Source organism: Polypterus senegalus, chromosome 4 (genome assembly GCF_016835505.1).
Source record: "Polypterus senegalus isolate Bchr_013 chromosome 4, ASM1683550v1, whole genome shotgun sequence".
Taxonomy (NCBI): domain Eukaryota; kingdom Metazoa; phylum Chordata; class Cladistia; order Polypteriformes; family Polypteridae; genus Polypterus; species Polypterus senegalus.
In genome coordinates this window covers 216,839,649-216,911,737 of record NC_053157.1, presented here as the reverse complement: position 1 = coordinate 216,911,737, position 72,089 = coordinate 216,839,649, and the positions used below count along the sequence as shown (strand labels likewise).

Here is a 72,089-nt window from a genome sequence, read left to right as displayed (position 1 = left end):
ACTTGCAGCTTGCGGTACGAAGCGACATGATGTGAGCAGAGTTCTGGTGCTCCCATCGTTCCCTTGCTTTTGTGCGCGATGCGCTGGAAAAATAGACAAAATTATGTCTCTGGAAATAATTAATGTTGATGGAGTAGAAATGCCTCACCGCGTAGTAAATATCAGGGGGGTTCAAAAGGGTGACCTCAATATAGAAAAAAAGTTTAAATTTCATCACAAAAATAACAGAAACTACGAGTATTAAAGTAATACCGCTCAAATGCAATATAACCAAATTAATGAGTTTGTATAAAATATTAAATTGATCTACATATTGAATTGCCTTAAGAAGTGGTCAACTTAAAAGTCGGTCACCTTAAAAGACGGGTCAGCCTAGTTAAATATAGTAGTGTATCCTGAAAACACATGTCTTAGAATTTACCAGGTGGGTTGGAGTTGGGAAGGGAATGTCAGTGTTTGGTTGAAAGAAAGAAAGAAAGAAAGAAAGAAAGAAAGAAAGAAAGAAAGAAAGAAAGAAAAATACCCATTTGGACCTGGGACTGTTATTACGGTAGTTGACTTTGGGGTTGTAGCCATGCTTTGACCCCTAGTGCACAGAAGTCTCATGGTCAACTGTTACGAACTGCATCTGTACAGTTTAGAAGATTGGCACACCTCCAAAGGGAAAGTTAATGTATTCTGGGAATTTGCTGAAATGTGTTTTATTTTTCTGTCACCTGCTGACACACTATAATTGAAATCACCCACTCTATTCATCTAACAGATACCACCTCTATATGCACATTATCAGTGTATTCACAGGACATTACAGACAAATGAGGAAATCAGGATTACAGCTTGTAATGTGTGGAACATTCTTGCAAATTAAATTCAACTGATGGTAAACTTAAAAAAAAAAAAAGTTGTTTTTTTGTTTTCTCAGTGACTGGCAGCATACCCACTAGATGGCAGCATGCATCATTCTTTTTGCATCTGTGATTCTGACTCCTACTTTAAAAAGTATTTCATTGAGATGTTATCATACATCAAATGAGCTTGGATGATGTGTCAAGTTATTATGCTTTTTAATGTTCTAAAAAAAATTCTTAAGATTTATGTATATCTGGTTATATTGCCCTGTATGGTGTAAATGGTGCTTTACACTGACGTTTATTCTATTATTTTTTTTTAACTAAACTATAAATTAACAATTTTTACTCTTCTGAGTGTGTAAATGCACACTGTGCTTTATGTAAATAAATTGAACTGAATGGACTAACACACTAAGACAGACTGATTCTCCTTCCAGAGCTAGGCTATGCACTGCTCCCAGTGTTACTGTAAGAAGCTCCAGACTCCTGTGTCCCTGAACTGGGTGAAGGGTGTTTGAGAATGCTATGTTATGTTTATAGATTGTGACCAGTTGATGGTCCATTCAGGACTTGTTCCAACTTTGTAATTGGTGCTGCTTGGTTGGCTCTTGTGACTCTGACCTAAATCAGTTATGGTAATGGAAGGATAATATGAGAGAATGTTAACATCCAACCTAGGATCAGTTCCTACCTTGAGCAAAGTGCTACTGGGATAGACTTTAGCCTTTGTGTGACCTAATAATAGATAAAGCAGGCTCAGGAAATAAATGCATGAATGGATGTTGTAAAAGAGTTAACATGGGGGCCATATTCAAGCAGTACAGTGAATTCAATGCCCCCACACAGTAGGGTGATAAAGATCAGCAAAGTTACAAGAATGACTTTTTGGCAAACTAACTTCCTTGTCTTCTTTCTTCATATTGAATATTTCATTCCTTATTAATTTTCAGCATAGTTATTTTTTCTTTATTTGGAGATCTAGAATGTTTAATTTTAACATCATGGTGGATCTCCCACAGATGATTAATTCATTTTTATGCATATTATTTCATTAACAAAATAATAATAATATGTATACAATACATATTGCACTTTAAAAATTCAAAATTAAGACAAAATCATATCTTTGTCACTTTTAATAAGACCATGTAATCAATAATATTTCAGTGAAAATTTTGCTTCTTTTTAAGAAAGTGGGGTGAGTGTTTGGTTTAGCCTTGTTCAGTTTAGAAAATATGGATTGTACAATTTTATCCATCTCTTCTGCACTTTTAAAAATAAAGAACCAAAGTGGTGCTTCAGATTGATGACCTATTCAAATGGCGGCCCACGTTCCTGCTACATGCTACAAATCAAAAATGTAAAAAGCATGGAAATACTTTGAAATCACTATGATTTGAAGCTGGTGAATCTTTCTTGTGAGAAACATCGTTCACTACCAGAGCAGAGCTGGACTTTTGCGAACTATTTGGAACTTTCCAAAAGCCTTGATGCTGTAGTCTGCTTCTATTTTATTAGAAACCAGCATGAGTCTTGTGAATACTTAACTGGATTCTCCCAGGAAAATTCAGTCCTGGTGCAGCCAGTTACTGGGGAGCTTCTTGAAAACCAGATGTGGTATTGGGAGAGTTCTTATCTCACCAACATCAGGAGTGGACTGGTCTTGACTGCAAATCATTTGGAATCAAGGGGCTCTGTTGTTTTAAGGGCAAAAGGCACACCATCTTTCTTGAATGAAACACAACAATGGATGATTGTAGGGGATACCATTAAACCCCAGACCAGTTCTTAAGATGGCAAAGTGCTATTGAAAGAGTGGACTGGTTCAGTAACTCAACAGTGGACAATGTTGGAGATGAATGATAGCCTCCAAAATGCAGAGTCTCTGTCCTGTGGCTTGTCTTCAAGTGACCCAGATATGTTCTTCATAAAAAAGCCTATGTGCTGCTTTCTTCTGGTTAGAAGGGACACAGTCCACAGTTTCAGTTGTATGATAAAGATAACCTGACTTTTCAGGCAGATGATAGTCCCAGGCACTGGTCACAGAATTTGTATTCTAGATAAACATAACATTTATAAATGAGTCATGTACAACAGAAAACAAAGTTCAGGTTTGTGATCTTTAAAATGTTTAAAATAAAGATGAATGCAAGAAATATGTGATTGATCTATACAGTATATCAATGTGATTGATTTATCAAGTAATGTTTAAAATATAGATGCATATTGCTTAAAGTGTTACGCTTAGTATTTAAAGTTGTAACGGCTGACCCCTTACCCAGCCAGCAGCTGCACCTCCAAGACCTGTGGCCTGGATAAATTACTGAGGTGAATCTTTTAAAATCAAGCCGTACCTCTAACCAATACAATTTTTCCCACAATCGACGGATTAAACATACGCACTCAAAAGCAGACATGTAAAATTAAGTGAATAATTATATTAAATAACAAAAAATTCAAATTTGACACAAAAAAGTGTGTGTGTGTATATATATATATATATATATATATATATATATATATATAAATGTATTTCCATCCACCAAAGTAACAACGTGACACCACCATATATATACAGTATACACAACAAACCCTCCCTTGCCCCTGTAACATACTATAACAAACAACAACGAATAACAACAATGAATGAAATATGGAATGAATGATCATGAACTTGAGTCAGAGTATTTTACTGTCCTGAAAGCGGATGACTGGTCGACAGATATGTCATGCGTTTGTATTTCCCAGAACAAATGGAACATCCTCACCATCAAATCCTCTGCTTGTGGTGGATGATGAAGTCCGACCCCGGGGTCTCTAGCAATGAAGGAATCGAAGTAAGTCCGGCAGAATGAAAAACAAACCAGTTACCAAAAGCAAGATGTGGAAAACAGTAGGTAAAGATGGTTTGTGGTCATGAAAATGAAAATCTCCATCTTTCTCCTCTCCTCTCTCTTCTTCTCTCCTTGTTCCCTCCTGATTGTTTAAATAGTTAAGAGCCGAGATGTAACTGATTGTGATTGAATACAGGTACTTTTCATCTTGTGGCTGTGGCCTCTTTCCATCATCTGCACCCCCTGTATTTACGGGGACGACATTCACTAATGCACACATAAACAGCAAACGGGATGATGGAAACAAAACACACTTAGTACTAACATTGACAACACTATTACTATGTAGCCCCGCTACAAAGTGTTGATGCTTATTGTTTTAATTAATATTTCATCTTATGTAATTAATAAACAAGTAATGCTGCAAGGTGATTGCTTTTCAAAATGTTTGAGATAATTTTGATTTCTGCCTAAATTAAGATTTATTTTAAATGATTCCAGTGTTTTCATCTATTGGACAAAGGAAAGATTAATGAAGAAGACTTAAATGTTGAATTACTGCTAAAATATTATTTTTATTGGACCACCTTTGGCCGAGCCTGGCCAACACCTAATGGTGTAACCTACTGAACTTGTCATATTATGGTTGTAGGGCAAATCTTAGAAACTTTATACCTCCATAGACACAGATTCTTGTTTTTTAAATAATAAGGTTTACTTTATTCAGAAAAACTCAAATATGTTAAATACATCATAAGGGTACAATTATCATTCTAAAGACAACTTTCTATGAGAAGAGGTTCAGTAGCCTGTTCCTTTAGAATACAATAGTGAGAACATTTGAAAGGGTGGTTTTAAAGGCTCTAGTACTAAAATGATAGAGCCATTAAATTCAATGCTGCATTCTAGTAATTTGTTTTATATACCGCTGAGATGGTGGTAGGATTCTTTTAACAAAATTTATAATTTGAAAATAGTGGGAACGTTGCATTGCTAGAAAGTTAAATATGAAGTGTTAGGGTTGCAAATATGTTTTCTAAGTGTCTTAATCCTAAGCTTTTTCAGAAGATTAAATGCTGAGGTTTTAGAAGGTTGAAAAAGATGAATATTGTGTAGAACTTCTATGCCTTGTTTGTGTTCTACATTGGTTTCACATTCTGAGTGATTGTTGGGTGACTGGGTTATTGGTATATTGAGGAGTGTCAGTGTTTACTGGAACACAATTCAGGGCATATAAAGAAGTACAGCAAAATTTAATTTACATTAGCTGGTGTAAATTCATTAACGTGTGCTGAATTCCTTAGGAAGAATGTCCATCTTGACAGTATTGATTCTCCTCAATAAGATGAAATGGAGGGTAGACTATCTGTTAACATCTTCTTTGATTTTTTCCATGCTGTTGCCAAAATTGTGATAAAAAGATCCTCTTGTGATGTTTAACCATAGATATTTAAATTGTTTTAATAGAACGAATGGATGAATGTCTAGTCTGATATGATGAAAAGAATACTGTTATTCAAATAAATTGAGCCCAGGTGTCTTTTGAAATTCTGCTAATGCATTAACGAATAATGACACTCACCCACAAAATCTAACACAGCACAGATCTTAGTATCTGTAAACAGAGAAAAGGCCTTTGAAAGAGTTGAATGGAGCTATCTATTCACCACATTGCACACATTTGGCTTAAATAGATCCAAAAGGATAAAACTACTTAATACTTGTACAGAAGCCAGTTTGTATTAACAATATGAATTCAAACTGCTTCAAACTAAAATGTGGTATTCAACAAGGGTGACCTCTATCACCATCGCTTTACACAATAGCGGTTTAGCCATTGACTACTACTCATTTTTTAAATACATTATATATATATACTAGCAAAAGACCCATGCTTCACAGCGGCAAAGTACTGCCTTAAAATTTTTATTAAGAAGAAAATTAAATCTTTTTAAACTGAGGAAATATATACCAATAATTATTTGTTAAGAATCTCTGTATACCACATTGGCAGTTCAGCCCTGCGGTTGTAATATGACCAAGCTGTGCGCTGAGCTTACTCTTGAGCATGCAACGTACAGTTGGCCATGTGAAAAGTAATCTTGTCTCAAATCTCATAGCTTGGATTGCTGCTGTCATAATCGGTTTGAGTTTCCTGGTTTGTTCTAATTACGATAGTATTTGCAGGACTTGTGTTGAAGTGACATTCGGCATCTGTCAAGCGTTGTAAGCACACAACCGGTTTCATCGATAACTTCACATCCAGCTTTTGAGAGATTAAACATTCATAAACATCAACGTGTCCACTACTGAAATCGTCACCTGTGAATCAAGAGATGTTTAAGAGGCATTGGCAGTTGTCGAAAGGTGTAAAATATTTGGCCATTTCGGTACACTTGAAAGCGACAACCGAACAATTCAGCGGCAGCCATCAACTCACATGCAGAACCATAGGTGTAGGGCTTAAGCATTTGACTCTTATAGTGCTCCTGTGTAGTATAATTATCTCCTGTACCGTCATCAGTCCACACCTTGAACCTGTCCCAGTAATTCAATACATAAGACAATGTTCCTCCAGATATCAAGAGTGAGCCAGATATGGTCGTGCAGTATGTAACACAGAGAATGTAAAACGCAGGTGCCATCTCCGGGCATGGAAACCACTCGGTAAGTGACAGTTCTTTAAATGATGGTGATCACCTCGATACACATGTTAATGGGGGTACGGTTGGAATGATAAAGGAAATGTGTACCTGAACAATGTAAAGTAAGTCTAAAATACCTACACAATAACTATAATCATAATAAAGGAACAATAAAAAAGCAGAGAAGCCGTGGATTAAATAAAAAGGCTGTAGTTATCAGCAGGGAGACGTGAATCCTGTGGCGAAGCAAGGAAGGGAATGTAGAGACCGGAGCAACGGACGGCCTTATATAGGCAGGCAGCCAACAACGTGGTAGGCGTTGTGATGGGGGACCCAAAGCCACCTCACATGGTGACCGAGCTGCAGGCTATGGATGTATATATGTACATAAGTAGGATTCAGTTAGCGTTGGGAACCCACGTACCAAATTTCTTGAAGATGGGCCAATAAGTAACAAAGACCGTTGGAAAGTTCAATATGGTGGCCGACAGTGGCATCATACCACCAAAATAAGTATGTATATTGGTTTCGGTTAGCGCAGGGAAGCCGCCTACCAAATTTCGTGAAGATAGGGCCATAAATAAGAAAGTTCAACATGGCGGACATTGTTGATCGTTATGACCATTACACGTAAAATTTCAAAATGAAACCTGCTTAACTTTTGTAAGTAAGCTGTAAGGAATGAGCCTGCCAAATTTCAGCCTTCTACCTACACGGGAAGTTGGAGAACTAGTGACGTTGGAAAGTTCAATATGGTGGCCGACAGTGGCGTCATACCACCGAAATATATATATATATATATATATATATATCAGAGGACTGAGAGAGAAAACATCACTAAACACAAATAATATGGCAATTTATCTATCACACCCACAAATATCTAATAAGATTAATAAATACAGTGTATATGAAATTGTCTCAGCACTTTTTCTGTGTCTGGTAAGTTTTTAGAACTATATTACTAACATACCATCCTCCTAATCGATTGTCCATTGCAATTGGTCATTTGCCTTTGATATGTCCAAGTGGGGTGCTCACTGCCCCAATTGCTGTCTTGCCGTGCTGTCCACTGCCTTTCTAGTCATCACTAGCCTGCCCTTGGTTGTCAACTGGTCTGTTCCTGTTTACTACTGGTTTACCAGCCAAGTGATATGTAGAAACATCTCTTGATTCTCCTAAACACATAAGTGATGTTACCTGGGGTCTTCAAGTGTTTCAGGTCTTTCAAAATAAGATGCCCTTTCTTAGCCAATCCAGTCTTGGTTTATCAAGCCATGGCTTCTGGTTAGGTAGTACTACCTCTTCCTACTGGCCTCCTTTGCTGATCCAGAGACATCTCTAGGCCCTTTTTCCTGTCTTGCAATTTAGAAAAGATCACCCTTGGACATATAACATCTCAAAATGCCCTAATGTTTCTAGAACTTTGGGGCTTGTAACCACAACTAATTAGGACTTTATAAGCCACATATTTAGATCTAACTGACTGAGCTCAATTAAGTTTCAATAAATACATAGATTTATTTTTAAACTTCAGACTTTTGTCTACAACACACAAACAGATCTCCAGAGCATGTTGCCTCCATATGACAATACTAAATTCCCAATTTTTAATTGCAAACACATCACATTTTAAATCGTCTAATTAAACATATCCAATGCAAATATTTTAATGAGTGTTTTGATTGTTAGTATTTAGCTGTTAGGCATTTAAACATTGGACATTTGATCAATTCCGGGTTTCAAAAAAATAATAAAGAAAATCCAAAAGGACATCAGCTGCACTTCTTACATATTATCTCGATCAGTATGCTGGTCAGGGCACTACCTATGCACACTTCAGTACTGGCTAATGTATTATTTTCCTTTCTACCTTTAACCTGCAATAACTCCTTTTCCAAGTTCAATAAACATGTTGTATTTTATATGTATATATATTTTTAGCAAAGGAGTGTGATGTGCCTTTTGCTCTTTACCAGTATTCTGCAATTCACTCAGACTGATGTACATACTGTTCTCAGCAGATGAAGAAATCCCAGAAATGCTCACAGAAATATCTGTTGATACTGTAATACAATTTCTAAAACTGCAAGAGAGTCAAGTGGCCAGTGATTCAAGATTGTGAAACTGAATGCATATAGCAAAAGTCAGAAGACTGCCTGTTTCGAGTTGGTAGATACTCTTGTGTTCATAGGTTTTCCTCCAGGTACTGTCTTTCCACATCTCAAAGATATGCTGTTTAGCTTAATGTGTGACTTCCCTGTAGGTTTATAGGGTCATTATTGTCATATTTAATTTGACCTAGAATGAGTGAAAGTGGGTGCATGATTGGGATTGACTGGTGCACATTATGAAGTGTGTCCCTGCCCTCTGTATAGTATTATTTAAGCAGTTTCTATTTGTTTCGTACTGCATTTTGTTTGGCATTTATTGCTTATTTTGATTGAATCATTTATTTATAATTATTTGGTAATCATCTTTTATTATATGTTGCATTTATTTTCTTGTGCTTTAAAAGTTGTCAACCATTATCAAGCAGGTGTGCTGCTTTCTGGGCAGCTACCCGTCCACCTATTTAAGACCTCCGCAATGCCCTTAAACACCTTGAGCAATGGGTTTTTCCTTCTCTCTCTCTTGTTCACATGCTCACAACTTTCTGTGTAAATTCCAAATTGTAGTCAATTGAAGAAATATTTAGCTTTGTGTTTTCTTGTTAACAAATTTCCATTTTGCTTAGACCTCTGGTTTTGGGGGCTATTGTTTCCCTTCTTTTATAGTTTCCATTGCATTTATTTCACTGAAGTAATAGACTTTTCAGAGCAGGGCTTTGGGAGTTTCCCATTTCATCATCATTGAAAAGTAATACAAGTTTACTTCATTTCCTCCTCTAGGTTTTAGGGCAACTTTACTGTTTCTGCAATAATTGTACAGAACGTTGATGTCAGCTTTGTGATCAACCCCCCAACTTTCAAGACAAGTGGTTGCTGTACTCTGGTATATGCCTTTGACTTCTCTGTCTTGGGTGACCTTACCAATCGCTGTCCTGCTAAGTCGAGTCTAGTCACTGAGACATGCAAGCTCCATCAACTATGACAAGCAAATAACTCACTGGGAAGATACAGTAAATATATCTGCTTTAGGGAAATTATTTTATTATTTAACTTCTTGTTTCTTTTTTATACTCTTCCATAGTTTCAAAATTATTGGTTGTAATAAGTAAAACTGGTTTGCATTGTTAAAGGAAAAGCTCAGTATTTTTAAAGTTTTTATTTTCTTCATAATCATGGTATATATTAATGTATCACATTAAACTGTGTTCTAAAGTGAAACATTATGTATACATTTTAAAAAATACCTTTCCTGTTCTTGAGCTGTTCTTGGTACTGGGGTTCAAATTTGAAAACGAAAGAAAGAAAGAAAGAAAGAAAGAAAGAAAGAAAGAAAGAAAGAAAACAAAAGCCTTCATCTTACTGAATAAACATGTGTCTTGAGAATGCACACATATTCCAAAAAGGCACACCAATGTAATTTTAAGAAAACCAAAACATATTTGTGAGTTTCACCATACTATTTGTCTTCCTCTACAGCAACCTTCCAGCCCAAGAAGTAAGCTTTCCCCCAAAATATACTTTTCTGCTTGAAGTATCATTTTCATGTGCTGTTATTGACGTTATGTAATATCGATATCCAGAAGTGAATCACTGTCTCTGTTCTGTAGACAACTAGACAATAGTCAGTGAAAAAAATGACACACAATCACTCAGTGTCTTATGTTTCCATTCATAACAAACTATGCTTAGAATAAAGGGTATGCATGTAATTCATTTAAAGGACATAAAAGACTAAACTAGTTTTGGTATTTGACAAGTATTGCTAATATATTCCAGAAATTAGTGTTAAAATAGGTAATCTGGAACAGTTAAAACACACTGATACCAATCAATGCATAAAAACACAGGGAGAACTATAAGCTCCTTACAGACCCTCGTGCTGTGAGACAGAAATGACAGCTCTGCACTACCACTCTGCCTTTGCTAAAACATCTGTGCTAAAAGTAGTTCCAAATGTCAACTTATAATGTCTGTTCAGTTCTAGACACTTGAGTGCACAATACACGTGTTTATTCTTTCCTTCACTATTTGCCACTAGACTACTGAGCCACACACATACACAATGGTACCAGAAGCAGGTGATATCTTTTCAAAAAACCATAATCCTGTGAAATAATGCAATACATTTCTTTGAGTAATAGAAATAAACTTACATACAATTCAGTATCTATCACCAATAGGAGTGTGCCCAAAGGAATTGTCAGAACTCCACCTAAGATGGCTGCTCTACACAGACAAGTGAACAGGAAGTTAATGTTTCAATTGTCTTCAAGACAGTAGTACCAAGTATCTGTGATAAAATCTGTTACTTCTAGTTTCTGTTCTTTGTTTCAGGTATGACTCAGAAACATGGACGGCGTGTTTTCTTAAATCAAAAATTGTTAGATATTTTATTTTTAGGTACATTTTTAAAGTCTTGTTTTTACATTTGGATTCCCAGGATAGCATGCTAGGTATTTTTTAAACTTATTAAAAGAAGCTTTACTTTTAGAACAGAGTTTTACATGGCAAATTGATACATACCTGGATTGTGAAGAAATAACATTTACTTGAAAAATATTAAACTTTTAAGTGATTGGTCTATACTGATACAAACTCATGATGAAGAAAAACAAATCTGACAAAATGTATTCAAGTGTGTGGCACAATGGGAAATGGAAAGATGTTTGTCCCGTGCAAGATTTGAAACACACAGCAGCACATATTTATGCACAAAATTAGGAATAAGACAACAAGACATGCTGTAGATGGTGTTGGAGCGAGTTAGTAGTGTTTCTTACTACAAGTAGAGTCATTGTGCAGCAAAGGATTGTATAATTGTGTGAACCAACTGTACTAAGAATCTGCTTCATATCACGTGACAAAGCAAGGTATAGAACACTCAACAACATGATCGATTGATTTAAATAACTGATTATAAAGAAGTTGTAAGATGAGTTGTCAAGGTCATTAACAGAAACCTGTCTTGGCATAAAATGTCTTTCATATTTCACCACATTAAAATGCCAGAACTTGAAGTTGTGGGAGACAGACAAGCAATAATAGCCATGCACAATAATAAGCAATATATAAAAGATATTTTATGTATGATGTGTAATATACTTAATAATCAGAGTTAAGCAAGCATCGAGTAAGGCAGCATTGGACTACAGCTTTTACATGTGGTGGCAGGCTGCTTGCATACAAAGACAGGGGAACTGGTTTAAATCCTTCTTAAGATAATCTGTGTACCTGAAGGGTTGTGTAACATGGAAAAATACAGAATATTCCAGTAACTGATGTACATCAGTTGCTGCCTGTCATGCACAATGGACCTTCAAAAAGGAGGAAGAAGTCAATTTGAGAAACTTCTAAAAAATGTAAAGAACAGGGTAGAACTTGTCCTTTTTGGGTGATACAAGTAAATGAATCAATCAGAGTGAATATTAAAGCATTAATGAGGAACTGTTATGTAAGCTGTGCCTTCCATAAATATGTAAGTTTGCCTTTGCTTGGGGATCATCCCTTCTGCTATCCGTTGAAATAAAGAAAATCAAAACATTAAGACAACGTTGAAATAAAGAGAATCAATACATTAAGACAAAATTCCTCCTGTCTGATTTTGACTGCCACAAAGTCAAAATGAAATATTTTTAAAAGTCAGTACTATTTCTCGCAAAGTTTTACCAGGTTACAAGCACAAAGCTGAAATCAAAGTAATTTCAAAATGAAAATCCAAGGCAACACAACTGTGCCAGCAACTTTCATTACACCATGATGCTCAGCAATGCATATGAACAATGAGAAATACAATTGACTAAGATATCAGGCAGAAATTACCAACACATTTCTAAAAATACCATATTATGCCAACCAACTTAAAGGCACAGCACCACCACCACCCTGACAATATGACCAGCAGATACCAGAAGCAAAAACACTCATTATTCTCATTATTGCCATGAGACAAGGTAATAAAAACTCCTCCACAACCGCATCATCATACTGTGCTACAGATCCACACCAAGTTCTGCCACACACCTTCATTTAATAACAGTCAAGTTCTGACAAGCTATGCAATAAGGGAGTAAGCTTTCAAAATACATGAGGCAAGGAGCCAAGCATAAATGGCCCAAAAAAAGAAAGCAACAACTTGTGGTGCAGGGAATTTCAGAGTCAAGGGAGGTCAAATGTGAAATGGCTGTTCCAATAATTTTACACTAAGAAGACAGGGACTGATTAGTAAAATTGTCTGGAACATACCCAACATAATACTGATATATACAGAACATATAAAAAGTATTCACTCCCTTGGTAGTTTCATATCTTACTGTTATACAACCATCTGTTTCCACTTTCACATTAAAACATCTTTCTGTTAAATCAATTTTTAAAAAGCTGAGTTGAATTCACTGTGATTCAGTGTTGTATAATAATACAATGTAAAAACTTCCAACAGGGAAAATACATATTAGTACACAACACCCAAACAGCTCCCACTATCACACTAAGTGTTACCAGTGACACATGCAGCACCATGGAAACCAAATCTATTATAAAAAAAAAATTCCTGGAAGACTAAGGAGACGAGACATGATCTTCTCGGAAGACAATTTGACATCCCGCGAGAGACCTTTAACGTCACATGAGACAAGGCAGTGAGACAATATTTAAAACAAGTTCACGGACATCTAACCAAGCAGGTGTTGGAATTCTTTTGGCAGACAGACATCAGGTGCTCCCAGCTCTTATAACAACAACAAGCGGCAAGCAGAACTTGCAGCAGCAGCAGGAAGCCAGCAGATGATTCGACCACATCTCCTTGGCGTTCGTTTTTACAAAAGTTTTAAAGTAAAAGTGAAAATGATGCATATGTAACAATTCCCATGAAGTATTATGGTGTGCATGTTTACAAAAGTTTTAAAGTAAAAGTGAAAATGGTGTATATGTAACAATTCCCATGAAGTATTAATGTACAATAAGTTCATGTGTAATATCTTTCTGTTGAAGGCATATATAATACATGCAGCCAAAGAAAGGCAAACAGCACTACTAAAAGATTTCAGTCATCTTGCACAGTCACATTTTGCCGTCCTTTATTCAAGAACATTGGCGCACATTGCTTCGAAGGACTGTATTTAATTCAAGATTAGAAGGCTAATAAATAGCCACACATACTGAAATGTTTTTCTCAAAAAAATCCAAACCTACATGGCCCTGTGTGAAAAAGTAATTGCCCCCTGAACCTAATAACTGGTTGGGCCACCCTTAGCAGCAATAACTGCAATCAAGCGTTTGCGATAACTTGCAATGAGTCTTTTACAGCGCTCTGGAGGAATTTTGGCCCACTCATCTTTGCAGAATTGTTGTAATTCAGCTTTATTTGAGGGTTTTCTAGCATGAACCGCCTTTTTAAGGTCATGCCATAGCATCTCAATTAGATTCAGGTCAGGACTTTGACTAGGCCACTCCAAGGTCTTCATTTTGTTTTTCTTCAGCCATTCAGAGGTGGATTTGCTGGTGTGTTTTGGGTCATTGTCCTGTTGCAGCACCCAAGATCGCTTCAGCTTGAGTTGACGAACAGATGGCCGGACATTCTCCTTCAGGATTTTTTGGTAGACAGTAGAATTCATGGTTCCGTCTATCACAGCAAGCCTTCCAGGTCCTGAAGCAGCAAAACAGCCCCAGACCATCACACTACCACCACCATATTTTACTGTTGGTATGATGTTCTTTTTCTGAAATGCTGTGTTCCTTTTACGCCAGATGTAACGGGACATTTGCCTTCCAAAAGTTCAACTTTTGTCTCATCAGTCCACAAGGTATTTTCCCAAAAGTCTTGGCAATCATTGAGATGTTTCTTAGGAAAATGAGACGAGCCCTAATGTTCTTTTTGCTTAACAGTGGTTTGCGTCTTGGAAATCTGCCATGCAGGCCGTTTTTGCCCAGTCTCTTTCTTATGGTGGAGTCGTGAACACTGACCTTAATTGAGGCAAGTGAGGCCTGCAGTTCTTTAGACGTTGTCCTGGGGTCTTTTGTGACCTCTTGGATGAGTCGTCTCTGCTCTTGGGGTAATTTTGGTCGGCCAGCCACTCCTGGGAAGGTTCACCACTGTTCCATGTTTTTGCCATTTGTGGATAATGGCTCTCACTGTGGTTCGCTGGAGTCCCAAAGCTTTAGAAATGGCTTTATAACCTTTACCAGACTGATAGATCTCAATTACTTCTGTTCTCATTTGTTCCTGAATTTCTTTGGATCTTGGCATGATGTCTAGCTTTTGAGGTGCTTTTGGTCTACTTCTCTGTGTCAGGTAGCTCCTATTTAAGTGATTTCTTGATTGAAACAGGTGTGGCAGTAATCAGGCCTGGGTTTGGCTACGGAAATTGAACTCAGGTGTGATACACCACAGTTAGGTTATTTTTTAACAAGGGGGGAATTACTTTTTCACACAGGGCCATGTAGGTTTGGATTTTTTTCTCCCTAAATAATAAAAACCATCATTTAAAAACTGCATTTTGTGTTTACTTGTGTTATATTTGACTAATGGTTAAATGTGTTTGATGATCAGAAACATTTTGTGTGACAAACATGCAAAAGAATAAGAAGTCAGGAAGGGGGCAAATAGTTTTTCACACCACTGTATAAACAAAAGTTTTTAGTGGGCAACAAATATAAACTGGCACTGGGGTGGCACAAGGACATAATGCTTTGCATCACCTGCTTACATTCTTTGTGCCCCAGTTTTTCTCTGTATCTCAGTGATGGGTATGTCAGATTAACTGCCATCTTTTACTTTGCCTAGTATTGGTGTGTATATTTAAATGTGCCACAGATTTAGTGGAGTCCCTGCTTTCTAACTATTTCTGACAAGACAGACTCTGTCTCTGTGATCCTGTAAAGGAAAAAAAGTGGATTTAGAAAATGAATTGAGTTGAACTGAGATGAAAACATTACAGACAGCAAAATAACACTTTTATGAAGTGTTCTTTTCAAACAAACAAAAGCCATTATATGAAACAAACGAAACATACAAGAATTATATGAAAATGCAATGCCATTGGGTATATGGTGATGCACTAACATACAGCAGAGGAATACATGCAAAGTACTGCATGCCAACATATGACTACACAAAGCGGCAAATCACACAATACTATCTTAGCACAATAGTGTGAAGTGTCTCACTGCTTCATGAGCTGAGATGAATGGGAAGCAGAGTCAGGGTGGAGTCTTGGAGAGGGAAAGGCACTTTTTATGAGCAAACACAGCACCTCCATAGTGAGAGCTGAGAGAGTGGAGTCAGAAATAAATAAAACGTGCTTTCACTCCAAACAAGTAGCGTGTGATAGGATACAAGGAAGAATATGAGCTGGGCAGGAAGACAGCCATCAGGGTGAGAACAGAGTGAGCAGTTAAAGAGAAGGCAAGAGACAGACAGGCTCTTTAGTACCTGTTTTATTATTTTGGAGGTGCAGCGGTGACCCAGACAACAGGCAGCAGTAGGGTACCTTTTATAGCTCAGCACTCCAAGTAAAAAGCCAGCCAGCACAGCACTTGTGGACTTTCCCAGAAAGGCAGCTCCTGCTTGTATTATTACAGTACAGTGAACTATATTGCTACATACAGTGATAATGTATATTTTCCTAAATTCTGATCCATGAAAATATTTCCTTGGGACCAAATGATCAGCTAGCTTATCAAATGAAACAAATGACAGTCGTGTTGTCATCAGCGCAGTGTTTTTCAATTAAAAAAAAAAAACAAACTTAAAAACTGGACTTATGGTAGAGACTAAAGCAGAAATAATGACATGACTGCAAAGTAAGCGCACATCTAATTTTCTAAATTTGATGCTGCAGAAGCGATATTATGGTTGTGACAACATTATGAACAGCCCACACTTCCACATGCAGGCGTGTATATGAATAGAAAGAGTCATTGACAAAGCACAAAAAACATTTAGTTCACAGCTCCAAAGGGAAATATCCCTAAAGGGGAGAACGTTGTGGGTTAAGGCAGGGGGAATCTCCAGATTAATGTATGCAGCCCTTGTCCTGGATGTTGGTTGATTCGTCTGTAAATCAATTTAAAAAATGCTTTTTGGATTAGCATGAAAAAAAAATTCTGTAATTATGAATTCCACTCATAATTTTCTCTGAATTATACTTTTACAATTAACTGGATTAGATCATTTTATTCTCAAATGGGTGGTTTACACTTCACCTATATTATTAATAAGATACCCTGTAGATTAGCACATTCTTTTAAAAATTGAGGCCTTTAGCTTTGTCCATAATTTAAAAAATATAAATGATCTTGTTAGAGGTAATTTAAAAATATTTTATAAAGAAAAATCATGTTATTTTACTTCAGAATAAACCTGCATATTTTAAAAGTTGCTTCAAGCAAAATATATTGTTAAGTGCACAGTTACTCAAATCTCACCAACTGTGGAAAAACCCAGTATGTCACATCTTCTTGGCCACTGGAGTTTCTAGGTTTTTGTCTTGTAGTATGTAATATACTGTGTACATACTAGCTTCTTTCAATGTGCTATGACAAGAATGAAGACATATTTGGCCATCACCACTACCTTATAACATCAGGAAAGGCCTAGTAACTCCAACAACAATCAAAACTCAAATTTGAAAAAAAAATGCCAGTTACTAGGTTTTTCCCTTGCATGGGAGAAATTAGAAAGTTCTTTTTTTAAGTTACACTGATTTTTTTATCAAGTTTTGAATTGCCACAAAAGAATTCTCTATTGATGGAAATGCTATCTATCCAGCTATAAAGATTCTTATATAAATGTTAAACCGCTTGTCAAACTTCTAATATATGTTTAATAAACCCAAGTGAAACCATTAGAGAAAAGTAGTTTTCTATTAAAAAAGCAATATTGTAACTATTTCTTATGTGCTGTAGTCAATCAGAAAATATATTTATACAGTAGTTTAAAAAAAAATAAAGACCATACCACCAAAATATTTAATTATAGATAAATGTAAGGAAATTGATTTTAAATTAACTTCATTGGTATTACTATGCCAAACATTACATGACCAAATAAAAAAGGAGAGATGTTTTGTAATACCTATACAGAAACTGTGTTACCTTAATGTTGCTGCTCTTTCTACACTAAAGTACATTGGGAAGATTTTCTCTGGTTTGGCAAAAGTAAGGATATTGACGATTTCTCCTTGTGTTTAGCAGGAGACAGAGCTGGAGGTGGCAGAGTTAGAGATGTTAAGATTTGCACTGAATGTGATGAGGTTGGATAGGATTAGAAATGAGGACATTAGAGGGTCAGCTCAAGATGGACAGTTGGGGGACAAAGTCAGAGAGGCGAGATTGCGTTCGTTTGGACATGTGCAGAGGAGAGATGCTGGGTATATTTGGAGAAGGATGTTAAGGATAGAACTGCCAGGTGAGAGAAAAAGAGGAAGGCCTAAGCAAAGGTTTATGGATGTGGTGAGAGAAACCATGCAGGTGGTGGGTGTAACAGAACAAGATACAGACGACAGAAAGATATGAAAGGAGATAATCCACTGTGGTGACCCAAACGGGAGCAGCCAAACGAATAAGTAGTTTTAAAGAATATCCTATAAGCGAAGGTTTATGGATGTGGTGAGAGAAACCATACAGGTGGTGGGTGTAACAGAACAAGATGCAGAGGACAGGAAGAGATGGAAGAAGATAATCCACTGTGGTGACCCTAACGGGAGCAGCCAAAAGAATAAGTAGTTTTAAGAATATCCTATCAGGTTTTATTAAAAAATGCAAAGAAAAACATATTATTAACCTAATCATATTGGCAACTTTTCATATGTTTAAATCTAAAAAAAAGTTATCAGCCAAAAGAATAAGTAGTTTAAAAAATATCCTATCAGGTTTTATAAGATTAAAAAATGCAAAGAAAAAAATATTAACCTAATCATATTGGCAACTTTTCATATGTTTAAATCTAAAAAAAGTTATCAATCAGTAGCCTTTGTTTCTTCTATTTGAAAATGAAGTTAAACTGTACGTTCATTTTAACATCAAGTAACAGTAATGTTTTAAGGACTTAATATTTGTAATTTTCTTAATTTACCCTCTGGCAATGCATGTATTTGTTTGCAAGCAATGAAAAAATAAAGAAAAAAAGTAGTACACAAAATATGACACAATGTAACAACTATTCAAGGGTAATTAAAATGCACTAAATACATACCGGGCCAGTAATGCTGTTCTTGTCTTCAATATCTGCACACAACGCCACTCACAGGGACATACAGAACCCTGTAACAGCCAGGTTTACAGACCAAAACCCAAACCCCACACACTCACACAATACGAGATCTCTGCCCACAAGTCCAATCCATTTCCACGCGGTGCTTGAAGTGGGTCAATACTCACCGATACTCTGTGCAGACACATCTAATTTATGCACCTTGGTGTTTGCTTTTCTTGCAAACGCTGTCTTTGAAGTCAGTTGCTACAAACCAATATGTAGTACCAGCAAGTTCACTTTTTACTCTCAGAGTTATTGCTACTTTTTTGTCATTCTGGCACTTTTCACAGCCTCCTGGCTACTATTATGCCAGATGTAATGACCTGCCAACACTAACTCTGAGGACTGTATGTTTGAAATGTAGTTCTTGTCAGGGTTCCCAGATCCTAAAAAAATATAGCCCAAGGACGGATTAAAAATAGCAAATTTGCCCAAACAAACAGACCATTACCTGAGGCAGACAAAATAGCACATCGGAAGGTGGGAGGTTATGGAGTTGGTGTCAGAGGAAGTGGGTTAGGTACGTACCATCAAAGTTGAAGGGTTTGTGTGTGTTCCTTCAGAGTTACCAGTGTGTGATAATATGGGTATATACCATCATACAGTGTGTGTTGGGGGTCTTCTTGTACAACAGCAAACAACAGTAATTTAATGCTGTGATGGGAGGCCGGGTCCCATGCCCGGCCGGGACGCCCCTGCTGCATGTGTTCCGGGGAAGCAACCATGGACAGCTCAATACCTCTCCCGGGATGCTTGGTGGTGACAGTGATTCCCCAATCTCCTGCATGGAGAATTGCACAATCTTCATATTTTCTTTTGTGTCCCTATTTATGTCATGTGTGCATAGCTGATATCTCTGTGAGTGGGATCCATAACCAAATACTGTACTCAAGGAGTACTACCACTTCTTTGTTTACACTTAAGCCACTGTTGGGATGGTAAATCTTGATGTCCAGCATTATCTCCTCGCCCACATATAGTGGATTCAGAAAGAATCCAAACCCCTTCACGTTCTACATAATTTACTTTGTTGTACACTTAATTTTAAATGGATGCATTTGCCATTTTTGCCCATCAATCCACACTCAAAAACCTGTAGTGCAAAATTGCAAACATGTCTTCAGAAAGGTTTGCAGAGTTATTAAAAATCAAAAACTTAAAATCTCTCATCTACACATATAAAATATTTCAGAATGTGTGCAGGGGAACTCCAGATTGTGGTCAGATCTATCCTTCATGCGAGAGATGTGTCTAGACTGAATTCCACCCGAGTAAATTGAATTCAGTGGACACTGTTTAGAAAGGCACACACCTGTCTCTGTGTACAATTCATACTGCATGTCAGGACAAAAAACAAACCATGAAGTCCAAGGAGTTATCTGTAGACCTCCACGATTAAAAAGTTGTGAGACATAGATCAGGGAAATGGTATAAAATAATTTCTACACCTTTGGAGTGTTTTCAGGACCATAGTGGCACTACATACTTGTGGAATGGAGTAAGCCTGAAACCACCAGCGTCCTAGAGTTAGCCATCTGTCCAAACTAAGCCGGGCAAGAAGGGCCTAGGTCATGGAGGTGACCAAGAACCCAATGTGTCACTCCTTCAGAGCTTAAGTCCACTGCTGAGAAGGAAGAACCTGTCAGAAAGGAGGGCATCTCAGTCCTACTCTATCAATTAGATATTTATGGTAGAGTGGCTGGACAAAAGCCAAACTTCAGTAAAATGTGTATGACAGCCAGCTTGGACTCAAGAAATCAAGAGAAGATACATTTTCTGGTATGACTGGTTAAATATTGAGTAGTTTGGGCTTAACTCAAAGCATGGTGTCTGATGAAGATTAGCAACTGCCAGTATCATCACTGCAGTTTAGTATGGTGGTGGCAACATTCATACTATTGTGGTGCTTCTCAGTGGGAGGGACATGCCAAGGGGTTGGAATTGAGAGGATGATTGCAGCAAAAATATACTTAGAAAAAAAACGGCTCCAAAGTGCACAAAACCTCAGACTGTGCCAACAGTTCACCTTTTAGTACAGCAATAACCCAAAGAAAACAGCCAAGACAAGTGTCCTCAGGTCAAGTCTTTGACTGCCCTTGAGTGGCCCACCCATCACAAAGACTTAAAACCTATAGAACATTTTTGGGGACACCTCAAGATGACAGTTTACAAATGCTTTACAGCCAAGTTTAACGGAGCTTGAGTGGATCTCCAAGGAAGAACAGGATAAACTACCCAAACAGGTGTGCAAGGTGTAACTTACCAAGAATACTGAAGCTCTATCTGCTGCGAAAGGGACTTCTACAAAGTACTGAGTTCAGGGTCTAGATACTTATGAGAGACTTCAGTTTTTGATTTTAATAAAGTTACAAACCTTTCTTAAAACATATTTTGACTTTATGGGATATTGAATGCAGATTGATGGTCAAAAATGGGAAAGTTATCCATTTACAATTAAATCTACAACACAATAACAACAATGGAGAAACTAATGGGGTCTGAAAGCTTTGTCAATCTGCTGTATCCACAAAATCATATTCACTGTCCTAGCTTCAGCAACAAGCAGAGGGCACAAGTTCAGCACACTGATACTAAGGGTTGTTTGTATAGTTTGTGGTACAGAGGGGGAATTGCCATGTAATTTATGAGAAGTTTATCTCTTGTATGTCTCAAGTCACATTTTACACCTGGACTACACTGCACAGAGCCCTGGTGCACAATGAGGTTGACGGAATCAGACTTCACTACCACACACAGTTGGTTTTGCAATTGAAATGGGAGGTTCGGCAATAAACAAGGCAGTAAAATGAAGTCTAGGAGTGGGTTTAGGGGAGCAACAGACAGTCAGGCAATCCTAACAGCAAATGGGGGCTCTGCAGTCCAGCAAGCATTCATTGTGGTCTGGAACCAATTGAGACATGTGAACCATTCTTCTTAATCTTTTCATCTTGGTTTCCTAAAAATGACATATTCCACTTTCTGTAGAAAAGAGATGAACATTAGCATTAAAGCTGACATTTCCATTTATCCATCATTCACACACAGAAGCAACAATCTAATTATTTTCTGTAGATTTTTATGGAGTGCTTGTATCATTATGCAACAGTAGGCAGTGCATGAAATGACAATACATAATAATGACCAGAACCACTGAAAGGCACCACAGATCTGATTGTAAAAATGTTTGGCCTTGAGTCTTTTTCATTTCCTTAACATTTAATATTAGCAAAAAATGTGCAATGGTCCAATATTTGAAATGAGAAATTTATTAGAACTTATCTAAATTAATGATAAGTTCAAAATGTTTGATTTTTGGCACATTTTGCAGAGGTGCAATTCCAGTGACTTGAGCTTCCTAAAAAATAGAAATCATTGCTAGTGTCACTACAATAAATACATACAATAACATGGATTGCTTATCATTTGTATTAAGCTGATAAACTAATGGATTGTAAATTAAATGAGTGCAACTCCTGCAAAACCAAATTACAAATTTGTGAGTAGTAACTAGGTAAATGCTCTTCTTTTACTAGAAACACACAGCTAACTTACCAAGAAGCAGGTGTTCTAGCTAAGTCATGGAAAAAACCAAGTGGTTCAAAAGACCCGAGTTAAATCCAGAGATCCTACTGGATGCATGAAACAAAAACACAACAATCAACTTAAGGTGAAGCCCACCAAAAGTACTCTCGTGGAAGACCTGGGCATCGATGAATGTCACAGATATGACAGATATATTGAAGATGTTGTGGCATTAAAAACAAGTCCTACAAATCTGTTCTAGAAATTTGTCTCTGCCTGTTGAGAACGTTTCCTTCACTTATGTTTAGTAGCTTGATATGCAATTAAAATCATCTAGGTGTTAATAATAATTGGGATGATTAGAGAAAAGTCTGAATATTTCAAAGAAAGTTGTTCTTCATTCCAGCTGAAGGGGAACTTACATTTTATCCCAAAATTGCTTGGCTTATAGAACAGGGCAACACCTAGGCCACAGACCCGTGATCTTCATGTGCAAGCTGCTTTCGATCCCATCTGTTATTTTTCTGTAGCTGCTACCAAAAATGCTGTGATGAGAACACATTTCAGAGCATGTTAAAAACTGTTTACAAAAACAAAATTAACTTTATAGCCAGCCAATAGACATCATAATTAGACTGGGTATTAAAATCAGATCTTCCATCTTTGGAGTCCATATTAATATCTTGAAATTATTGCCGTTTAGAATGATGAAATTAAGATGCTGCTATGATTAACATTAGACTAAACTGGCAATCTGTGTACTTATTAAAAACTGGCTTTTGCAAATCTGACAGAAGTCCTTTAGATGAGGGACCTCAAATTGTTTCACGTTCATAATTCAAAAAGTGTTGTTCAAGGAGGTGGCCTTGGAATAATTTAATGTGATGAACTGCATTACATATCTATAGAATTACGGATTTCACATTCTTCAGGGTGCTTTAATTAGACATTAAACCACAGTCTAGCACAGCCCTGCTAATAATTTATAGAAACCTTGGCCATATTCTTGATACTTGAATGAATTTGGCAACTTTTTTTATCTGATCTTGATGTGTTAACTGGTGACTTTTAATATTCTCACAGATTTTTTGCAATTGTTTAATAGACTGTTTGAATCTGGCAGAAGTCTGATATTTGTTGAAGGCCCAACTCATTTTCATAATCATACACTGGATCTATGTATTAATTGTGACATTGAAATTCAAAATTCAAGTATTACTCCATTAAATTATTTTTGATCACTACTTAGTTTGGTTTGTTTCTGCAAAATATCAAGAACAGTGTGATATTTGATTGCAGCGTCATATAAACATTTATAGATATTGTGTGAAATTCAAATTTAATATTGAAGAATAGATTACATGAGTTTGCATATACAGTAATTATTAATATATTTCTGACATAGGCCATATACACTTAATCAAAACAAAGTGATTAAAGCACAAAAAAACACACCCTAGTTTTGCGACTATTAAATTAGAATGTTAAAAACGAGAATTTAGATGAAGAACAATAAATTTACACATCTACTGAACTGCATGGATAGACAGTGTTAAAAAGTATCTAAAAAGCTATATTTCTATGTTGCTCTGAATACTATTTCAGAGTAATGGATGGAAACACAAATAATTCTTGTGTACTCTATATGATAGTTGATAATTTGACAAATAAAGATTTGGAACTGCTATGCACAATAAAATCAATATAAGATCCCAAATATCAAAGTCATTTAACAAGAGAAGTATTAAAGGTGTCAAACACCATCAGTAGTTGAGCACATTGTCTTGGTAATTTAAACATTTTAAGCGAATATAACATTTTTAATTTTAATTTCTAAAATAGAACCTATTTCTTGATCATTTTAAATTGATAACAGAAGGGGAAACCATAAATTTCATTTGTACAATTAAGTCTAACTGTATTGACTGTCAATTAGAACCTTTCTCATCTTGATAAAAGATCTCTGCTCTGTCGGGCTCCATCTTAAAATGATAAATACATTTTTATTGACATGGTACAATATCAAATACACGTAATTTGAAGTCAGATCATTACTGAAAAAATCAGTTCTAGATATATCTAATAATTACAGACCTATTTAAAATGGACATTTTTTTGGCTAAAGTATTTGAAAAAGGTCATGCTACATATTCAGCCTCACCTGGGGCCTCATGTATAACGCCGTGCGTAGAACTCACACTATAACATGGCGTAAGCACAAAAGCCGAAATGTGCTTACGCACAGAAAAATCCAGATGCAGGAATCTGTGCGTACTCCAACTTCCACGTTCTTTCGTTACATAAATCCCGATCATCGTGAAAACTAACGCTCGTGCACGCGCATTTGGTAACGCCCCAAATCCTCCCAGAATTACGCCTATTTGAATATGCAAATCAATATAAATCGCCCTTAAGCGCAGCCTTCTGTGAAAAGACAATGGGAAAAGCACGGGGAAAATATAAGAATTTCAGCGAATACCAAGTGGAGGCAAAGGAAAAACATACTATTTGTTCAAATAAACCGTGGTATAATCAACAAAAGGAAGTTGATCGAGTGACATAGCGTGTTGGAGAAACTTGAAAGCTCACATTCACAAAATCGCACAGTGCCGGAAATAAAAAAGAAGTCACATATCAAAGTCACCGTGAAAAGCCGAGTTGTAAGCCCACTGTCTGAGTGTCATATGAAAGCTTATTAGGGTACAGAGAAAAAAGGCACACGGTGGGGAAAAAGCAGGAAATGTCAACTTCAATCTCGAATTTTCCACTTTAATCACGTAGTTTATTTTGTCATTTAGTAGAACATTATAAACTTCATCTTAAAATCGTTTAATTAACCAGTTTCTCAAAATTACATCGTAATTAAAGTAGCACGTTAAATGCTTTGTTTTGTATTTGATCTTCTACTGTATGTGATCTATGTGTGTGAATCACTACTTGCTTCTTAAACTGGCTCTCTTCCTCCAACTGGACACAGAGTCCATTACATTTGTGATATTACAGCTCTCTGAATGACTAAAATACTGAGATGTATACGTGATGTCATTTTCATGATGATAGGAGCTAAAGCACATTATTAAACATGTGTTTCATGAGCCTCGTGCTCATGACAAGCATTTATCTTTTGTCGAAATTTGTCGCTGCGTTTTTAGCTGTGTTGTTATTTTCTCTTTCTGTTTTATATTCAATATATATTGGCGTTGCCCCAAGAGTCCTTGCTTTTCTTTCCCCAAGTAACCGATCGCCACACAATCAGCTCTGTAATAGACGTTAAGCCATCTGTAAGCTTAGCGCTGATTCTTCAAAACGTTTAAAGAACATTGAAATATCTTCGTAGTACATGTTTAATTATTCTATCCTTCACGACACTCCCAGTGAAGAATATAGATTATTTAAATGAAGTTAAAGTTTTATGTGTATAATTTAAACATATTTTGCTGCATTTCACCTTAAAAATGATATCGTCATCATATGTAAATACGCTTTATAAAGTGGCCCAGGTTGTGAGATATTATAACTGTAGTGCAAGTTTACAGTGGGGTGATTGTACTTATAAGTACAAACCGTTCTACAAGGAGCAATTGATTAGCTGCATTTAAAGTTCTTGGGATTAAACTGTTTCTGAACCGCGAGGTCTGTACAGGAAAGGCTTTAAAACGTTTTGCAGTGGCTGAGGTAGCGTGTCCATGAAGCCGTATACCGATCATTTTCTTTCCGATCAGCTGGTGCTGTGATTCACACTCAGATACAGTGATATAAATACTCCGAGTGGTGCAGTGAGAGAAATATGGAAAAAGATGATCCGCTGTGGCAACTCCTAACGGGAGGAGCTGAAAGAAGAAGAAGAAGAAGGAGAAGTGAGAATAACAACGCTAAAGCAGTTATGGCATTTGGAATACTATGGCTGTTCCCTGGACCATTATATTGTTACGAGTTAATTACAATCAGATGCATTACACTAATAAACAATATGCGGTTAGTTTCTGTGTATTTATAAAGCCGCGTCATGAAAATAATGAGTAATCACACAAGAACAGTACCATTGCTTTGACGCTGGGTGCCGCCAGTTTGCAAAACCGAGCGGATAACTTGCGTACGACAAGGCATGAGGTACCGTGGAAAAGTGCGTGGCTTTACGCCAAGTGTAGGTTTTATACATCGCGATTTGAACGTGGAAAAGTTCTTACGCAACATTTCTGTGCGTACGCACCGTTTATACATGAGGCCCCAGAACTAATTCACATTATGTATGACATTTGAATGTTTTCAGATTAAAAAAATGCAGTTAGTATATTGCAACATTTAAGCACAGCCTTTGCCTGGTCTATTCTGTTTTTGGCAGGGTTACCCTCATTCACACACATTTATTCAAACCTTTTAAGGTAACAAGCAAAACTTTAGCATGTGTGAGGAAACTGGCTTACTTGGAGAAACACAATGCAGATTCTGAAAAATGTGCACAAGTCATATGAAAAAGTAATTATACATCCGGACATAAAAAGGTTTCATCTTGACTTAAACAATATCTATAGACAAAGGTGATATAACAAACATCATGCCAAATGTATATGTTGTAGTTCATATAATTTATATTTTAAACAGAAATGCAAATTTTTAACATGTAAACATTTGTACACCCCTATTTTAAATTTCTTAAAATTGTAATCAGGTATACCAGATCATCAGCAAATGATTAATACTGTATACATTAGAGAGACTCTTGGAGGAACCGTCTCTCTATTATATAAAAAAAAATCCAGGGACGGGATGTGACTTTTTCAGGGAGATTTAACCACACCTGGGGCCAGAAATAAAAGACAGAGTAGATGACAAAGTAGAATGTTGTAAAGAGGTTCAAAAACATTGGTGCGCTACACATGCAGAGCAGGTTAGAGATAATGAAACTAATAAAATTCAAAAGTCTCCAAAAAATGATAGGAAACATTGCATTAGCGCAAACAAACGGAAATTATTATTTGGTGAAATAATGGAACAGCAAAAAGAGATTGAATATATTCTTCAGATTTAAACTTTAAGCTGGAGACTTGTAAATTGTCTAAATTGTATTGTCATCAGGGAAAAGTAGTGTTTCTTCCCAATGAAGAGGAATATCTGTGGGAATTAAAAGATTTGTTGTTTGGTGAAAGTGAAATTCACATACGCGAGTGGCAAAGACGTGATGTGGCAACAAATGGAATTCTATGGTCATTGACCAAGAATCTTCTTTCATTATGAAAATTAAAAGTTCCATCTATTAACTATGCACAAGTATTTCCTCCCTCAGCCAATTTATTACAATACAGTAACATATAATCAATGATAACAAGCAAATTTCCCACTCAAAATGGCATAATCTGACACATTGTCATCATTATTTTTATTGGCCTTTTCCTGATAAGGCCCTGATATCTGTAACACACTAAATCAAGTATTCTTGCAAATGATAATGATAAATTATTAACTTTTAAAATCAGATATTTCTCTACATACACTTGTCATTCGCAGTTATGGGCTATTCTAAAGGCTATATAATTTCAAAAAGGAATGAGTTTATAAGACAAATAAAGCCCATTAATTGAATTCAGAATTCTACACTGTCTTCTCTTTCTAAACCAGTTTTTACACATGTAGTTTGATGAAATACGCATTTGTATAAATCCTAACTTCTTTAGTTCATATTATAGTTGGAAATTGAGACTACAGCTGTAATAAAAGCATCTACAAAGACTAGAACACACATTACATTGGTTTTTCACCATATGAATCACAGTTAATATGAGATCAGATAATCTTAATAGCAATCAAATCATAATAGTGAATCTTACAAGCATCATACAAAAGGAAATAATGTGATCTGATTTTTTAGACAATGCCACACAGTTCTACTTTTTATTGTTATTAACACAGCATATCACAATCCCATTAAAATTTGTTGTTAATTGTCACCATAAAAAATCCTTTTAACTCATTAAACAGTTATTTGTTTTACAGAAATGTATAAATGGAAACTCAACAACTTTAACAAGAGTCACTTACAGCTTAACTTAATTTACAAACGGCAACTGTTGTCTAAGCATTCATATGTGCTTGCTTGTTTGAAAAAATATTGAACCTCAATGAAAGTAAACGTAATAAAAACTTGGCTTAAAAGTACAGTGGCCATAAGGGATCATAAATGAAGACTGAAATGCAGGCCTATCTAGACATGGTCAGTTAGTGGCTAAGATCCAGTGGCATTAGAAAAGTTTCTTTGATACTCTGGGGTTCCTACTAATAACTTTCTTGATTTCTGCAAGAGTTCTTGCAAGAAGTTTGCTAGCCTCAGAAATGACACACAGTCTTCTATTTACATATTTTTTCTTGAAAGCTTTGCTTCTTACTTTGGACAGCAGTTCCAGGTGCTGCTTCCTCAGACGCACATATTCTTCCCAATAAAAATGTGTTTCTTCTTTTGCCACTGTAAGCAATCTTTCCAGCTCTTTCTTCTCCTATATGGCAGAAAACAAAGTCAGGCATTTTTTAACATCCAGGACATTGTCAAAATAAATAAAAATACACTTAATAAACAATAGAGGTTCAACAACTCTCTATTATAAAAGAAAATCTTCAGACAAGACTACTGCCAAGAGAGTTTTTCAAGTCCCACCCTTCTCTCAAATATTTTCAACCACGCCCACGGTCCTCTCACCTCTCATTCGTGTGAATGCTTTTGTAAGACACAGTCCCTGCGCTCTCAGCTCTTTTAAATTTTTATGTTTTTCTCACTTTAAGTTCACAATAAAGGCTTGTTATGTCCTAAACTTATTGAAGAATTTCATCCTGAAGTGTTATCAAGAAATGAGTACACGGGCAATCTTAGCAGAGAGAAACGACTGAGTCAAATGAATGAATGCTAAAATTGTTGATCGGTTACACGGCAAATTGGTTAAATGCATATTAGTAGACTATGCAGTTGAACAATTCTGACATGTAAAATTTTAACAGACGATAAGAAAGGCAATGTAGTATATCTTCCGTGGATAACGTTAGACATTAAAGGAGATCTTGATATGCCATTCGTATTAAAATGTTTATACAGTTTCCCGTTAGAATAACTTTTGCAATGACAATTAACAAATCACAGGGACAAGCATTCAAAAAAGTCTATTTATTAGAGACAAAGAAACGATATTCAATCATGGGCAGTTATATGTTGCGTTGTCCAAACACGAGATCAAAATTTAATGCGATATTGACAAAAAGTTCATTCAAAAAATTGTTTTTATTGAAGTTTTACAGTAAAAGTGTAAGTTTAAAAAGTACTTGCGTGTTAATTTCAAAGCCAATCAGAACGAAAATGTTCAACGCAACAAATACCTGTAACGCAACATGAAACATTATTTTCTTTGAATTAATTACGTTTTACTGTTTTTTACTATGGTTAATTACTCGCTGTAATGTAAAATAGTTCTATTATGCATATATAACAATTCCCATGAAAATAACAATCTCTTTAATTTGTACATTTGCTACCCTGCCCGGGGGTTGGTGAGTGAAGCGAGCAGGGGGCAGAACCCCATAGTTTTATAAATTGTGTCACAATATTCAATTATCTTACCATGATGCAGTTTGTCAGCTTGACCGAACTCATTTTCATTTCAAGCTTCTGCTTATGAAACTCAGTCACAAGTTTACGGAGGTCTGTGTGCAGGCTGTAAAAAAAGAAACATCTTATGGTAAAATTCATATATATATATATGCATACATATACATACATATACATATATACATACACATATATTATATATATATATATACAGTACATATATGTATACATATATACATATATACGTATACATATATACATATATACATATATATATATATATATATATATATATATATATATATATATATATATATATATATATATATATATATATATATATTTGGGAAACAGAATAGAATCGTAGATGAATTAGCATAGTAAGAAACACCACCTTATATTTAGAGGATGTACAGGTGCCGGTCATAAAATTAGAATATCATGACAAAGTTGATTATTTCAGTAATTCCATTCAGAAGTGAAACTTGTATATTAGATTCATTCATTACACACAGACTGATGTATTTCAAATGTTTATTTCTTTTAATTTTGATGATTATAACTGACAACTAATGAAAGTCCCAAATTCAGTATCTCGCAAAATTAGAATATTGTGAAAAGGGTCCATATTGAAGAAATTCATGAGAGGGTCATTTTAGGGTGTTTCTTTTTCTTAGCATGCTTTACCTCTCAGGCTTCTGCCTTAACTAACTAGACCAGCAGCTGTTGCAGGTTAACACCATAATTAATGTAGCTATTTTAGTGAAATTGTGTTTAAGGTAGCTCATATCCGAAATGAAGAAAAGTCCACCAAAGTCCTCTGTTCAAAAATGTTTTTACTTAAAAGAAATTTAAACTGAATAATGAAAATGTCTCAAATGAAATAATTCCAAATGTATGTTTGCTGCTGTTGAAACTAGTATTAACACTTTGGTGATTGAGTTGATGGATTCTGCCCTCTTTCACAGAAGTACCTTTGAATGTTCCCTGGCCTCCAGCAAATTATCCAATTTTTACTCAAAGGAAGCTCTTTTAGCTGTTAAATGCAATTTCTCACTCTGTCAACAATAAAATGTGTCGAAAATCCAACAGGATGAGTAAGTTCACTTTAACTTCTCATTTCTCTATCATAATAAAACAATCTTGGGTCAAGACGTGATTTTCCTGGAGGCACTTTAACGTCCCGCGAGACAAGGCAGTAAAATAAAAGGACAGCTACTGTACAGGCAGCAGTAGCAAGCCAGCTGATCGAGCATAGAAGAGGTAAAAAAAAATGTTTGTTCCCCATTGTATCACCGTTTAAGAGGGGGTTTCTGAAGAGCGACCGCATCTCCTTTGCGTATGTTCAGCCCTCCTCTTCACAACCGGGGGGAGGGGGAATAACTCATTCACTACAGCTTTATTACTGGCAAATATCAAGAAATAAAAAATGAATGAAATGAAAATAACAATCTCTTTAAATTGTATATCTGGTTAACCAAACTCGGGGGTAGGTAAGCAAAGGGAGCAGGGGGCAGAGTCCCCTAGTTCTATTATATTTCTAACTTCAAGTATTTTTTCCAGATAAGACAGATATTGAAGTAATGAGATGGATGTTTCAAGGTAAGATAGTTGTACTCACTGATTATGTGCAAGAGAGTGTTAACATGCTAAAAGCTGATTAGCACATCTTAAATGATAACATTCTCCATAGCTAATGTATTGTATATATCAGAGTTAACATTTCAGTGCTCAGGCCACAATTGAGCACTAATGGGTCCCACTTGTTACCACAGTGTAGTTCACACTATGATTTTAGGGAATGTCAATTCTACTTAATCCAATGCAGTTTTGCAAGTGACCAGAGCCTGTATGAGAAGCGCTGGGTGCAGGACATGACGCCAGTCTAATATAAAGCTATTACATGTCCCTGAAGGGTATTAGTGCTATGTGCACAGCTGTCAAGTATTGGGGCCGAGGACCAGTAGAACAGTAATAAGATATTTTATTGTGAAAAAATGTTTTCTGTCAAAAGCAGACCTCCAAAGAAAATTCCTATTAGGTTAATGACAAGGTCAATCAGTCCTTAAACTTTCCTGTTATACTTTTCACAGAGATAGTCTTTCAAGCAACCCAGTGATCATCAAACTTCAACCTACAACTAAAGAAGACCCTTTGCATTCACCCTGGAAGCTTATATCTTCTACTCTGGTTCTCTGTGACAACGCACTTTGGTTCAGTGTCCTCACCTTTCATCTGCCTGCTTCTTTAACTTTTCCAGTTGATGCTCTAACCCTCCTCCCACCTGCATCATAGTGAGCAGTAGTTGTCTCTCCGTATTAACACTTTCCCACACGAACCTGCCATCTCCACCTTTACCACTCCCAACTTTTAACTAATCATTGCATGTTCATGAATACTTAAGACTGTTACAGCCTGAACAACTCTAGAAGGATGGGAACACATGTGCGCACAAACCTCTTCTTGTGTGCCTCCAATCTCAGCTATCCACACCCTTCATCCATTCTCTGGTAAAAATCAACAGCACAGCAAGCAATAACAAGCCAAAAACATGAGCCATTCTAAAACACAGTAAACAACATCAAACCAGGGGAAAGGCATAACAAGCAGTGCAGTGAAGTGCCTTTCCCTCCCGTGAGCAAAGCTTCAGGTTACTGTACTAGACATCTGCTTTCCTATAAGCTTTGTTATTGTTTTAAATGTTCTACTTGATCAGGGAGCTGAGGCTGAGGAAGTCTAAGGATTCACATCACATCTCTCTGGCTTTTTTGAGTTTCTTTATGAATAACTAGGTGGCTCCGCCCCTGCTCGCTTTACTCACCCACCCCCAGGTTTGGTTTACCGAATATACAATTTAAAGAGATTGTTATTTTCATGTTAATTGTTACATATTCATTATTTTTATTTTTTACGTTAAAACTTTTGAAAAAAACAAACTTGTCCTTTATTTTCGGCCCTGGGCATGGTTAAATCTTTCTCACAGGACGTATAACACTGCTCGTGTTGTATAGGGGGGCGGCTGAACACACGCTAAGGAGATACTTTTAGATCATTTGCTGTCTTTCTGCTGCTGATGCTGCTGGCAAGCTGCGTGTTCTTCTTGTCGCACTGCATGTCGATCATTCAAAAGCATGTACTGCAGCTGTCCTTTTGCCACTTCGCGTCTCTGCCGCTCACGTTATGAATGGGGTGGCTGAACGCATGCTAAGGAGAAGCAGTCGTATTATCTGCTGGCTTCCTGCTGCTGCCGGCAATCTGCATGTTCTGCTTGTCACTTGTCGTTGTTTTAAGAGCTGGGAGCATATGATGTTTGTCTGCCAAAAGCATTCAAACAACTGCTTGGTTAGATGTCCATGAACTTGTTTTAAATGTGGCCTCACCGCCTAGTCTCGAGTGACGTTAAAGTGTCTCCCGCGGGATGTCAAAGTGTCTCTTGCGCTGACGTCAATTTGTCTTCCGAGAAGATCACGTCTCGCCTCCCTAATCTCCCTTCCAGGATTCAGAATTTTTTTTTATAATAAAGAAACTAGTTTTCTTTAGTTTAGGAGATAAGTCTCAAACAGTTACTGTATCTGTTTATTTATGCTATAAAATTTACCAAATACTAAAAAAAAAAATCATGTTGGCAATGTTTGATGATAATGTACAAATATTTGCTAACAGAAATGTGAGTGTATGCAGCTGCTAGGGTGCTGCATGTCTCTTATGCTTAATATGAATACCCATGGTATTCAAAGGAAATGCATTGAGACGTTTTTTGTCAATTAATGTCTAACTTTAATTCTTTTTAATCTAACCTAAAAACAACTATTATGTATCTGTTACAAAAATAAACAGAACAGTTAATTTGGTCATTTTTTCAAACAATATTTACATGCAGCTAATACAATACAGGATGGGGTTAGGAGAAAGGTGGGCTGGAGACTACATTGAGGATCCCCCAAAATCTTTAGGTGATAGCTAAATTCCGCTTTGAGGAGGAGGGAATTTAATATTCTAATTTAAAGAGCAGTGTGAGTCTTTCTTAGCAGTCTGTCTTTGATACATAAAATGGCTAGATGGTGCCATCTTGTTTTGGTATATGTCTTCTAGGTCAGGATGGCACACAGGGTGTTATGATGTGGAGATACAGACACACTGGAATTGGCATGTGATGGCTTCAAAAGACAGAAAAGCCACATTCAAAGTTAGCTTGTCCCAGCTGGGAGAACTGCCTTTAAAAATTCTAAGTGCAATGAAAGTTTCAAATATCAAAAGTGCCTTATGAGGGAGAGGAACTGTTAAACTCTGGGTAGTTGAGACAAGTCTTCTTTGTTATGCTTAATAATCTTAATTCATTTTTAACAAGTTCTTCCAAGGCTATTTGCTGTTCTTTCTGAATATAATCACTATTTTTTTGCATAACAATTCAATTCTGACTTTGTTTTCTTCTACAATATTGTTTTTAAATAGTTACACATTTTTTTGCAATTTTTTTAACATTTTAATTTTGTGAGTCCCATTGCTATGGCCACAGGGTACATGGCCTCGGAAATCTTAAGCCCAATATCATTGATATGGCAACAAGGTAGCATGTGATGACCTTTACTTCATTTGTGGATTCTTAAACAAAAAACAAACAACTGCTCATGCAGTCTAATTAGTTTTGCTACCCAGATATTCTTGGTTTTGACATTTGCTTTGATTTTTTTTCGCTACTTGATTTGAATTGATATACTTTATTAATCTCTGGGATTCTTCTGTTATGATTTATTTGGTTTAAAGATAAGACTGATTTTCTGGTTTGGATTTTCTGCTTATCATTCCTTTAACCTTTAACACTGGTGGCCTGTGAGGCTTAACATCATCAAAAATTTATAAAATAAAAAAAAGTAAAAAAAGCAAAAAGGTAAGATAAACATCTATTATAAAAAGAAATCCTGGAAAGCAAAAGCAAGGCAACGATATGTGATCTTCTCGGAAATTCTCGAAAGACATTTAAAAGACCAGAGACAAAAGACTCTTGCCACGAGCGTCTCGCGGGGACCGCCAAGAGACTGTGCCAGGGTTGTCTCACGAGGACGTGGAACATGAGATTCTTGCAAGACACGCCCTACTTACAGCAGATATCATATAAGAGCAAATCCATCAAAAAACAGTCAGTCGTGTAAAAGCACGTAGTGCACACAGATCCTGCGCTCTCAACACATATAAAGTGTATCAGGACAATATAGAGAATAGAGACCCAAAGGTGTTGGAGAGAAAAAAGTCAGATAAGAGATTATGAAACCAGTAAAATTCAAAAGTATTGCAGCGACCCAGCCAGGTTGCGGCCTTTTTTGTTTTAAGCGATTGTTCGGTCCGATTGAGGGAGGGCGGAGTACAGCACGGAAAACTGATAGCGGGGTACTGATTGATGCGTTAAGGGGAGTGTGAGACATGGGGATGAGGGGTTGGAAAGGGTGCTAGAAAATTGTGTTTGGGGTTACGAAGTCAGCGATTGTTCAAGTAAAACTTTTGTGACACTTTATCATGTCAGTCACTACAGTATCAAAGAAAAGATAGAAAAGATTGCATTACCGCAAAACAAAAGGTAATTAATCATCAGAACCAGGTGTAATTGAAAAAAGAGCAGGACAAATCGAGGTCAGAAATAAAAGGCAAAGAGTAGACAACAAAGTCTTTTCGCATTCGCATCATTCAATGCACAAAACGTGGATTTACACAATAATAGACCATACTCTGAGAATCTGTGGTCCCGCAACAGTTAAAGCAACAACAAGTTGAATTTCCAAGAATACCCAATTCAGTCAGGTGTATATTTATGATCACAGAGAAGTGATGCAGATTTTAACAGGCAAAAAAAAGGTCATGTATATATTCCACGAATAACATTACAGTACACACCAGAGAGGAGATTGTGATATGCCATCCGTATTAAAATGTTTACTGTGAGAATAGCTTTTGCTATGACAATCAATAAATCACAGGTACAAACATTAGAAAAAGTCGGATTATTTATTAGAGAAATAGAAACAATGTTCATTCACTCACGGGCAGTTATATGTTGCATTGTAACAATGTGTCTCCAAAAAATATTGATTTTAATGAAGCTTTAAAGTAAAAGTGCAAATAATGAAATTGAAATAATAAAAAAAAAAAAAAATGTTAATTGTATATCCAATTAACCAAACACAGGGGTTGGCGAGCAAAGCGAGTCCCAACACATAATCCAATAGGCAGAATTAAAGAACACTAACCAAAACCTCTCAAACCAGAAATATAAAAAGAAAAAGCAAATACTTATAAAAACCTCCTGAAAGTCAATGTACCATTGCTGAGATCTTCCGGCTTCTTTGGGTGTCACCCACAGGAAACAAGGAATACATATATTATTCAATGTCAGTCTGTCTGTATGCATGTCTGTCTGCTTTTCACGAGAGAACTACTTAACGGATTTAGATTTTTTCTGTAATTTGCTTGAACATTTTGATTGATTTTGTGACTTCTCTCATCGTGCTAAGTATTATAGTTCACTTGCAGTAGCAATTTACTCCGAGAGAGAGGATGCAGGCCGAGGGGAGGGGGAAGCAGGACCTCAGGAGTTAGTCTACCTCTCGCCACGTGTTGGAGCGCACCTTGCCTCCGCTTAGCTAGTGATACCTGTTTGTTCAGCAGACATTATCATCTACAGATTGTTAAGGAGTAACATTTGATGTTTTTGAGAGAGACATCAGAGTGTGTTTTAGAGGATAGCTTCTGATTGGCAGAGATATCACAGCCACATGCTTTTCTCCCCATGCGGGGGACGCTCTCCCATCAGAGCTGAACACAATCAGATACAGTGCCAGCGTTTGACATTGGAGCATACCTAACTTCCGCTTTGCCAGAATTAATATATTTTAATTGATTTTTAAGGTTTGTCCTGTTACACTACTATGTGGACCGGAGCCGCGGGGGACAGCTAGTTAATAATAAATTAAAACTTACAGAAATACTCTGCATAATTGCAACAAACATGAAAAATAGTAATTTTAAAATTAAAAAAACAGCATAAGAAAGAAAAGTAAGCATAAACCAAGGAACAAACCTTGGTTGCAACATAATGGACGTATGTATCTCTATCTCTCATAATAAAAAAATCTTGGGAAGAGAGACGAGATGTGACTTTCTCAGAGACACACTTTCACATCCCGCGAGACGAAACTTCGTGCCAAGAGATTTAAGCACCCCCGGGGCCGAAAATAAAAGACAAAGAGTAGATAACAAAGTAGAAGGTCATAAAGAATTCCAAAACATTGGCGCGGTACACATGCTGATCAGGTTAGAGATAATGGAAGTATGAAAATTCGAAAGTCTCAAAAGAATGATAGTAAACATCTCATTAGCACAAACAAATGGAAATTATTACTCTGTGAAATAATTTAACAGCGAAAAAAGAGATGTATAATATATTATTCGATTTAAACTTTAAGTTGGAGACTCGTCTAATTCGTGTTTCCATCAGGGAAAAGTAGTGTTTCTTCTGAATGAAGAGGCGTATCTGCGAGAATTAAAAGATTTGTTGTTTGGTGAAAGTGAAATCCACTTTATGCGTGAGGCAGAGACACAAAGTTAATCCTAAGGCCCAGAAAATCCTAACTAAAAATGTGAATTGTGAAAACTCTCGTGGTGTTTCTCATTTAATAGTCAGAAATATGAGTTATTATCTTAGTACAAGTCAATCTATAGTGGTTGCAGAATAGTGCCCACATAGCACATCTTGCTGCAGGCCGGTGGCAATCTAATTTAAGTCCCACTGGCACATTCTTGTTGATGTTTCACATACAAAAATGTGCAAGAAAAAAGAAAAAAAATTCAACACAATGTAATTGATATTAAAAATCAATCAAGCCTGGTTTATTACAAATGATGAATATAATGATTTGTGCAAAATTTAATTCACAGTAAAACATGTTCAAGAGTTTCACTTTGCTAAAATGAATTAAATACCACAAAATAATTGGTCTTTTGTGACTAGCAAACTTTGCACCATGAAATCATGTTGTTTCATTTTACCTGGAGTCTTTGTGTGAAAAAGTGTAAGAAAATTTACAGTATTCTGCTGTAGAACAACATATAGAAAAGGGTTCAGCTAGAGTGGATTTATCTACAAGCACTTCAGAGGTGCTTCTCCACTGCTGAAATCAATTGCCATGATTTTGAGGCCACCTGTAAGTCTCTAAAAGGATCCTGGTTTACAGTTTACAGAGCTGTTCAGAGTGAGCACAGAATATGTTGCCTCTGATCCCCCGTGAGCAGTGGTGCCTGGTGGAACGGACATTGTGAATATTCATTGAGATGGTGCATGAGGCAGATAACAGGCATTTGGAGCCACAAAGAAACAGCTGTGAAAGATTGAGGTTGCAGCAGTGGAATAACAGGAAGGAAATTGGGAAACAAAAATTAATTTTAATGAGTTTCATGTTTTAAAAAAAAATAGTGAAATTCCATGCAAAATTAACTTTAGGAGCAATTTTTGTTAAACTGTATGTGAAAAGAAATGCAACTGTTTTAATTACTGAATAGTTATATATAATAACAGGAGAGATATTGTCCCACATTGCTCTAAAAATTTTAAGATATTCACATTGTTGGTCTGTTTCTTATGTATTAAGACGTCCAATTATTTTATTGTCCAAAAGCATTAAACCTTACCACATGTTTCATTGAAATCTTCTGTATTCTGTTATTTAAACTGATTACATTACCTTTGTCCCTTAAGGAGCCAGATCTGTCATTGTTTCTACATAATATCCTTCACTGTTCTATATAATACTGTATATATGTACTCTGTATCATCATCATTCTTGCATAAGTGTCCACTTGTTCCAATCTATAGCATCTTTAGATGCAATGCTGGTTTCTCTCATGTTTTCTCTGAGATGATCCAGCCATTGTTTATTTGATCTCCTATGTGGTCCTTTTCTTGTGGACGGAGACACAGAGCTAGCTGTCTTCACTACGATTTGCCATTACTACATGCAACATGGCTGCTGTGTTTGATGCATCGTCTTAGTGATAACTGTATATATAATTTAAAATACATAATCTTGGGAAACAATTACCTAGATCTCACCAAGTCCCAGACAAATAACATCACATCACAACCAATTTTACCATGCTACTATTTCATCTACAACACATATGCCAACATTCAAAGCCATTCTCTGAAAATGTAACTACACCCATACAGCTTTCCATTTTAGTTAATAGGGTAATTTGAATCAGATGCGGATTCTGAAGAACGGATTTTAATAGAACAAAGTCATCCCTTCTTGGCAGGTCATGCCATCAGTGCAAGTTCAACTATAAAATCAAAATAGCATCAATGAAAGTCAGGGAAAACAAATAGCAGGGCGATACCCAGCTCAGTCAGCACACAACACTGATTTTTAGTGATACAGCACATGCAATACTGGATACATACTTCTGGATGCAAAATAAAATATCTAGACAAAGACAAATCTTAGGTAAATTGGGAGGATATGGATGATACAGAGGAGCAAGGCAACTAGGGAGCCGTTGGGAGGTTGTGTTCAAAATTTCTCAACACCAATGAACAATACTTGCATCCAGATATATTCAGCTCTCATTTTCAAATATTTCATCTGTGATGACGTCTATACCAAGGCAATGTAAACGACACTTAACATTACCAATGGAAGAATATGACCAATACAAGAAATTTGATCTAAAGAAAGAGCTAAAAGCCAAATAACCACAACAAAAAATTCCTTATTGGTTTCTATCTCTTTAAAATGTGGCACTAAAAGTCCACTACTGTAGTGTCTGGAGAACTCAAAATTTATGCAAAATGCAAAATCCATGTATTGATCTGCCGATGGCTTGCTTGTTAACTCATGTGTTTATATGGTTAAACACTTCTAGTTTATTTAGCTTGACCACCAACGTAATAATAATAAATAATAATAATAATAATAATAATAATAATGTAGATATGTCATGTATGTAAAGGGGTTCCAGAAAGGCATATTCAGTTTTGTACCTCAGTATTCCTGGAGTTCTAACCGATAAGCACTAAATTGCTGCTTCTCCTTCTGAGGCAGATTGTCATTGTGTGATTAATTTAGGTACAGTGAATGCCTCTTGGTAACAGGCCACAGTGCATCAAGCCAAAGAAGGATTAGGCTACCATGCCTAGACTTTAACACTCGATCCACACTAATGGCGTAAACCTTATAAACATTGACAGCTCTCCTGTTTAAATAAAGAAGTGGTACAAAGGAGTGCTCAGCCAGAAAGTGCATGCCGCAGAAAAAAACCCAGAGCTAAATGGATAAAATAAACTATAAAGACTAGCATCACGCATCACGAGATGGGGGACGGGAAGCGGAAGAGGCAGGAAGCCAAGGGATTCTGGGCAGAGAATGTGATTGAAACAATTAAGAAATAATAGTTTTCTTAAAGAACACTTAGGGATCAAAAAATAACAATTTCTTCTGTGCCATTATTAGAAATGTCTTGAGGTGTAGCGTTCAAAATCATAGCTGTTACGACTGGCTTATGTTTTAAACACCACTGATATCACCTGGACCCGATTTTTTACTTAAGACCGGACGATCCACCATCTTTAAATAGTTCATCTTAAGAAATAACATCTGTAATAATATTGTATGTTTTCCGTTATTATTTTGACTTCAGCTATACTGGCTCACCAGGGTGGTGACCCAAAACTTTTCTGTGGTCTGTCTGATCTCTTACAACATGTAATAGAATTATTAAAAAGTATTTTCTATCTCTTACCCTATGTGTACCTTTATTATATACCTAAATGTAACATGTCATTTATTCACTTTATAATGTGAAGTATAAGTGAATTAATCTATGTTTTGATAAATCCCATACCCTGGATGTACAGACATGGCTTAAAGTATTTGCAACTCTTCAACTATTTAAGAATCACAGTTTATCAAGAAAAAAATTAAAACTGGCATCCACCATTCATTATTCCATATTTCATTAATGGGATTTGGACTTATTAAAAAAAAATGACTGTAGGTGGATTGTTATATCTGTCTGTGTCCCCTCAACAATATATGGATTTTAGGAAACACATATATTGCTGATTATAACTGCCAAGAAAAAAGACTGGAATCATTGAAATACATTAGGGGTAGTGTTACTTGCACTGTGAACTATGGTGAGAATATGACTTCCCTTATCGGAAAAGAAATGTTGGACCAGACAGTAGTGGCCCAATTTTACGCAGCAGCTATTGAAAGCATTCTCAATTCTTTTGCTAACAGTTTTAGCAATGTATCTGCTCATCAGCTCAAAATGTAAACTACAGTGTAATTCAGATAGCAGAAGGCACTGTAGGCCAAATATGGACTTTATTCAGGGAATACATGAATACCAGATTAGAAAATAAAAAGATATTATGAATGATTACTGACAACACTCACCAAGGCAGCCATTGATTTAAATTATACATGCATCAGTTTCTTAACCCACTTATCCAGGGGCAAAGGTCTCTGGGAAGCTGGAGCGTATCCCAGCAAGGCATTTTGAGCAAAGACAAGAACAATCCCTGGACATGATGCCAGTCAATTGCAGGATGAACACTCACAAACACACACATGCACATACAGATTAAAGATAATTTAACAAAGGCAATTCACTTAACTTGTTTTAAATTTATTAGCATCATTAAAACATTACCAGCTGAAAAGCAAGACCACTTAGGATGTCAGCAAGTTCTTTCCAGCTTAAATCCTCCTGATCAATTTTTGATATATCTCTGTCTTCCACAACTCCAAATGTCTATAATCCAACCTAAATTGCATATAATTTTAAAGAATTGAACTTATATAATGCTAGGAATGGGGGTATGTCCATGGATTGTGATCATGTTTAAAGTATTTATTGTGGTCTGTGCTTCACATTATTAATGGTTGCTATTCTGATATTGTTTGTTGTGTGAGGAGTTACATTTTATTTGAACATCAAAGTCAGGTCAGGTTGGGGATCATGGTAGTAAATATTCCACTGAACATTTTACACAACTCAATACTACTACTACTGTGTATAATTATAGGGATGATGACATTCATCACATTTTGTACATTCCTGTTGTTGTATCTATGGCAACTTATGACAGCATAGTTTACTGTATTTACTGCCTGAAACTGACAGCTATTAGTGATCCTTAATGGGATTAGGCCAGTTTGAGAATGTTAATACTTGGATTTTGCAAAATCCAAAAAAACATTTATTCTTTTACTTAAATAGTTTGAAGGGTAGCTTCCCTGAATTAATTTTTACCGTGACTCTGGCCAAGGCTTTCTTTTAATGGTTTTAAGATAAAATTATCCAGTGTGCATATGATGCAAGTTTTCAAGTCGTAATTTAGAGACAGCCATCTTCTCTAACATCTCCAGATATATTGTACCATTTTAACCATGTTTTGTAGAATATGAAATTTTCAACATGGAGTTGGGGTTCATTTTTATGGCTTATATATTGTAGTTACTGGCTAAGTAATTATTTTTTGTTCAATGCAAACTTAAAAACGTATCAATCAATAAATCAGTTACCTTTGGATGCATTGTTTTTTCTTATCAAGCGATGACTGAATTTCGTCCCGGCTAGCATTGTTTTCTTGATGCTTCTCACCCTCCACCTGGAAAAAGTTCAGATTAAATATTTTTAGTCAGTTGTGTTGACCTTGGATGCTAAAGTTCTTTACTTTTTCAAGACTGATATTATACAACCCTAAAGGCAGAGAAGTCAACTGTCTGCTCTATAGCAACATGAAATTAATAAATTTTTACACCAATGTCATAGAACATTCTGATGTAAGGAAAATACAGGTAGAGATGCATCCAGTAAGATCATACTAGTATATTATTATTATTATTATTATTATTAAACAAGACAGGCAGGATATTGTGGTCTGGGAAATGCTTACTTAGGCTAAATACTGGCTTAACAATATAATGTGCATGTAGTTTTGAGAGAAATAATACAATCAAGAGATGGCGTGGACAAAGAATTCAAGCAAGGATTATAACTGAGGAGACTAAATTTAAATAAAACAAAGACCAGGAGATGTAGATAGAATCATGGTCAAGGAACAGAGAAACTGGTCGTATGCCAAAAAGCAACACATATCCTGAGCCAAAACAAAAAATGAGAGAAAAAGTAGTCATAACAAGTAACTTTATAATAATGGTAATAAAGATGCTAAAGATATGTGAACAATCAGGAAGTGTGAAATGCTGACCCTCAATGATATTGTGCATTGTACAATCCCAGTTGTCAAGCCTTGCCATGGTATGGCAACCACTAACAAAGTTGTTCTAGTTGGGTAATGCTAATAAGAAAATCAAAATAGCACCATGCGAGAAGGTGAACTATATTTAATAGTAGTAAAAGAAAATGGAGAAAAAAATTAATACTCCAAACCCCTGTAACCATTCAAAATAATCTGTAAAGGTCAAGTAACAGTTGAAAAAAAATTAAAATAAAAATCCTAAGCCAGATAATAACATAATATGTACACCGAGTGTTAAAGCTGTCACTGGACATTATGGTCTTTACGTTCCAGAGTTCGGCTAAGCCACTCTGATTGCACTGGCTTATCATTCAGTCCATATTACATATTATCATTCAGAACATATCAGAGGATATAAAAGATATTATGGTCAAGAAAACCCAAAATTAAGCTAAAGCACTCAGATCACATTGGATTAACATTATTACTTTCACATGAATACAAAACAAACACCATCACTCATTATTTTGGTCTGGATATGGTGTAATGCACTGCCAGTTTCTAAATACAACAATCAAGGCATAGAAGGCAAATAATGCAACTTTGTAATCAAAATTATTGGGAAAATACTTTGAAAAATAATATTTAATGGGTTAATAGGAGTGCAAAGGGAGGCTCAAAAATCCCCCAAATCAGTCAATAGCATGTGAGTATAGTGTAGTTCTCAAAAATGCCACTCGGTATAATATGCCTACAGTCTGGGTAATCATGTTGCTGAGTGGCATTGAGCTGAGTTGATCAAGTGCATACTTCTGCCATTTATTCCACAGTACAATTGTGCACTTGACTTGAACTTCTTCATCAATGGTTTGTTCCCCATGGACAGACTTGTTAAATCAGCAACATTACATTGATCTGCTGTGCCAAACATTCAGAAAACTGGTGTACCTAAAACTGGATTTTGCACCCTGACAATGCATTACACACATCACATTGTCATAACCTAAAGCAATGTGTTTATTGCTATGCTGCTCCAGCATTTGCCAGAAATCATTTCCTGTAACTTCTTTTTGTTTACAAAATTAACATTGAGACTGAAGGACAGGAGATTTGCCACCAGGTAAAAAAAAAAAAACAGGAGGGCTCTAGGACCTCAAATGATGAAGGGAACAAATGATGAGCTCAGGAAATGTTTCCAAGAATGGGAGAAGCCCTGGAACAAGGGTACAGCCTTTCAAGGAGAGTATTCTGAAGACAAATAAAAGGGAATTGCTGTAATTTTATATATTTCTTTTTTTATAATCTGGAAAATTTTTTATGTTCCCCAACATATATGATATGCGGCTTCAGCATACCATTCATATATTTCAACAGACTAGATTTCCAGTCTTTGAAAGACAAAATAGTAATTGATTTGCACTATTGTATGCTTACATTGATAAACCCTCCCTAAAGAACATACAGTACATGTTTCAATCCAAGGGTGTGGTAGGAAATTGTGTTGATGGTATACATGTAAAAGGAAAAACATTGCATTAGGAAAGTGATTTAAGAGCCTTGCTGACGTAGTCTCAATCATTAGAAAAATTTGTTAATAAAATAAGCCAACAGAAAAATGTATCAACAGTGTACATCAAGGGTTGCTCTCAAAAAAATCTAAACCATTCTTCTTCTTTTTTACTTCTTCTTTAACATTTTATTGAATTTGTTAAATTTTAACTTTGTAAACATTCCGTAAAAGCAAGTCAAACTTGACGACAAAACTAAGTTCAAATCAACCTTTACCCATGAGAAAGAGAGCTAGGCCAACAGACCGAGTAAAACTTTTAGAGAAGGGAAAAAAGAGGAAGAAAATTCTTTTACCAATTTAAATGCTTATTTTAAAAGTTTATTGATTAGACCTGCCAGGTTTTAAAAAATTTTTGCACAAATCTTGTAAGTGAAATTTTGATTTTTTCCAATTTCAAATAGTATATATACCATCAGTGTGGTGGGGCTGGCGCCTTGCTCAGGGTTTGTTTCCTGCCTTGCGCCCTGTGTTGGCTGGGATTGGCTCCAGCAGACCAGTAGTTAGGATATAGTGGGTTGGATAATGGATGGATGGATATACCATCAGTTACCCACTGTCCCTTAAAGAGGTGAGTTAGGGTTCTTCCAGATAAGTCTACGTGCTAATAGTGAAGGCAATTACAGTTTGTTTGTAACTCCTTCTAGTAAGATACTATTTGTAAATTTCTGCTTCACCGACTGAATTCACGAATTATTGAAATTATTTTCATAAATAACAGCATTAGATTTTCATTATCAGTAATAGAGTACTGCATTTTCACAGATACTAATAAATTTAACATTCTTACCATTCGTAACAAATACTGAAAGATTTTTCTGGTTGAATCCTGCTGTATGATGATCTGAGACTGAATTTGTTCTTTCAGTGCTGTTAGCTGATCTTTTATTTCCCTTGTAGCCTCCTTCTGAGCTGTGATTGTGCTTAACATTGTCTGCATAAAATTTTGCAGATTAACCCCTGAAATCTAAAAACAAAACTAATTAAAAAGGAAGCAATCAGGCTTTGAAGTTTTGACGTCCAATTTAAAATTGAAAAAGCTGTATTTGCATGCCACTTGCTTGTATTCACACTTTAAATAACTAAAGGTGCTAATAACCTATAATCTTTTTTTTGTTGTGGAACCATACAGTTGATACTAGGGGTGATAATTTCTCAATATGTAACAAACTTTACTTTGATACAGAACTTTTACAAATTAATACCAATAATAATGTTTTGCAAGTAAAGAGAAATAATCTAAAAGTATAGCAGTAGTAGTTTTGCAGATTGCATGGAACTTCCCATCAGAAATATTTCTACTACTTGTACTGATACAGCATTATCAGTGGTATGAGGGACGTTAAATTTTTGTTTTAAATTAAAAATTAAAAAAAAAAAATTGCATCACCTCTCTACATAGTCACCTTCATTTGCAATGCAATTTTCAGAGCGTCGTACCAACTTTTTAATGCCCATTTAGCTCCCACCTTCACCGTTTGCAACAAAAATGTAAAAGTGCGGGCGGGCAGACGGACGGAAAGACAGACAGACAGACAGATCAATCTTTATTTGTCTCTGGGGGTAGCATACATGATGTTGTTATGGTGCCAAATGTTCTGTTGAAACGTCCTGTTGACGTTGGAGAAGATAACTTATAGACAGTAAGGTTTTTATGGTTTTCATTCTAAGGCATGTAGCGCCACCCAGAAAGAATGCTGACAAACATTCTAGTTCAGCAGCTGAATTCGTGCTTCTACACCTCCCAGACTCAAAACTGAAAAGCACGTCTTTGGTGTGTGGGAGGAAGGCCTGGGCATCTGGAGAGAAAACACATGCAGACACAGAGGTATAGCATCCCTTACCACTGCACCCATGTGATGCTCACTCACCAACCATATATTTTTAACAAATAATTTCAATACTTTACTTCACTGGGTTAATCTCTTTTAGGCCATAAATATATCAATCTGCCATTATAGTGTTACAATGAATTAAATCATTATAATAGTAAAAAGTCAGAAAGTCAAACATGTAATAATTGTTAAATACCCCAGGTATCATTAGATAATCACTCAACATTAAAAGAAAGAAGTAGGATGAACTTTATTCGTGGACTTGTCCAGGCATGGGCATTCATGTATAATGTTTGCTCTGTATAATTTAAAAGAGCTGTGATATGTGATGAGTTATGAACTGTTGTTATTTTTTACTTTTACTTAAAAATAATGCATTTGTGTTGTATGCAGTAGACAGCAACATCATGGAACAAAGAATAAGCTGTTAATTTTTTATATTGGATCCTAATAAAATACTCTTTTTACATTTTAATTCCTTAACCTATTTAAGGTTTCACTTGTTTTTGAGAAGATATTCGAATTATACACGTGAACACTTTTAAATCTAAATCGATAATTAAGTGGACCGTCTGCTACATATCCACCATTCGAGAACTTGTATTTTTCTGTAGATCAAGTTGTCAGTTAAATGGAAAACTTTTTAGATATTAAATGATAATGATTATTACCAGGTGACTTTCACGATTCCTCCTCTTCCTTTGTCGCAACAGCTTCTGCCTATTCTGCAGTTAAACACAATTCAAACAGTTAATACATAACCATAAACTAGGAAGAGTGCCTTTATCTCATGAAAATATAATTACAATCAGAGTTTAATATCTTAATATCTTTTAAGAAAATAGTCATTACTCCTCCAAGTGTTTCATTCATATTTTACATTTACAGAAACGGAAAGGAAAATTTTACTGTAGTTATGGTAGCCAGGTGGAAAAAATTGTCTGGTCAAAGAAACAATAAGGGTACAACAAAGGTTAATCAGTAAATGTAGCAGGTGTTCAATGAGCCAAAATGACAAGAATGAAGAAAACAACTAAGCAAAAACAAGATCCAAAAAATCTGTTGTAATTCAGATACCAAGAGGTCTTAACCATTACTGATAATATCAAGCCCTTAACAAAAATTTGCAATGGCTAGTCACAAGTATATTTGTTGTTTTCAGCCAGAAATGTCTACGTTAAATAATGCTTATCACCATCTCAAATAATCTTAGCGAGCTGAGGTCACACTCATAAATGGAAACTATGAGACATGTCAACAAATGGCTGAGTCCGTGTAAAAAGAAAATATAACTAGTATTTCAATAAAGGTAGAAATAACAGCCATTAACAAATCAGCAGCACAAAAATAACGAAAATATGAATATTGCTGTATCCTGAGCCTGCTCATGGGAATATTAAAAATAAGTGAAAAACATACTGAACACATTTAATCAATTCATTTTAAATATGTTCTTTAGGCAATGAGGCTGACAAAAAATCACTGAAGAAAGAGATGATGGATTTCTCAGAGAAAAGGTTTCTAATACAAAGCCAACCACACTGTACATGTTTTACTCAGGAGTCCAAACCATGCTAAACCATTACTAATTTTCCACTGAATTTAGAGTATATTAGTTTACTGTACATAAGAGTTTTTCAAATCTAAACAATGGATATTTCTGGAATAGCCAAGCCAGTCCATCCATTCATCCATCCATTTTCCAACCCGCTAAATCTGAACACAGGGTCACGGGGGTCTGCTGGAGCCAATCCCAGCCAACACAGGGCACAGGTCAGGAACCAATCCTGGGCAGGGTGCCAACCCACTGCAGGACACACACAAACACACCCACACACCAAGCACACACTAGGGCTAATTTAGAATCGCCAGTCACCCAATTTAAATCCAATTGAGCAGGCCTTCCATATGCTGAAGAGACAACTTTAGGGGACAAACCTCTGAATCAAGCAGGATGAAGAGGCCTGGCCGAGCTTCATCAGAGAAGATCCTCAGTTTATAAATCACAGATTTCACACAGTCATTGCATGCAAGAAAAATGTGACAAAATACTGAATATAATGGCTTTAATAGATCTGCTGTTTCAAATGTTATGGCACACTGAAATAGATGGGCCATGTATTAAAGTGTCATTTCTACCTGGTGTGACTGAAATGTATACCAATACCCAAGTGAAAATCTGCAAGGTGCACATCTAAATTGTTTGATTTGTAATTTTCAACTGAGGAACAAAGGGACAAATCAAGGAAAAATGTGTCATTGTCCCAAACATGTTTTTTGGGCCCATGAAAAATATATAGAAATTATATTAAGATGTCCTTCATGGAAGTTTCGAGCCATAAAAATTATTTATGGAGTAACACAAGCCAGGAATGCGTTTGACATCTTCATGAGCTCCCTCAGACCAGACCATGATGTGATTACATCTTTTACTTCTACCTACTCTTTTTCTATTTGATGTAGGAACAGCTCTACCATCTTCTTCTTGTTCATCCTGGGATGTCAGGGTAGTACTGCTTTCTAAAAGAGAAACAGGGAAATACACACAGTGTTACCTTTACATAGGACTTCTTATGTTGTAACTGTTCCAGAAACACACACTGTATTTCAATATATATTAGTTCAATTTTTATCCATAAATATATTGAGAGTATGCTGGGTCAGAAAATGAAGTCCCAAAATCATTTTCTTGAAATCTGTGTGGCATCTTATAATCATTTTAAGGCTTTCATTTTATTTGTTTTGCTATGAATTGCATTACAGAGCAGGAATTACAAGCAGGCAGGTTACGTAAAGGTGAATCTTCTAACACATATAGAAAAGTGATTTTATGAAAGATTGTATGTCATAGTTGTTCAAAAGATACAAAAATGTTAATGTAACAATCTCATAAAATCCCAATATAAGTCACGTTCCACTTATTATATTTAAAATTAGATGGAAATAATTGTCTTCTAAGGGTGCAATTTATGAGAAATGTAAACATTTGCACAGATAACAATTATTTCATTTTGTGTTTATTATTGTTATTGCTCTATTTATTTTATTTTTATTAACTTACTTGTAGGGAAGCAGAAAAGTAAAAACTCTATAATTGATACTTTTCTCAATCTTATTGTCTCAAGTTTGAGTTTATGAGAAAGATGCCTAGGTGTCAAAAATAATGGCACAGAACAAATGCAAGTTCCTTGCAGATCCTTCAAAGTCTGGAGAAAGCTAGACTATTATTAGACTAATACTACGAGTTGGTGCTAGGAAAACGACAGTGAAGACAAGGAGAGAGACTTTCTGTCCATCATAGAAGGCACACTGCCCTTGAAACAAATGTCCGAGACTGAATTGTCCTTCTTAACACACCAAGTAGCTGAGAGGCCACCTTACGTACCTGACCACTCAAGGGCCTGGGGGCTAACAAATAAGCTCTTGTCAGGTAACCCAGTAGTAAATGTAGGTCTACTTGTAACCTTGGAAATGGTGCAGGAACTGATTTGAAGAAAGCTACCTCAAAGCTATTGGTTCATTGGGTCTGGGGTTGGAAGGAAACAAAGTATGAAGGGTTGACTGTCAAGAGAAAAGAAAGAAGAGGCCGCTTGATCCCATTTTTGTGGGTAAATAAACCAGATACCCAGCAGGGATGCAGGTTTGCTGTCATTTTCTCTTGATTTGTGTTTTACCTGTATTCCCTCAACTTCTAGGCCCTTGGTGTTAACAGTATATCTGCATTTTTTATATGCAAGAGATGCTTAGTAAAGAATGTAAGACATTTTTTAAACAATTCTAAAAAGACCACTGTTTAACAGTTTTTTGCAATTGCTTTAGCACATGTTTCACTTGGCAGTATTTGTAAAACAGTTCATCTTACTTCTACACAATTCTGTCACATGTACATAACAGAATAGTATTTCTCATTGTCTCCTACAATTTTCAAAATGTTTAGTAAGTATATGCAAATTGTATAGTACAAATACAATTATTTGGCATAACTCTCAATTGCTTACGTCTTGTTGGTCAAAACTGGATCCTGTGTGTTTCCACAAGCCTCACTAGTAAAACTTGCATGTATTTAATCATTGTTTAAGCCAGAACATACAAAATAATTCAACAAACTTTCATAACAAGTCACGAAAATACTGTGGTATGCCTGATATTGTAACATCAGTCACAGTAAATGACGGAATCTAATTATGAAGGGCGTGTGTCGTGTATAATGGCTCAACCAGTTCGGTTTGGGCATGAAATCAACCTCACATGTGTACTTCATGCACTACACTATAAGTTGGAAACAGGACTCTGCAGAAGGAAGTTGTTACAATGCAAGAACCAGTGCAGGAAGAGCAAGGGACAGGAACAACAGTCTGCTCATGGAAGAGGTTGAGGGGGGAATAAGAATCTGTGGTGGGGCTGAGGGGAGGGGAAGACAACATGGCAGAGGAAAAGGCTGAAGAGATCAAGGTCATATTATGAAGGGCGTGTGTCGTATATAATGGCTCAACCAGTTTGGTTTGGGCATGCAATCAACCTCACATGTGTACTTCATGCACTACACTATAAGTTGGAAACAGGACTCTGCAGAAGGATGTTGTTACAATTCAAGAACCAGTGCAGGAAGAGCAAGGGACAGGAACAACAGTCTGCTCATGGAGGAGGTTGAGGGGGGATAAGAATCTGTGGTGGGGCTGAGGGGAGGGGAAGACAACATGGCAGAGGAAAAGGCTGAAGAGATCAAGGTCATAAATTTGTCTCAAATGAAAAGATGGCAACAACGAATACCTTACAACAATGAGTACTGCCTAATGTCAGACGGCCAACCTTATCATCCATCATTCATTAAATATTGTTACTTTTTACACATTTACTGCTATTATTTTACAAGAAAGTAAGTACATTAATTCATAAATGTATGATGCAGAATGGAGTGTCTGCTTCATGCTGGTAGAAGGGGAGCAGTTTTCACAATGCAATAGGAAGAAGAAATATGCAACATGGTGATTTCCAATAATTCTGTTAAGACTTCGGGAGATCCAGAGTGCCATCACAGAAGATAATGGCATCTTTTGAAACATTAGTTCTTTCAGCCTCCCTACAATAAGTGAGAGTGTTGAACAGACTTCAGTTTACAATGAAACTACTGCATAGGGTACCTTTTGAAAGGAACCATGAAAGAGTTAAGGAGCAGCAATACCACTATATTTAGGTAAAGACCGGATATGTACTTCATAGTACTGCAATAGCACATCTTTACTATAGAATGTACTGTGGCTTAGAAAATATGGACCAATAAAATTTTGAACTATATATATGATTTCCATCTTTACGACTAATTTTATTTATTCTCGTTCGCCGACAGTCATGGAACTGGAATCAAGTGAAATCCCTAACAAGTTTGTGTTTGTGGATGAAGTTGGCTTTAACTTTATTACTGCGGTGGGCTGGCACCCTGCCCGGGGATTTCTTCATGCCTTGCTCCTTGCGTTGGCTGGGGTTGGCTCCAGCAGACCCCCATGACCCTGTGTTAGGATTTAGCAGGTTGGGAAATGACTGACTGACTGACTTAACTTTATCAGGAGCAGAAGATGTGGCTAAAATATGTAATAGGTCAGCAAGCAATAGTAACAGGCCCAAGCCACTAGGGAGGCAGTGCTATGTGTGCAACCAAATCAGAGAATGGTGTGCTCACCCATAGAGCCATTATTGGGCCTTGCAAAACTCAACAGCTTCCTGGATATTCTGCACACAAATCTTATTCCAGAAAATAAGAGTGGTTTGGTCAGAAAAGACTTGACAAATTATGTAATTGTGAAGGACAATGTCAGCTTCCACAGAAGCTAATGCCATCCACAAATAGTTCAGTGCTCACTCAAGAATACAAATGGAGTTCCTCCCATTCCATTCTTCAATCCAATTGCCAAGTTCTTTTCAACATTGTCCTTGCTAGGTGTAATGGAAGCAGCTTGTGAGGACATAACAGCAGAATCTTGTAGGGATGGGTATTCAATTAAAAAAAGATTTTTCCCTCATTGCATTGCAGAAGAAAATATAAAGTTTAATATGGATGAAGATATGTAGCCAGACAGATGTGAGTGTCAAGTGGTCCAGTGAAGATTTCCAGTGAGCATTGTTAAATTCTCTGCGGTGGGCTGGTGTCCTGCCCAGGGTTTGTTTCCTGCCTTGCGCCCTATGTTAGCTGGGATTGGCTCCAGCAGACCCTGTGACCCTGTAGTTAGGATATAGTGGGTTGGATGATGGATGGATTGTTAAATTCTGCATGATGTTTAGTGGAGTGTAATGTTGTAATTTTTAGTTTATGGATATTTTGTTGATGTTGTGTTTACAGTGCTGGGTGTATTTCTTCTTTTGGTCATTTGGTGCATTGTACTGTCTTGAGTGTGTTCCAATTAAAATGTTTTACATTCATGAATGTGATGTGTTTTTTTTTGCTAATGAAATGTACTGTACTTGGCTACATACTTTATTGTTCAGTCCAGGAAATGCAGAGACTTTTAATGTAATACTGTTATTTTAACATTGTTGCACTCGTATCTGACATTACAAAAATATGCCTAAATATTTTGTTTATTGTGATTTGTGTGATTCGAAATGCACTTTTTGTTTTGGTGACACTGACCAATTCACTAAAGAAATTATTTGATTTTGTAATACAACTTAAATGTTTTGTGTGAGTATCGCCTTTTTGTTGATTAACTATTGTGTTCTGCCTATTGTATGAACTGTTGTGTAAAATTCACTAAAAGTAATGAGAATGTTAACAATGTTTCATGAAATGTGCCAAAGCAATTATGAAAAACTAATATAACTTACAGTAATTGTTGCTATTTTTCTATTTGTTTATTGTTTGTCCGGGTGTGGAGGGATTTAATAAGTGGTATCTTCATATCACTATTGTCATATTGACATGGTTTCCGTTTCTATTGTGGTCAAACCATGAATACTTTATTAAGTGTGTATGTTAACATTTATATACCTACATCTTGAGAAAAAAAGAAAATCAACTTAAAGAAAATTAGACAGATCAATCGATAGTCAGTTCTAAGGGGGAATTTGGCAATGAATGGATGAAGTCGCACCACAAGTTTATGTACAGTTGATGTTAAACACTGAAATATATTATTTGGTTTAACATGCAGAGAGCTACTTTTTCTTTATATTTCCAAGTTATGATACAATAGGCACATTAACTGAGTTGGTTGACTTGATATTTTTCCCAGATTAACTAATGTCATACGTTAAAATACCATAAAACTCCTTTCCTCACCTGAAAATGTAGTCTCACTACTCTCTGATGGAGACATATAATCCAAAGTTGCATTTTCTTTCATTTTCCCATTGAATTCATAAGGCACTTCCTGTTCAGTTGAGTTCTCATCATCAAATACCTGAAACAAAACCAGTCAGACATCTGGTGTGAATTACATTCTGATCCATAGTTAAAACACACCAACTTTTGTGCCCACCAAATATTGACTTTAAAATTTTAGGGTTTTTTAATAAATGTGGCATTATTAGAATTAACTTACATCAGAAAAGTGTTAACCGTATTAATTTCCAAGTTAGAATTGGGTTACAAAATTGTCATTAAAATGTCATTAGCAATTCCCCAGTCATGATAGTATATCTTCATTTTTTACATGCCAGAGAAGCTCAGTAAAGAATGCAAGTTATTTTTGACCACCATCCTAGTATGCACAGTAGACTGTATGTTCATCAAAAAAAACACGGTGTTGTTAAAAAGAGGACACATTACCATTGGCTCTTCAGGGATAGTTTCCCATGCATTCTGCAACATGATCCTATAGACCTGAAAATGCAGGAAAAGTTCATATATTAACACAGGAATTTTTTTGGAAATTGGTGTGAAAATGTTAACATTAATTGAAGCAGAGAAAACAAGGACATACTTTAAATATAATAGCCAAATAAATACACGTTGTGAAGACATGACATGGCACTGATGGAACAACTTTGAAGTTGCATTTATAAATTGACCAGTATGCAGTAATTTAGACTTATTAGGAACACCAATGCACATACTAATTTGTGCACTTATGGAATCAGCCAAATATATAGCATCACGGCATTGTCAATAAATCTTACTGATCCATGTTAGGAGCTTCAGTTAATGTTTGTATCAAATGCCAGAATGGGGAGAAAAATTTAATCACCCTGATTTTGACTGTGGCATGATTGTTAGTGCCAGACAGGATAGTTTGAATGATTTCTCTTAACTGCTGAGCTCTTGTAATTTTCCTGCACTGCAATCTCTAAAGTTTACTCAGAATGGTGCAAAAACCAAAAACATCCAGAGAGAGCGCAGTTCTGCAGATGAAAACGTACTGAAGATGAGTGAGGTCAGTATAGAATGGCCAGACTGGATTGAGTTGACAGAAAGGCTTTGGTTAACGCAGATAACCACTCTGAACATCTTCGGTGAGCAAAACAAATCTCATAATATACAACAGAAAAACGTAGCCTGTTGTGATAAATCTCGATTTCTGCTGAGGCACACAGGTGGTAGGATCAGAATTTGGCATGTCAACAGTACAGGCTGCTGCTGGTCGTGGTGTAATAGTGGGGTATGTTTTATTGGCATACTGTGGGCACATTAAGACCAAACAATCATTGGTTGAATGCCACTGTCAAATTATTTATTGTTGCTGACCATGTGAATTCCTTCAGGCTACATTTTATCCATCTTCTCTAATGGGTTCTTCTAACATGATAATCCATCATGTCTCCAAGGAAAGGTCATCTCAAACTGGTTTTATTAACATGACCATAAATTCAATGTTCTAGTAACAGGCTCTGAATACAATCAAACACCTTTGGTATGTGGTAGAACGGGAGAATCACAACATGAATATGCCGTCTGCAGAAAATTATGAAATGCAATTCATGTCAACATGGACCAGAATCACAAGGGAATGAATTAATGAAGAATTAAGGCTGCTTTGAGAGCAAATGGAGGCCCCACCTAGTATTTGTGTAGTGATCCTAATCATTTGGTCAGTGAATGCACATTTATTAGACAATTGAAAATACTTGCTTGCCATATCCTGTTGGCCATTCTCTGCAGCCTCCGCCAGTTGGACAAAATGAATAGCATTACAAAGGCTAAACCCAAATGAGTCACCAGGGCAGGGTGACGTCATCAGTTCACTGATACATGCTTACTCCATGCTCAAGAAGAACCTCTGCTATGTATTATTGTATGCTTTAATGCTTTGTTTTTTTTTACCTTTAATGGTTATTTTTTTGTCTGTTATTCATGTTGATTTCATGTGTAATTTTGGTAATAGTGTACTGTCTGTTTAAATGTATGTTCCTAGTACTTTGTGGTTGGAGCCCCCAGAGTTGGGACTGCTCTGATGTCGCCCTCCCTAAACTGGCTGCAATGCTCAGAAATGGAAGCTATTCATTGTTTTTTGGGGGCAGTGTTGTAAGTATCTCTTTTGATCACTTGCTGTTTGTATTTTTTGTATTTTGATTATTTTCTTGCCCAATTTCATCAGAAACTACCTATGGCCTGTGTATTGGGGAATTGTTTGCTGTGGACTGCCTTTTAGGCAACTCCTTTTGTGCCCATTTTTTCGCTTTGCTGAGCCTTTTTTTTGTATTTTTCTATTTTTGCAAATAAATGCAGCCATTTGTAATACAAGTACTTGCTTTCCATTCAAATGTAACCTGGGGTTTTAAGGTTATCCTTTTCTTTGTGGGACTTTGTTGAGATTTTTCGATTTTTATGTATTTTTTTTTGGGTTGCTCTGGCTCTATCCAGCAGATGTCTTACAAGCCTGGCTGAAGTCTGGTGGGACTCTACTGGGCAGACCAAGCAAATTTCTGGCCAGCTCCCTAACTTGTTTAGAAATTCACACACATTTTGCCTTGGATGAAACAAATTTTTAACATTTAGAGAGCCAGTCTTGGCAGCAGACAGGGCCACGACAGACACCCACCCTGACAAATACAGGTTAATCTAGTAACAGGTTTCTTCAGGTTTGTCAATTAACCACAATGTATACAATGTGGGAAATGGGAGGAAAACATGCATACCCAAAAGAAAATGTGTAAACTAAACTCAGACAGAGACTGGATCAGCATTTGAGTTCTGGATCCTGGAACTGTGAGGCAATGTTACAATATAAGACTGCCTGGTGATGGGCTGGAGTCTCATGCAGAACTGATCTCTGCTCAAATGTTATTGGAATATTAGGCTTTGGGATCTCTGTATTGGATGGACTCAGTAGCTGTATAATCTTTTACATATACAGTGGTACCTTGAGATTTGAGTTGAATTCATTCCGTTACCGAGCTCGTAAATGAAAAATGCTCGTATCTCAAATCAGCTTTCCCCACTGAAATTGAAATGAGATTAATTTGTGCCAGCCCACAAAAAACCACCCCAATTTTTTGTTAAATGTTTTCAACATAAGAAAAATGTATTTATAATGAACAAATATTGTATACAAACGAAATAAAACCTTATACATAAAAGAGAATCTAAAGAAATAAACAGATGTTGGCGAAGCCGATTAGCGTATTGTATCATTTTTTTTCATTCACATCACTTTTGCTTAAGTTAATTTTCTTCTTCACTAGTGTTTTTCTTTTTTGCCATGCTTTCGTCACTTTCATTTGCAGGGCATTTCAATAGAAACCTATCCAAGGAGCTTTGTTTCTTCCTCCCGTTTAGAATGTTTCTGAAATGAGTTAGGCAAGTGTCATTAAATAGCGCCGCTGCACGACCAGTTGCAACTTTTTCAGGGTGTTTCTTTACAATAATGTCAGAAGCTTTTTTCCACATTGCCAACACTTCCTTTATCTCACTTGAAGAGATAACCTCCTCCACCTCTGCGATACCGATCTCCTGCAGAACCTCCGTATGTTGCTGCGTCTGTAGTTCTGCCAACTCCTCCGTCATCAGTCCCTTGGAATGTGCGCGGACAAGCTCTTTGATAGCTCGTATTTCAAATTTTGCCTCATAACTCAAGGCAAAAAATTGACCTAGTGACTGCTCATATCTCAAAAAACTTGTGTTGGGGCACTCGTATCTCAAGGTACGACTGTATTATCAGACACAGGAGCAGCATGGTGTGTGTCTTAAGAGGACTTTGTTAAAAGGACACCCGTGGGAAGGAGAAGGATTTCACCAGCTTTTAACTTTCCACTTATCTCCAGGTAAGTGAAAGTCTATCCTGATGACCAATGATGTAACATCTGCTCTACCTTAGCCCTACCTCTTGTAAGTCTGTGGACCAAAAAAGAAAATCCTAACAGGAAAAATCAAACCAACACAAATATGCTGTCCGTAACCAATGAAGACTTTCTTCTTGCATTTTTCCTCACTGGTTTCTTGGCTAAAACTCAAAACTTTCTTATACTTCTACTTTATTTATTTCACTTTAAGTATGCAATAGATTCAAAAGTATTCTGAACTCTTCACTTTTTGCACACTTTTTTGTGTTGTAGATTGAATTTTAAATTTGACATTTCTGCCCTATTAATCTGTACTTAATAACCCTTAATGACAAATTGAAAAAATGTTTTTAAAAAGGTTAGCAAATGTATTAAAAAAAAACAAAAACTAATTTCTCTCATTTATATAAGTATTCAGACCCTTAACTTAGTACTTTTTAGAAGCACTTTTTGGTATGTATGTTTCTACAAGATTTGCACACCTGCGTTTGGAAACTTTGTCCCATTCTTCCTGGCAGATCCTCTCAAGTTCTGTTCTACTGGAATGGAAGCTTCTATAAACTGCCATCATGAAGATGTCTCTATCTACAAATGTTCTATGGAGTTTAAGTCTGGCTGGGCAGCAGTTTAATTAAGGACAGTCAGATACTTACCCCTAATGCCACTCCAGCATTCTCTTGACTGTATGCTTTTGGCCATTGTCGTGCTAAATGGAGAACTGTTGCCATAGTCTTATGGTTGTGTGCTTCCTACAGCAAAACACCCCTTGCCACTAATAAACATACCATAGAATTATACTGCCATCATCACCAAGCTTCACAGTAGAGAGGCAATTGGCAAAACTCCAAGTGGGCTGTCATATGCACCTGATTAATGGAGGGCTACTGAGATGGGCTGTCCTTCTGACAGGTCCCCCCCATCTCAGTAGATGACTTCTGAAGTGCTGTTAGCATGACTGTTGGTTTCTTGGTTACCTCCACAACCAAGGCCCTTCTTACCCAGCTACTCAGTTTGACCCAATGCCCAACTCTAGAGTCCTAGTGGTTTCAAACTTTCTTTCTGATGCCACTGTGCTCCTGGGAACACACTCAATGCTTTGTAAATGGCTTTTACCTTTGCCCTGCATCACCACTATTTGATTGCAAAGGACTACAGAAAGTTAGATCATTGGACTTCACACAGTGACATTCAGTTTTATGCCTTTCTAAATGATAACCATTACACATATTCCTGTTATCCGTGAATTGAGTGTGCATGTTCTCCCCAATGCCTGTGGGTTTTCCTCTAATATCTACCAAGATGTGTAAGGTTAACTTGCAACTCTAAATTGGTCTGGCATGAGGGGGCCACTCTACGTCACCACCACCTGAACAAAGTTTTGTGCTGCACCTGTGATGTTTGAATGTTTAAAAAGCGAATACCCAACTCCGCCATGAGACTCACTGTGCTAAATCCTTTAAAATGAAGCCTTAAAAAAAATTCTACCTAAGAACATTTATGTGATGCCGGAGGGTCTTGACAGTCTTTTGGAATGGAACCCCTACCAATTTGTTTTCTCCATCCTAACTGGAGTTGGGAGTTTTTTATTTGTTTGTTTTTTTCTGTCCACCCTGGACAACTGACTTTATTATCGGACCTTCATTATCAACTTAAAAACAAAATCCATATTTAAGGACACTTTCTTTCTTAAATATATATCTGTCTTATGTAAGAGTACATTATTCATCGAATACTATTTATGTATATTTTTCCTTATGCAAGTACGTAAATTCTTTGGCATCTTGTAAAAAGCTTTCAGCTACATCCTTTGTATGAAAATGTGCTATAGAAATAAATGTTTAAATTGCCTGGTGCTCCACTCAAGTTTGGTTTCTGGCTCGTGCTTAATGCGGTTACTGGTGACTCTGAATGTGAATGGTTTTCAGAATGTTGTGCTCTGTTGTTTTGTGTTTTACTTCAGTGATTCTTAACCTTTTTTGAGTTACGACCCCATTAAAAATATCATGAAAGCTATGGACCTCCTTCCCCAGAAATATTCACATAAACACAACTTTGCATGCAATGAATATAATGTACTTTTGTTTATCGAGATTTGATAGACTGACATACACATGTACTATTACCCTTTAGGACAATCTAAAATAATATTCCTTTTTTATGCAAAATGTAATGGCCATTCATTATAATTATGACATACAATCCTCTTGTGCAAATTAAAACAGATTTAATACTACAACATTTTGTAGAACCATTACTACATCTACTCTAAATCTACTCTTAGCGGTACACGCTAAATAGCAAACATGTTAATTTTTATTTGACCCTCACAGACACCCTGAAACCCATTCCAAGCACCCTAAAGGGGTCTACTGACCTCAGGTTTAGAACCCCTGTTTTATATCAGTCATGCTGACAAGAGTGAGTTTAGTAAGTGGAGTGCTTGTATGCTTATGCACAGTTTTTGTCTCTGCATCTAATGATTGGCCTATTGTACATTTTTGGATGAAAGTGAAGATGAGTTAACAGAGATGTGATGAAATATCAGGAACGGAATGCAAGAAAACACTCAAGGTGTTTAGACTTTTGGCCAAAGTTGAAGAGATGAGATGAAATAATAGTTTGGTGGAAAAAAATGTTACTTTAAAATGTATTCTTTGCAAACTTGGATACAATTCAAAACATAAATAAACTTAAAAGGAAAACATAGAAATGCAAAATGTAAAATGAACAGGTGCAAGAAACGTGTTATTGAACAATATAAAGTAGTACTCAAGGGTCTTTCAAATCTTTACGCTACATAATGGATAAACTAGGAAGACAAAAACATTCTGAGATAAAGGAGCTGCTCTTCTTAAATCATCTTGTGTTCCTCTTAGGGCCACATTGCAGATGGAATCATAGGCATATAAAGGTTAAGCAGAGTATCAGGCAATGCTGTAGATAAGTACTTCATACTACAATGCAGTGCAAATACAGCTTGTTTAGTTTCCTTACCTATGTTGTCCATTTGATTGCTCAATCAGTCTATGTATGCATGTATCCATTACAGGATCAAAGATGTATAGCTTATCCTGGCATTATCCAGCAAAATGTAAAGGCAGTAGTGCTAAATTAGTGCCACAAATGGTCATTTTATGGAGCTACAGGTAGGTACCACCTGCAATATAGCCTGCTTACAGCACAAATGGCTGACTTAACAAATATAATATAAAAGATGAACTGTTTGGAAAGTTATGTAAAAACCCCCCTTGAGTGTTGGAGTTTGCAAAAAAGATGGTTATATATATATATGTTTCTTTCTCTCAAGAATAACACAGTCCTGTAGCTTAATGTACATACTAAAATATAAATTCAGTAGATTTGTATTTTAATCAATAACCATAAAAATTACTCTACATATTCAAAAAAAAAAATACATTAAGCACAATTTCTAGCAATGGCCATCTGAATTCTGACTCACCTCAAAATCCATTCTGAACACCGAAGAGCTCGCTCTTCTTGGCACACCAGCCTCCAGATAACTTTCCAAAAGCAGAGCGTCTCAGGCACATGTGACTGAGAAGGAAGGAAGGATTTCTCTGAAATAAATAAAGCTTGGACTCTCCCATTGTTAATAGAGGTGGGGGTTTATTATAGGCAAATAAAGAAGAGGCTTTGACCATTAGTTGGTTGCATTCTTTCTAATAATCTCTTTCTAGTTTAACATGTTGCAAACACACAGAGCCAGATGCCCTTCCTGACACTAACCTTCTCTATTTTTCTGGGCTTGCAATAGTTGCCAAGTCGGGGTGGTTTTCCCCCCTGGTAACTAGATTACAATTGCTTTGTGTGTGTATATATATATATATATATATATATATATTGCATATATATATATATATATATATATATATATATATATATATATATATATATATATATATATATATATATATATATATATACAGGTGCCAGGGTGCTGACCCCCAGCCGGGACGCCATAAAGGACCGGAAGAGGGCATGCGCCCGCCTTGGATCACATGGGGGCTGCCACCCAGGTTGCTTTGGGGGCCATGGGCTGAGGGCATGGAAGCCCAACCCTGTAGGGGCCCGTGGTCACCACCAGGGGGTGCCCCAATGCCTTGGGAACCCTGGACCTCAGTACTTTCGCCACACCAGGAAGTGCTGGGGGAAGAGTAGCAGGGACACCCGCAATGCTTCCGGGAGTACAACTGGCACTTCTGCCACACAGGGGCGTGTCGACAGGTGATTGCCGGGGAGCACCTGGAGCATATCCGGGTGAGGATAAAAGGGGCCGCCTCCCTTCATTCAAGGCTGGAGTCGGGTGGAAGCAGGATGAAGCAGAAGAGAGGGTGGAGGTGGCCTGAAGAAAGGCGTTGTGTGGCCAGGACTGGGAGGTTTGTGCGCACTGATTCTTGTAAATATTGTAAATAAACGTGTAGTGGTGGAAAACCAACATGTCTGCCTGTCTGTGCCCGGGTTCCATTCACAAAATATATGTACATATATATATATATATATATGTATATACAGTATATATATATATTGTAAGAAATAAACACAAAAACCAGGATTAAGGGTCCATCCCCATATACTGTAGATTTTCTCCAGTTCAATCTTATGGTCAGTTTTGTAAAGTGTACAACAGACAAAAAATTAGTGGCAAGATGGACAATTTCTGCAGTGGGAATGGAAATGGGAAAACAGTGGGCTGAGGGTTGTGGGATGGTGACGTCATCACTGGTGGACCAAAGGAAGCAGAGGAACCCGGAAGCGACCCAGACGTCTGGCAAAGAATTCAAGGGGCTGTTTTCTTGTCTTTCCTGCCAAAATAAAGAGAGATCGGTTAGTACATTGTTGCAGTCCCTTGCTTTGTGGTTTCGTGTTGCTCGTCGGGTCCGTAAGCTGCTCCCTAATCGCTCGTGTGTGATCACACAAGAGTGTTTAGGGCACAACTAAAGGGCCTGAATAGATGTAATTCCACGCTGGACCAGGGGGTGGCAAAGTGTACTAATTCTCTCTCTCAAGTCCTTGCAGACCATTCTCAGGAAACCCGCCCAGTTCAGGGGCAGCCAACGACATCACTTCCGGTCCCAGTCCTGATGACATCACTTCCTCTACTGCCCTTTAAAGCCACCATCTTGCTTCCAGTTAACCAGTTCTGTTTTGGATTCAGTCGTGTGAACATGTCTGTTCTTATTAATCAGTTTTGCAGCCGGGAAAAATTTTTATGGATGGCTGCCCCAAACCTTCCCAATATCTTTTGATCATTTCTGTGACAGTGGCATAGTCAGCAGGATTAAAGAAACCCAGAAGAAAATGGGACTGGACCGGACCTGAATCATGACCAGGTGGGAGAGTACCAGGGCCGAGTTTCTGAGTGGGGGATTCATCCCGGATTTCGGAAAGAACCGGTGTAGACTCTGCTCCCTTTGTCTTCTTCCAGGCCACATAAAGTAATTAGGGAGAGTGTCGATGTGACACACAGAAGTGGGCTGGTCTCTGTGGGGGAAGTGACAGGAGCTTATTATGCTCTCTCTGAGGAGAGAGCTGTCCTCCCCACGAAGGCCAAGGTCCCGGAGTAAAATGGGGATTCCTAAGGTTCTTGCAGGTGTGGAAGCTGGATCCTAAACGATCTACCCAAGAGCAGGCTGATGCTTTTTGGGAAACAGTGGCGGGATGGTTAAGACTCACCAAGTGCTCCACCTTCCAGATCATAAAGAAGGTAGCCTGTTTTATATTAATGAGCAACCTTCCCGACCATTTCACCCGGCTGGTCTGGGGAGAATGTTCTACTATGTACGTTGAGCTCGTCGAAACATGTAGGATGGCCTCACAATTTGGGAGAGCAGAACAGTCCTTTAGCAGACATCATGAGGTTACGTCCCTCCTAATCTGCCCCCTCGGCATAAACCGGAGTTTGCACCAGAGTCCCCTGGTTCCGCAGATGCGGCCCTGACTTGGGAGCAAGGCAGAATGGAAGTGGAGAAAAGGGGATGGATTGTGCACACTTTCAAACCCCCTGTCGATGGCTCAAAAAGGAGTGGTCATGGTTAATTGATTTAAGGTGGAAGCCCTATTTGATTCTGGCAGCAGCATTTCCATTGTTGATCGCTGGTATGTACTGCTGTGACAGTGGATGAAAGTAAAGACCAGTATAACCTGCTTACACAGAGATGTCCGATTCTATAGATCTGCGAAATGTTTCATCAGCCAGGGAGGATCAGTTAAATGAATCACTGTAGCGGTCCTCCCAAATCCATGTTTCGCTGTGATTCTTGGGTGGGACTGGTCTAATAATAAAAGCGGTGAAGTACTGGCCACCCCCAAACCTAATTTAGGCCTAGTAACAGATAGAAATAATCTGTCGCAGGTTGTCCCCACACCATGTACTCAGCCGGCGAAGAGAGATATGGGAGGCCAAAAGGAGGATGTGGAAGTTCCTGGACCGTCGCAGACCATTGCATCATCAGTCCGTATCTCAGCGGAGTGGATGACTCCCCGCCCTTGAGGTCAGATCAGACCCTCTCTCAGTCATTCTAGTCAACGGTCAAGACACCCATCAGCCCATGCCACAGGGCCCCCACTTTGTTATTGAAAATAATTTGTTATATCAGGTCAGTGAACACAAGGGGGAGGCACAGAAGCTGTTGCTGATTCCACGAACCTTCCAGTGGCAGGTTTGTGAGTTACCACATGCCCACCTCCTAGGAGGCCACCTGGGCGCAGAGAAAAATTAGAGCGTATCAAGTTCTAATTTTATTGCGGCAAATTCCTAGGAGGCACCGTGCTCCTCTCATTCCCCTTCCTTTGATTGATGTCCCGTTCGAGAGAATAAGCGCTGATATACTGGGACCCCCTGGAGCTCTCGGCCCGAGGACATAAGTATTTATTAGTCCTCGTGGATTATATGACCCGATATCCAGAAGCTATTCCATTGCGCTCAGCTAATTCCAAAGCCATTGCACAGGAACTGGTAGGGGTCTTTGCACGAGTCAGCATCCCTAAAGAAGTCCTTATGGACCAGGGGACGCCGTTTACCTTGGGGACATTCAGGGAAATGACCTAGTTACTCAAAATAAAGCACTTAAGGACCGTGGTATATCATCCTCAAACCAAAGGTCTAGTGGAGAGGTTTAATTAGACTCTCAAACAGATGCTTCGCAAGGTGATCAGCAGAGATGGTAGGAATTGGGATCAACTCCTCCCTCTAGTACTCTTTGCCTACAGGGAAGTCTCCAAAGCCTCAACAGGTTTCTCACCATCTAAATTATTATATGGATGACAACCCCGGATTATATTGGACATTTTGAAATAAGGTTAGGAAGGAGATGCTCTTCCTTTGACTAATGTTTTGAAATATATCACGCAGTTTCACGATATATTTGAGAAAATGTGACCTGTACTAAAATGTCACATGGCTTCGGGAGTTCCAACCAGGGCATCGGGTCATGTTGTTGGTTCCCACCTCCCACTCTAAACTACTTGTCCATTGGCAGGGACCATACAAAGTTAAGGAGAGGAAAGAGCTCATCGACTATTTGGTGAAACAGCCCAATCGTCGGCCGAGCGAGTGGATATATCATGAGAATCTGCTGAAACCGGCAAAGGAAATGGACACCGATCCCTCCTCTGGCCAGCCCCACTCATTCTTTGCTCAGACCAACACACTTAACTTCAACTCTAACTTGAACCCCTGACAGAGGTGAGTTCTCGAAGCAGTTATCCTGTCCATCCCAGAGGTGGTAGATGAAAAACCCGGAAGGACCTCTCTGATTGCCCACAACATTGTGACCAAACCAGGGGTTATAGTCCGAGAGTGCCCCTATCGTCTTCTTGAGGCAAAGAAGGCTGCTAAAGTGGCGCTTGAAATCAATCGCATGCTAGACTTAGGAGTCGTAGAGGAAAGTTATATTCCCTGGTCCAGTCCAATAGTCTTGGTTTCTAAGCCCGACGGAAGTTGGAGGTTTTGCAATGACTTCTGTCGACTTAATCAGGTCGCCCAATTTGATGACCTTGAAAGGCTTGGACAGGCAGAATATTTGACCACACATGACATGACCAAGGGGTACTAGCAGGTTCCTTTAATGGACTCCGCAAAGGTTAAGACTGTGTTTAGCACCCCTAGTGTGCACTGGTAGTATCGTGTCCTCCAATTCCAGTTACATGGGGCTCCTGCAACTTTCCAGCATCTGTTGGATAAAGTGCTCCGCCCCCATAACACGTATAGTGCTGCCTACCTAGAGGAAGTTGTCATCTATTCCAGCACCTGGAAGGAACACCTACAGCACGTCCGAGCAGTATTACAGACGCTACTGAGGCCAGTCTTCGGATGAATCCAAAAAAATGTTTGGGCTACCTGGTGAGTCATGGTACTGTGAAGCCACAGTGGTCTAGATGCCATTTTGAAATTGCCCCATCTGCGAACCAAGCGGCATGTCCAAACATTTCTTGGTTTAGCCGGGTACTACCGCCAGTTTGCACCACGATTTATGGAGAGAGCTGCGCCCTTGAGTGATTTAACAAAGAAGTGGGCTCCCAACATTGTGGTATGGGCTGATAGGACAGAAGCTGCATTCAGTGACTTAAAAAAGGGCCCTGATGTCAGCACCTGTTTTGAAAGCTCCTGACTTTTCGCTTCCTTTTGTCCTCCATACGGACGCTTTGGCCACATGCCTAGGAGCAGTGCTGAGCCAAAGTGTCGATGGGGCTGAACACGCCATCATGTTCCTGAGAGGGAAACTGCTGGATCGGGAGACCAGGACTGCGGTGGTGGAAAGAGAGGCTCTTGCAATCAAGTGGGTGTGAGCGCTGAAGTCGGGAAAACAACGGAAGAACTTAAACCCAATTAAAAAAAATAATTTCTTTATTCTTAATTCTTGGTGAGTAGAGAGAATGTGAGACTGCCTCTTTCCAACTCAGTCAACTGATTTGGATTTTGGCAGAATACCTAAAGTAAAAACGTTCTCTTTTTTATATCCTAGAAAAGAAAAAAATCCTCAAACAGTTCATTCCGAGGTTATACATAGCTTAAGGTTAAATCTTAATTTATGACATACTGGAGTGTCCTAAAACATGAAACAAACAGCCATTTGCATTCCTAAGGAATACACCTTTCTAATTATACACACTTAGCATCAATTTAAACATTCTTATAGTCCATAAAGATCTTACATTCTTCACAGGGTCTTCTGTTAGTATCAGAGTTCAGCATTTCTTATAAATGATAAAAGTTAGTCCCTTAATGCTGTGCACACAGCCCAACTCCTTTACTGCATAAATCAGGAACAAATCATATAGCACTCTGCAGCATGATCAACTCAAAACACAGTCCTTGATATCTGTGAGTTAAATAATAATGTTTTCTCTTCCTCATGGGCGATTACACAGTTGAGGTACTACCTCCTGGGTTGGGAGTTTACACTTGCCACGGACCAGGCACCTTTACAGTGGATGGCCCTACACAAGTAGTTCAACCCTCGAGTCACTAGGTGGTTGCATGATCTACAACCTTATAAGTTCTTGCTTGTTCATCGGAAGGGCTCTCTCCATACTAATGTCAATGCTCTCTCTCGCGTTCATCACCTCTTGATGCAGGTCACCCGACCCGAAAGGTCTGGGCTGAGGGGGAGGGTGTCCTGTCACACACATGTGTTTAGGGTACAACTTAAGGGCCTGAACAGATGCAATTCCAGGCCGGACCAGGAGGTGGCAAAGTGTACTAATTCTCTCTCTCAATCCCTTGCAGACCATTCCGCCCAGTTCTGGGTCAGCCAACGACGTCACTTCTGGTTTCAGTCCTGATGACATCACTTCTTCTATTGGCCTTTAAAGCTGCCATCTTGCTTCCAGTGTCGAAGAGAAAATCATCGGCACAAAGATGCACCAGAGGTCTTCACCTGGAATGGAGGCTCTCAGGAGTCAAGAGGATGGGCAAACAGAGTTTATTGTTTTATTGCAATAAACAACAACACGGACTCAACCCAGTTCGGCCAAATCAGGCTAAGCCCTGAACAGTTCAAAAATCACAGTTTATATCTCATTTCTTATCATTCTGACCTCACTCAAACCAGCTCATTTGCTGCTTATTCTGACTCCCCTTTCCTGTAGCTGGCCTGTCAAATTCTTTAATGATGACCATGGTATTTTTACTTTCTGTCAATTATCTTTATTTTTCTGCTTCACTTATTTTTAGGTCGGCTGAGAGCCAACAGGTGTTTTCCCTTCTTCCATCCTTGGGCTGTCATTACCTCATTTTCTTCCCTTCCTGGGTCCTCTCGCTAGATTATATTGGCAGCTAAAGCCAAGCTGCAATTAAAAAAGAAATATGGCATGGGCCTTTATTTAACCATTAGCAGGCCTAGCTTGCATTAATATTTACACTAAGGTTAATGCTTATATATTTTCCTATATTTACAGTATTTATGCTAATATATGAATATACTAATTTTATTTTCCATACCAGTTAATCAGTTCTGTTTTGGACTCAGTCGTGTGAGCATGTCTGTTCTTATAAATCAGTTTTGCAGCCGGAAAAAAATATATGGGTGGCTGCCCCAAACCTTCCCAATGTATTTTGGTCGTTTTTGTGACAATATATATAAAGTATATAACTAATATATATATATAACAGCCCGGTTATCACCTGTGCTTCACAAGATATCATCCACCTGAAGCTAAGTATGTTAAGACCAGGCCAGTACTTAGAATGGAAGACCATCTAGGAAAAGCTTGGGCTGCTGCTGGAAAATTTGTTTGTCGAGGCCAGCAGGGGGCACTTACCCTTTGGTCTGTATGCAGATCCCAATGTCCGAGTGCAGTGGCAACAAGGTCCTGGCTCTCTTTTGTCATAAAGGTCCCTGAGCATCTTTTGAAAAAGAGTAGGGTATATGTCCTGACTAAGTTGCCCACCACTGTCTCATCCATCCTGGACCCCTAATCATCTGTTGTCTCTTATTGGCTAACTATCTCTCTCTCTTTCACCACCTTACAGCTAATATGTGGTGAGCATACTGGCACAATAATGGCTGTAGGCACATCATCCAGGTGGATGCTACTCACCGCTGGTGGTTGAAATGACCTCCTACTCTCAATGTAAAGCACTTGGAGTGGTGAGAAAAGAACTAAGTAAATGTAACTAATTATTATTATTATTCACACTCAGGTGATGTTGGTGCTTTTCTTTTTCTCTTTGTCACCCTCTTGTATCAGCTTCCCTGCACAGTTTGCTGCAAGAATGACGCAAACCCCAATTCTGCAAGTACCAGCAGGCTGTGCACAGCAGACGGTGGGGCTGTCATTCTTCCTCTACCTATCACATAATTGGTTACTTTAATTCACTTCACACTCAGCAGTTCTTTTTCTTCTCTGCCATTTCACCGGCTGGATCAGATTCCCTCTGCAGTCTGACATGAGAAAGGCATGATCCCTGATAACTTTGTCAAGGCTGTTTCTAGACACATTTTGTGAGTGCCAGCAGGTTGTGCACAGCAGAGGCTGGGGTTGTGACTCATGTAATTAGCCTCTGCAATTCACTTTATACTCAGCAGATGTTGCTGCTCTTCTTTTTCTTTTTTCCATGTCACCCAACTGATAAGCTTCCCAATGCAGTTTGCAGAGGTTGGCGCCAGTCTCACGGTGTGTTTCATCAGTGTGTATCATGTCATAAGCTTTCAATTGAGACCAAGATCAAGGTGCCAGCCCCATGCAGTGGTTCACAAGAAATCATATGACAGACAGACAGAGCCCTTAGCATTTTATAAACAGTAAACAGAATAGACAATAACAGATAATTTAACAAGCTACATTCTTCTTTGTGTAACGTGTCACAATGATCTTTGCTGATTCCTATTTTCTGTCCGTTTTATGCCTGTCTCTGAAAGTCAACCCTTACAGTGTTTTTACTGGAATTTTACACTTTCTAGTTATTTTGCAATTAATTAAGAACAGAAATCTAATTATAATACAGAATAAGCAGAAATAGGATGGACAGGAAAATGACAAACATTAATGCAAACTAAAATGAATTTACTTGTACGGTGCCGGTCATAAAATTAGAATATCATGACAAAGTTGATTTATTTCAGTAATTCCATTCAAAAGTGAAACTTGTATATTAGATTCATTCATTACACACAGACTGATGTATTTCAAATGTTTATTTCTTTTAATTTTGATGATTATAACAGACAACTAATGAAAGTCCCTCATACAATATTAATACAATTTGAGGTTAAACAACTGATTATATAAAGTAGTTCAGCCAGTCAGTTATCGTCCAACCCGCTATATCCTAACACAGGGTCACGGGGGTCTGCTGGAGCCAATCCCAGTCAGCACAGGGCGCAAGGCAGGAAACAAACCCCAGGCAGGGCGCCAGCCCACTGCAGAGTAGTTCATTTATATAGCAAAAAAATCACTAAAAATGTTTGAAGTATTTTGATATTTCAAGCAAAGTCTAGTTAAAGTTATTTGCAGAGTTAAGTTTTTAAACTTCTATCCTTTTCAATTCTTCTATTTCATTTTCATAGTCTTAACAAATTAAAGCAGCTCATTAAAAAGCTGAATGACTCTTTAATCTTAAAACCGGTAACCATACTGGACTGGTAAACTTATTTGAAACCATAAACAAATAAGCATACATACCATAGTGAATACTCCACAAATAACTAGATGACTATGTAGCATTATTGGCTTCAATGAAGTCTATGGTAAGTCCTGGCAGGTAGTGTGGTGGAGCTGTTAAGGCTTTGGAGTTCAAACCTGGAGGTTGTGGGGTCAAATCCAGCTGCTCATACTGTGTGACCATGAGCAAGTCACTTGACCAACCTGTGCTCCAATTGGAAAACCAAACAGTAATGTAACCAATTATGTCATAAATGTTATAAGTCACCTTGGATAAAGGCATCAAATAAATGTTAATGCACAGTGTTTTGAACTTGCCTTACAGGCAGTTTAGCTCTGATAGCACCTGCCAATTTTCAAAAGAAAATAAAACTGTTGAAAAGCAAACATGTCTATAACTAGAATCTTACACCTTAATTCTAAAATTAAAAATATTTTTAAAGAAAAATCGGAAGGAGGAGCTGGCAAATTAAACCTAAAAGGCAGATGCGAAGCATGAAGAGACCGTTTGTGAAGCGTAAGTCAAAGGAAATGAGACGGAGAGAAAGCCAACAAGGTATCATTTTACATACAACATATGCTACAGCAGGAAACATCTTAGATAACTGAGAAGAGTGGATGGTCAATCTGGTATAAAGAAGCCCCAGTACATTAGGCAGGCTTGAGTTAATGAGATATTGTGGCAGGAATAATGATGTTCTGACATGTTGGTGAAAGATTGCACTGCGTAAAGTAAGAGCATCAGGAGTTGAGATTAACAAAGCCAGGGAATGGCAGGCATATTAGGCCAAAAAGTTCCAAAGTCCAATATTGAATCTTAACAACTAAGTGATATTAAACATCTAAATGCACTGTAAAAATAGCCACTGTATCTAGAAACTTTGTTGTCAGGCATAGAGCTCCACCAAGTCATCATCTGCTATTAAAAATACACAAAAGGGCAATGCCTATGATAAACAAAAAATAATAGAGTTAAAATGACATTGAATGTTAAAATGGATTCTGTATTTCAAAAACACCCAAGTCATTCCTAATAATACCTTTTGTCCAATACTGCTAGAGTAGGGCAGGCCCCCTGTGACGCTATAATGGAATAATCATAGTCAAACAACGCATGTATTGGTATGATCTCATGATTTCTAGGAAAGATTCCAACTCCTGCGACAAACAGAATTGTGTCCAGAAAGATCAGGAAGTGGATGAATGGATAGAAGATTAAACCTCAATATGCTATACTTTTCATTCAAAATGTTTATTTTCTTCCAGAAACACTTTTATGTTATTTTTACCCAATCTGACTACTTTATGTAGGCGTAAAGAGATTTATTCAAATAAAAGAGTTTTAAAGTGAGTTTAGCTTTAAGTCAGTGAAGGCAGTAGTTACCCAGGGAGTTCCTCAGGTGGTATTTGTGGTGAACTTCTCCAGGGTGGTGGTAAGGCTGTCCTCCTGTCATTGCAAGCAATCTTTGCTTCCATTTGGGAGACTGGCATAATCCCAACTGACTGGAAAACATAACTTGTCGTCCTTATCTGGAAAGGGAAGGATGATCACCTGGATTGCAGCAACTTTAGGGGGATAACACTGGTCTCGGTGCCGGGTAAGGTCCTTGCTAGGGTCATCCTCAATAAGATCCGAGATCACTTGCTCACCTACCAGAGACTGGAACAGTCTGTTTTTACACCTAAGATGTCTACCATTGACCGCATCCTGGCACTGAGGGTTCTCATGGAGTGCAAACGTGAATATCGGCAGAGTCTCTTTGCAGCCTTTGTCGATTTTCATAAATCGTTCGA

At 37.4% G+C, this 72,089-nt stretch overlaps 1 protein-coding gene across 1 annotated transcript; it reads right to left on the bottom strand.

The window, feature by feature from the left end:
• Window positions 1–28,170: 28,170 nt before the first annotated feature.
• Window positions 28,171–61,464, bottom strand: LOC120528659. Its single transcript, XM_039752820.1, has 9 exons — window positions 61,132–61,464; window positions 54,223–54,276; window positions 53,734–53,854; window positions 48,904–48,980; window positions 47,132–47,185; window positions 45,416–45,592; window positions 42,379–42,464; window positions 29,813–29,906; window positions 28,171–28,703 (listed from the first exon to the last, which is right to left on the bottom strand). The coding sequence occupies exons 1-9, from the start codon at window positions 61,141–61,143 to the stop codon at window positions 28,452–28,454; spliced, it is 927 nt and encodes a 308-aa protein (XP_039608754.1). The 5' UTR covers window positions 61,144–61,464; the 3' UTR covers window positions 28,171–28,451.
• Window positions 61,465–72,089: the final 10,625 nt, after the last annotated feature.

Bases quoted from the DNA above. Each gene is read 5' to 3' on its own strand.
- LOC120528659 (XM_039752820.1), bottom strand. The intron at 47,186-48,903 runs GTAGGTAGAAGT...GTTTAACTGCAG, and splicing joins CTACATCAAATAGAAAAAGA to AATAGGCAGAAGCTGTTGCG. The intron at 29,907-42,378 runs GTAACTGATTTA...CTTTTTTTACAG, and splicing joins AAAAAACAATGCATCCAAAG to CCTGCACACAGACCTCCGTA.